The sequence below is a fragment of the Ambystoma mexicanum genome, chromosome 4q (genome assembly GCF_040938575.1).
Source record: "Ambystoma mexicanum isolate Mex_15411 chromosome 4q, UKY_AmexF1_1, whole genome shotgun sequence".
Lineage (NCBI taxonomy): Eukaryota > Metazoa > Chordata > Amphibia > Caudata > Ambystomatidae > Ambystoma > Ambystoma mexicanum.
This window is the reverse complement of record NC_090928.1, coordinates 905454371-905526459: the sequence shown is the minus strand read 5'-3', so window position 1 is coordinate 905526459 and position 72089 is coordinate 905454371.

Sequence of the window (72089 nt, the reverse complement as noted above, 5' to 3'; positions counted from 1 at the left end):
CTTCGGCCACCAAAATACTATTGCCGTCAATCGTGAGAGGAGTCCATTTTTCGAGACCGACACTATTTGCTTGTCACCATCACTCCAAATCAATAGCAAATTATCTGGAGCAGCTCCGATTCTAGTTTTTTTTTTTTTTTGAAGTTTCATAATGCACATTGTGTTGAGCAGATCCCAATCGAGAAAAGCACAGGATGTAAATAAAAGCATAGCAAGCTAAGCAATAAGAAATAGCAAGGAAATGCCGAATGCCTTTAAGCCAAAAAGTCACACAGAAAGGGCACACAGTTATGGGGGACCAGGAGCACTGTGGTAGAAGAGGCAGTATCTGGGGTGCATTCAAAGGCCCCAAACAGAAGTCCAATTCACATGAACTACAGGATTTTAAACACTGTTTGTTTCAAGTAAAATGGAAGATGCATGTGGAAAAGTGGCTTACCTGTCATTACCAAAGGAAAAGCAGCATTTAATTCACAAAAGAAGGAGGAATCAAAGATCTCTTTCACATGGAAAGCAACATTTTTAAACACGGACACAAAACGGCTTGCATACGTGTGTGCAAGCAACAGCAGTTTAAATGTGAAAATGTATCACTGCTCACAGAAAGATCTCAGAGAAAAGACATGATGTGCGGGTTGATAAAAAACGATGTATATTATGCTTCACATACAAAACACCAGTGACCTTTGAAAAGCCACTTTGTTTTCATGAAAAAATGTCAGCCCAAGACATACCCTTTTTGCTGGATGTGGGACAGTTCAAATAGAAATCTTCCTCTGCCAGTCTGGATGTTACATCCCCCATCTAATTACCAACTGCAATAAAGTGTCCTGCTAAAGGTGTCGGAATTCAGTGTTCTCCAGACCTGCTGGCTCTGAAGGCATTGGCTGCAGGAGAAGTTCTGCTTGGTTGGAGCATGACCAATATGTGTGGAAATGGGGGCAGCAACTTCAAAGAGCAAGCTTCCAACACAAATAGACTGATAAAAACAAACTCTGGGTACAGGCTGACCCAGTGAAAACAAATGGCCGGAAGGCAGGAGAATTGTCATTTGTCCCACATGAAGATTCACAATTAATTTAAAAGGACTACTATCATTCAGGACTTTTTTCTCTGCAACCATAAGGCGGATTTTCTTCATTTTTTGTACCATTTTTTATGTACTTTCCAGGCTATTGTAGTGATATAAAATTCCTCCACCTGCGACTCGGTGAACTGTAATGGGCAGTTAAACTAGGTTTCTGGCTGATCTGAACATGTTCCAAATGTGAGAGTTGGTGAGCGCGTAGAAAATAAAATGAGGGACACCGTGGAAGTACTCAGAAGTACTATTTACTGCAGGTGGGTGCTGCTGGAAACTGATTGGAATTTGATTGCCGGTGTGGAATTGTATGGGAAACACCGTGATCTGTACTGCTTCCTTCGTGAGCCCGCAGCCGACAGGACGTCTTTTCCTGCAATGCCAGCTGCCTGGACTTGAAAGGAAACAAAGGTGTGTCTACTGCATGTTATCCCGCCCTCCTGGCGTGGTGACGCCCCCTTGGGGGGCTTAAAACTTGTGGACCGAGCGCACCCGCGTGCGCACCGTGGAAGTACTCAGAAGTACTGTTTACTGTTCACGGTGCGCGGCGCGGGACGCAGGGGCCAGGTTTGAAATATTTACTCTTTTAGGTGACAAAATGTATATTTCCATTGTAATTTATTTGTGCCCCTAAAATGTTAAATTTGATGAATATCTACATTTGTGGGGGCCCGTGTGAGTGTGAGACTTATAAGGATCATGAAGGTGTAAAGGGATATTTTTTTTTGGCAGAATGAGCACTCTATCTAGAACTGACCCGTGATTTGGAAAATATTTTAAAGTTCTGGCCTATGAAGGCTTTAGTGAAATGTACTTGCTCATAGTGTAATACGCAAGCCCTCCGTTATTTACTTGGATATCCACACACTTACTTATTTTGTTTGGGGTATCTGAGAATTAACGTTTGGGCTGAGCGTGAGATCGGTTGTTCAGCTGGCCAATAACAGTGTTAGACGGCCCCTCTGGAGCATGGTTGGTACGCTCTGCAATTGTAAGGCAGTTCGCCCCAATCAGCTGGTAAAAAAGACATACCCACTAGCTAAACCCATTTTTGTGTTCAATATGGGTAACACTGACACGGGAGGTCACTTGTCAGGGCGGGAATTTGCACTGAAAGAGGTATCAAGTAAAGAGATAGGTGGGCACTTGTTACCAGAGAGCACTTGTTACCAGAGAAGTGCAAGGTGCATGACACAGACCCGGTTTTTCTTCCGCAGGTGGAAATGAAATTGGGGGATAGAGTGATAAATACAGGCCTAGTCATGGCCCCCACACTAAAAAGTATATTGAGTGTACAGGAAAACATGTTTAGCTCTGCTATGGGACAAACAGGGGAGGGAGCTAAAATGAAAACAGGGGCTGATACCTCTCTCTTGGCACCGGTGGTTCTCGCTGAATTAGATAGAAGGGTTCAGTTGTCGACAGGGCCATCGACTCCTGCGAGGCTGAGAGCAGGTGGTTTTGATAATGTACACTTACATGAGGCCACTGATGAAGCAATCCGTCTTCCCGTGCCCCATTCCATTACGGGTGAGCAATCTGTGTATACTATTTCTGGGGTAAGGGTTATGGGATCCACAAACAAGGACAGTGAGGGGTTGGGTAGTCAGGTCGCCAACCCTTTTAAATCCCCTAGCACTCCCTTATCCTCCTCACCTATTCACTATCAGTCATTTGGTGCAAATGATCCTCATATTGGTCTGCTGTTTGAAGGCATCAATTCGGAGGACATGGTATCAACATATGCCACATTTCCAGTGCTTACAAGGATCCTGAATCTCCTAGATAAGGGTCACGAGCGGACCCACTTTGAGATCCAGAAACTTAGGTCCCTGATAATAGCCAACACAGAGAAAACGTGTAAAATGGAGGGCTATTTTCTGGCTTGGGAGAGATGTGTTGTGTCGGCAGGGCAGGGTGGTGTCCAAAGTAGAACGTATTTTCATGATCAGAATACGCAAACGGAATTTGAGAGCGAGGCCCTTCCTAAATCCTACGCAGAGGCTCTTATAAAAGGGAATAATGACCCTTTACTGCCTGATATATTGAGTTGTCTGTCCGAACTTAAACTAATGGTGTCCACAAATGGTCTCCAGATTAAAAATCTTGAGGAGAACATCGGGGCAGTGCAAGCCAACCTCAAATAATTTGAAGAGAAGCCCGAAATTAGTGACAGCTCCCTTGATGAGCCACAGATAGATGTCACTCTTGATAGCCCCTCAGTACATTTAAGGGCACTGGAGCAAGCAAATGATCACAAGGAGGATGAAAGGGGATCCAGGGCGGGGGGATCTCCCGTAGAGCGCACAAACACCTTCGAACAGCCTATCTCCCTTAGAGAAAAAAAATGAGGAAATGCAGAGGAAATTTCTGGCACTTTACCGGCTTTACACTCTTGAACTGCAACTAAAAAATCTCTCGCCTGCACTTCAAGCAAAGGCTGAATTAGTGGAACCCCAAGTGGGAGATAACCACACGGTAAATGGTGGGGAGATTGATAAGACAGGGAAACTTAACACCAAAGGGACCACATCTCCGAGGCCAGAAAACTAGCCCACTGGCTCCCAATAAAGGGGAGAATCGTGTTCAAAGCTCTGACACTGACACACAAGTGCATCCATCTCACTGCTTCCGACTACCTCTCACAAAGAATCCACCCCGTCGCCTCTACAAGACCAACCAGATCACCCTATACCAACATGCTCTGTGTGCCACTAGTAAAAAGAGCTAGAGCGGGCGGGTCCAACTTCCCATATCTCGCACCTACTCACTGGAATGCCTTACCTCCCCCTACCCAAAGTGAGGCCTCCCTCCTCGCTTTCCGTAAAGCAATGAAAACTATCCTCTTCTCATAAGGTCCCTTGTAGCGGCATGAATACTAACCATAGAACCCACTGCTTAAACTGTAATGACCAATCAATTAAGCTGTAATGATATCTATGTTTGTATTTTTCTTATATAATTTGCCATTTACTGCTACCACGCCTGTACCTCTGTAACTAAGCTCATGCAAGTAACAGCGCCTCAATTCCCTTGGGCTGCTTGCGCACTATATAAATATAAATAAATACATATAAATAAATAAATATGGGACGGAGTGGGGAGGGGGACGGGTCACCACCTCCGATACCCACTTTGATTCCTAGTGAAGATATCAAAAGTCTCGTAAAACAAGCAATAGATAAACTATTAGAAGACTCCTTCAGGCAGGGTGCCAGACCAACGGTCCCCCACAATTGGACCGAAGTACGGCACCCTTCCACCAAGAAGAAAGATAATTTCGAAGGGATTCCTAATGACAGTCAAAAACTTTGGTTGCCACAAGACTGGGTTGGGACGGAAAAACATCAAAGTGAGTCCTTAACCGTGACCAGGCTGGTTGGTGAATTAAATAATCCTAATAGCCTCTACAATCCTCCATGGCAGGGGGGCCCGAGTAATGTACAGTTGGCTCTGCCCAATCATGAAACACAGCACAAGGAGGGACCTGCAGTTCGGATTAACTTATCCTGCCCAGACCCTCTGAAATTTAAGTTAAATTTGATGTATGAACAACATGAAATGAGAGATACTTCTGAAAGAAACAACAATTACCAACCGATTAAACAATGGGAGAAATTGGCCCAAGCTGTGCACTCCACAGAAGAGGATAATTATAAGCCCTATAGGGCGGAGACAAGTGTTCTTGATAACTTTCCACAGAAAAAAGAGGAGCTCTGTGAAGGCTTTGTACATCAAACAGGGGGAGAGAATCGTAGTCCCTTCACATTGAAGAATCAATCTCTTAACAACGAGATATCCCATAGATTGGACCTGGAGAACACCTTATCCAACTGATTGCCCCTGCATTATGTTATACTTTATACTTCCCAAAGGCAGCCCGGTTTCACTAAATCGTCCAAGAGTTTTATCTCTCTCTAGTGAAATACCTAGACTCTCCATGATATGATATAATATGATATGGCATTTGTAACGCGCCTATACACAAGTGTTTGATCTCATCAGGTGATATCAAACTGGTGGATTTTATCCACCCAATGAGGTTTGATTATGTCAGACTCGTATTTTACTCCCAGGCCATCATGGATTTAGTAGTCTCCGAAATTGATGCACTCCACTGCTTCGGGTTCGATCTGGAACCTTTTAATAACAGATTGATCAGCCGAGGGGTAGAGGCAGAAGGGAGTAGTTCATTGAACACCACCATGTATTCTTTTTCAGAAAAAACTGGAGAAGGGGCAACTGGACAGATTATAAGTTCTGAAACAGTCTTAAAATTGTTGGTACAATCACTGAGTGAATCGTTAGCCAAAATACAATCTTTAAATGTGAAACCATAGACTACTTCAATGTACACAGTGGTATCTAAATCGCTTAGGTTGGCGTCTTGCTGTACTAGTCATCTATTTGAAGCAAGTATTTTCTGCCTTCAGGAGACATGGGCATTGGCTCCTCTAGTGCTTGATGGGTATTTTATGCATCAAGTGCTAGCAGTTAAAAAGGCCAGAGGGAGACCGGGGGGAGGTATGCTGATAGCTATCAGAAACTTGTTGCCCTTTAAGTGCCTTAAGCTTTTTTCCCTGCATAAGGGTTATATAGCTATGCTGTTGCATTTTTCACCCCCTACTCCTTTTGGTCAACTGTTGATAGTTAACATTTATTGGACCCCTGAGCTCGACCTAAGTAAATGTATTACCTTAATTGACACGATCATACAAGAATGTCAAATTTTGTGCAAAGTTCTGAATATTGTGATTTTGGGCGATTTTAACTCTGAAGCAGGCTTATACTCAAAGGGGGTACCTGGTGAGTCCTCGTTTTGTCCCAATGATGTTGGCTCCATGAGAAAACAAGTTCAGGGTTTAAGTGGAATCACTTTCTGATGAGTTGGGGCCTAAAGTGTGTAAATGACTGTTTGAGTAAGGAAGCCAATTGTTACACCTGGACTAACGGATCCGAATCCTCAACCATAGATTACATTTTTGTAAATATGCAACTATTAAATGCTACTCTGATTTTATAATTATACCTTCTGCGGTCAATGATCACAACATGCTTAAATTGACTATTCAGGCACCAATGGAGGCCATTGCTATGGATGTATATCCATTGATGATGGAGTCTAACACCGCAGGGAATAGAATTAATTGGCATAGTGATAATGTTGGAAAAATAAATAAGGTTTTCTTTCAGGAATATGACAGTAATGGCTGTGAAAAAAAAATTGCTAGCATGTGAACACATGGGGATTTTAATAACTATGTCAAGGGTGTGATTCTTGGGCCAAAAGGGATTAGGAGGCCTAAGAGACAGGGTCCCCCCCATACACATATTTTTTATTCAAATATTTATCAACTTAAAAAAGAAAGGAATCGCGAGATACGTCATCTAGTAAAACAGCCACACAGCCCAAAATTAGTGGAAGTGATTAAAAAGGTTACAAATGAGTGGAAAACCAAGGTGCGGTGTCACTAAAATCAAAAATCTTACAGCAGGATGCGGAAAGCATTCTTGAGGCATTATCAAAAACTAATATGAGACATTTTCGGACCTTGGTTAATGGGAAATGCGAAAAACAACCCAGAGAACAAGGTGGGTGTATTTCTTCGGCAGTCTGGGAAGGGCATTTTGGCTCCTTATACCGTCAACCCACAACCAACTGGCCAGTACCGGCACATCTCTTGGTATGTCCCTGGAATATCCCCTTTACGTTGCTGGACATACAAAGACTCATATCAATATGCTCGTCTTCGTGGGCTCCAGGGCCAAATATGCTTGCTAATGTGGTGTTTAAAGGTAACTCTAATTTATGGGCCAAGATGTTATTTCTTCTGTTTAAGGACATCGCCATTTCAAGGGTTTTTCCGACATGTTGGCATCTGTCCTATGTGGTCCCCATCTATTAAAAGGGTGATAGGTCTGCGCCATCCAGCTACAGACCTATCGCCCTGTTGGATGCTGATTCTAAAATCTTTGCTTCTCTGGTCCTGGAGTATATCCATTCTTGGATGAATAAAGAGGCAATATTATCTCCCCAGCAATTTGGATTTAGGAAAACAGTGGGCACGGATGTTGGGGGCCTCCTTCTGCCTATTTTCAGCAACAGACCAGATCAAGAGATAGCCAACCAATATACTTGGCATCAATAGATTTGAGTTCCGTGTTTGATCTCGTAAACAGAGCAACGTTATGGACTAAACTTTATGCCCTTGATATGCCTGCACAGCTTTTGTCAATTATCTACCATCTCCACGCTGAAACTAAGATTAGGGTGCGACTTAACATGGAGGGAACCCCCTTTGAAGAAATTATTACAACTAATGGTCTCAGACAGGGATGCATATTTGCGCCAACCATCTTTAATTTGTATTTATCCGATGTTGTCCCTGTCTTGGAAGAGGCATCGTTTGCAGCACCTAAAGTGGAGGGTAGGAAAATTGTCTGGACTGCATATGCTGATGATATTCTACTTTTTGACCTTGCTCCCATTGGTTTGCAACGTGTTCTTTTGTCCTTTAAGAAATATATAGGTGAAAATTCATTAGTCATTAATCGCACAAAAACCTTTGTTATGCGACTAAGCTATAAGAAATGCGCAATTAGATTTGCCTGCTTTTTAGATCTTGCCAAACTCACTATATGTCACGCCTTTTGTTATTTGGGATATCCAATTTTTGAGTTTTTAAGCAGGACCAATCTATGTGCATTTCTGGATAAGAAGATTACACCAATGATTGCACAACTGCGAAAAATGGATAACAAATATGGAAAATGTTCAATGTTACCGTGTGTGAAAGTGTATCGTAACAAGACCATTGCACAGTTGTGTTATGGAATTGGCCCCCTTGTGGTTCAGAAATGAAATTCCTAAGTACGCGGCACGCCTGCTGAGGACTTTGGTTTGGTACCTCCCCAGGTGTGTCCCACTTGCAGCGATATGATATGAACTCGCCTATACTCATTATCTAGTGTAATCCTTTGGCGTAGAGTATCACTGTATAGGAAATTGTTGGTGGGCAAGAAGTCCACCATGTATGGGATTATGGGACGGTACCTGGAAGCGGGCGAGGGCCTGTTCACGATCATACGGGAATTAGAGAGGGAATTGAAGAATCACTTGCAGAAGTTGGGGTTTCAAAAGACCTCCTTATTAATAATCCCATGAAGGTGAAGATGCTCCTACAGCATGTGGATTGGAATCTGACTGTTAGTACAATATCTAGTAAAACATTGTATGCACATTTGGTAAATAACAACAAAAAAATGGGTACCATGGAACCATATCTCATAAAATTCCCTAGCAAATTGCTTAGACAGGATTTTATGAAATTTCATTTTAATATTTTGGTGACGGGTCAGATTCTGAATATAAGGCAAGGTTCGTAAATCGCAGGCTCGGAGTGCAGTTTTTGTAATTTAGACTGTGGGGATGTAACATTAGAACACTTGTTGATCCAATGTACGGGACTTGGATCAGCACATATTGAATACTTCCTTAAATATGTGCCCAATCCAGAATGTGTCAATCTTGAAGCTTTCTGGATGAATATGTTGCATGGCTCTAAGGTCGGACTGCAATTAGCGGTGTTGCACTTTTTAAAAATCAAATGTGAATTATTAGATTAATGGATGACTATTAAATAAACCGCCCTGTTAGAAATTGGTCGCTTTTTGCGATCTAAGTGGGACCTAGAAATGCACTATTAAACATCATGGGTAAAGGGAAAAAGATTGTGACCATCAGCTGCACATTACGATATACTGAGTTACGTAATTTGAAACATCCAGCGTGAAAATAGCTTTTAAGTGTAAACTGTCTAGTGAAAAAAAGTGTTATAATATGTATTTGTATCTTTTGTTTGTAAGAATATTTTATGACATTTTTTGTAATTTTAGTAAAGATTTCTATTTTTGTAAAGGCTGCTGTGTAGCCAAAACAAATAAAAATAAAAAAATTAAAAAAATGAGGGACATGGGTAATAACTTACATATCATAACTGTTATGGTTTTTATGGAAATGGCAGAAAGGTGCCACAGGGCCATGCTAACTGGTACAGACCTGGTGGCCGGCTTATCTAATTCCCCATGATTAGCTGAATCAGAAAATAGGTATATTATGGCAGTTGCTAGAAACATTATGAAGTTATGACACATAAATAGTTTTTACCAAAAATTTGAAAGGAGAACAAATGGCAATTACAAATGGGAATTGCCATATGTTGCTCCAGACCCCTAAACCAATCCAGACTTGGAGGCTGGGTTTGGGAGGAGAGAGAAAGAGTAACTGCCCAATCCAAGTTGCAGGAATTATTGCAGGGTCCTTCCCCAAGATTGTAAAATTGGTGGTGTCATTGCTTCTATATAAGGGGGACTGTACTAGGAGAAGGGGACACAAAGGTACAGAGACACTGAAAGACAGACAGACAGAGAGACAGTGAGGGCTGCTGAAACATACCACCTGGCAGCTGGAAGGAAACACTCAGGATATTGCTGATACTGCATCTGGGTGGAGCTGTCTATTTCTAGGAAGGCCTCAAAGCTGGCTGGGTGATATGATGGAGAGTGTGAGGCCATCTTTGAGAGTGGAGTGACCAGACCCCTACCCTATCTTTCCAGAGTGTCCTGGAATGCAGCTGGCATTCCTGAACTTTAAACAGAGCCATTCTATGTAAGTAGAAGTGAGCCCTGGCAAACCAAATGGTGGGGGAGTATGCTTGCCTTAAACTCCTTTCCTTTATAGTGGGCAGGTGGGAGCAAAACTGTGTAGAACCTTAGCCTATTCAACTAGAAGTATTAATTTAATTAATTCCCCATTTGGCAGGACACTACGAGCTGAATTTTGTTAAAATTTGAAATCAACAAAGCTCACTTCCCAGTGTGCGATTAAAACTTTAGCCTATAATTTGATTGGGTAATCCTTTTTGTCCTGCTGACCCCGACCTCTTTAAGGAAGAGGGGTGTCTTTGGTCTTAAATCAGTCCAACCTTTTTATCCAGATTCCCCAAAGCAGACCTTTCAGTGGAGGGGTGTCTGAAGTCCAAAATTCACCAAATCATTCCAATTTTTCTGTCCGACTTCCCCAACACAGACCAAAGTAAGAGCGGGGACTGAAAAACAAACTGCTAAATCACTGTGTATTTATTTTAAACCAAAAGTGTGGGCAAAATCATAATTGCCATATGTCTTTGTACCAATTTTGAAATCCTACTGCTAGCCTTTTAAGCCTGCAGGAAAATCAAAATCGCACAACACTACTTGATAATTGCTTTCATTATTGATCAGTGTAATTATTTCTTGAAGTGAAAATTGTAGAATGTGCAGATTTGTGATTGTGTTCTTTTATTCAACTCACTTTTGTGATTTATTTATGCTGAGCGAAGTTGATTGTGTTGTGCCATGGATAAAGTGGTGTTTGACATTTTCGTGCTAATTTCTATTACTTTTATTTCAATAAATACCAATATATTTACCATGCACCGGCCTGGTTCTTGCCTCATTGTTAGCTGAGGGTTAGGGATCCAAGGGGCATGATATGTGTCTGAAGTAGGGCTGAATAAAAGAAGCCGTTGTTAAACAGTTTGTTGAGTCACACCTTAAGTGGGGAAGGAAGGAAATCCCATTGTTGAGGGTGGCTTCTCAATAAACCGTTACAAGCACCTAGAAGTAAATAGAGGCCACGTGTTAAGTCTGCGCCGGGACCCGTTGGAGTTAGGCTCATTTCTATGATCAGACTGGAGATTGTGCCAGTGTTTGCAGCCACGCATGGTGTATCAGGCTGTGGATGAATATTCTGTGTAAATACAGAAATTCTGCAAAGTCCACCATCAGTGGAGAAACATCACTCTACCGACCATTGTGCTCCGAAAATACATGCTAGATTCAGTGATCTGGTTCAGCACCAGCAGTATGCAAAGACATTTAACATTGGTGGTAAAAGATCACCCGGCATGTTTCGGCTTTTTCAGCAACAGGACCTGCAATAAAATGTTGCTAGCCAAATTAATTGCAGATTTCCAGGGGTAGGGTAGGGACCCAGAGGAAAAAGAGTAATTTTCCATGATTATGTGAATGTTATTTGACTGGGAATAGAACTGATGCACCGCTCTGTGAATCAGGGTGTTTGTTGGCAGTGCAAAGTCACGTTGCACGGTGCTAAAAATTCCATGAATCAGGCCCATAGAATCAAGGTACAGAAAGAGGTTCAACGAGCCTAGAAAGAAATGGAAGAGTGAATGGGAAAAGAGTCAATAGGAAAAGGCGGATCTAACGTGCTATGTTTGGCAAAAGGCATAACAGTAGCGTGTTTGTAAAGGACAGAATAGGCTCCTGTGTAACTGGAAGGAGTGAAGTGAGACATGTTGCCCCAATTGGGAAGCAGAGCGTTGGGGGTGGATTCAGTAATTATGATCCATATCACCGGTCTGCCTTACAAATCTATCAAAATGATGTGAACAATTTCACACATAATTGCTCATGTTTTTATACACATTAAACGCCCACCTCTGCCACCAGAAAGACCCCATGTGACTTTAAAAACTGGGAGTCTGACTCCTGTGGTTTGACGTGTGTGCTGTTGCACAACACCTTTCCTTCCATCTCTGCAGTAGAAAGGTTGAGTGTGCTTCCATGTGTGCTGGAGGCTGTGCTCTTCACCCTCTACCTTTGACTTTAATACCCCACAAGCCCATGTATTGTATTGTATTTATTGTGTTTATATAGCGCTTTAATCCAAAGCGCTTTACATTATAACAACAGAATACATAGAACATGATGTCTATGTCTTGAGAGAGTGTGGAGGCAATGTGTTCTGAACGAGGGGCCAATATAAGCGTTTGACACATTTGAGAGCCGGGGCAGATTGAGTGACAGCAGTCTACCCCTTCTATTCTATTCTATAGAATTTGTATAAAGCGCCAACTCGCCCATAGGCCCCAGAGCGCTCACAAGACAAAAAAGACAGAAAAAACATGGACCGCTAAGACAGAGGGTCATGGGATAATATGGTCTGCATCGATAGTGTGCATGCCCTCAAGTCCTGAACCCGACCCCAGGTTACGCACCTTCAGGGCCCGAAGGTGCTAGGCAAAACTAGGCTTCATTTGAAGAATCATTTTATAGGGCATAGCGTGTGAGGTTGAGGAGGGATCCAACATAAGAAGCAAGGCTCTATGGGGCCGTTATGGTGTTCTATGTCAGGTCTCAACTATACATAGTTCACAATGTAATGAATAACAATTCCCTTGTTGGCTGCTGTATTGAAGGCTTTATTTGCAAAGTTTGCGAGCTAGGAATTTGCCTTTTGCCAAAGATCACAATGATGCAGTGCATTGAATCCCTCTACTACTCACTGCTTGCTGCTTTCCTCATTGTTTGACTACAAGAGCTACCATTTAACAAGATATCAAGACAAAGTAGTGAAGACTGCCACTATCTTCCCTCACCAACCCCCTATGCATAATGCTGTACTGACTGATTTCATCCCGTGAATGGAACAGAAGAGCTTAGAAACTGCAGGTTGCCCAAGATAACATGGCTGCACTATATTCAATTCTGCCACCTCCCTGTGACAACTGTTCTCTATTTATTCCTATGGTTCACAGACTGCAGATAATACTGTTTGTATAAGATCACCAGGCTGCATTATTATTAATACCGCCACATGCAGAGCTGAGTGATTCTTGTATTGCTGTACTCCCCATGGTTTGAACTCAAGTGCTCTGAATGTACTGTTTGCTCAAAATCACAAGACTGCAGTTGCACAGAATGCCTCCAGCACCCAGTGCTTGTTTCTTTACTTGCCACCTAGTGAAACACAGGGGGCTTTCATTGCACTGTTTGCCCAATGTCACAAGGCTAAACAGGGATGAATCTGTGCACCTCCCAATGCACAGTACTTTTCTCTCCATGGGTGGAACACAAAAGCCATAAATATAATGGCTCCAAAAATCGCTTCAGTACTGACTGCTGTGCTTATTGATTACCACACCAAAATCATAGCTTAACACCTCCACCGCTGCAGCCATTTGTGCACAGTAAGAAGCACAGTTAATGCTGAAGGTGGTAAGAATGTGTATGTCACATTCTTAGTACTGGTTATGTAGTGCCAAAAAGGTGACATACATGTTCTCAGTAGGTGATGGGCAACGGATCTTACTATATTGCTTGCCCAAGATTACAAGGTTGTGCTAGATTGGATTACTCCAGCTCCCATTGACGATTGAGTCCCTTCTCTCACCATGAACAAACGAGATCACAATAAACTATTTGCCCAGGATCACAAAGATGCAATGTAATACCCTTAGGGCTAAATACCTGTTTTCCCTGTTTCCCTTTCCCATGAATTAAAAGAGGTCAGTATCTGTTTGCACATATTCAAAAGGGTGCACGTCACAATCCACTCATGTTCCAGTGCCGCATCCTTCCTTTTTCCCTCATGGAAGACAACTCAGCATCTCTTGTTGCCTAATATCCCCAAGGCCCTCTGCAGTGAATCCCTCCATCACAAAGTACTGATTGCTTTTTTTTCCTCCCCATTGAAACAAGAGCACCAAATATACTTTGTGCCAAAGATCATAAGGTGTTCCTTAGGGCAGGTCACAGAAACATATTTGAACTGACACTGCCATAATATTGCAACATCTGTCACACTTCAAAAGCAACACCAATTGGCAGGTTTTGTAATATTTTATGTTAAACAGTTGTGTTGTCTGATGAGTTTTGTGTACCTGTCTAGCTCACTTATTACTGTTAATTGTTTATATTTGTTTACGTTTATATACAATTTCAACATAACCAATGCCATGATCCATAATATCCCTATTTCACGCAGTATCTTAAACCCAACATCAAAAATGAAATACAGAGTGTCATTTTATATGAAATGTTAATAGCATGCAGGAGACCACCAACGTAAGCACGTACCTACTTGTGAGTCCCCTGCATGCAATTTTAAACAGTCACAAGGCATAGAGGGCAAGAAAGAGTAAAGCAAGGTCAAATTACTTTTACTTTTTAAAGTTAAAGTTCCCCTGCGCTTTGTGAAACCTTCCACACGCCTGCCTGCCAATTAAGCTTTGCAGACAGTGGGCCTCATTACCGCCATGCTCGCTACCAGCGCCGCCTCCCGCGATTGGGCAGTAACCGGCCCATTACGAGATGCCCATTCGCGGGTGGCGGTATTGCCGGGCTCCCGATCCCCATTCTGCCCAATTGGGCAGAATGTAGGTAGGGAGCATGGATGCACCGTCACCGTTGATAACGGTGCCGGCACAATTACGAGTTATGCTCGCGGGAGCAGAACTCGTAATGCGGCGGGACATTATAAACGGTGCTGGTGCCTTACCGGCACCGTTCATACCGTCACCGCCAGGGTCGTAATGAGGCCCAGTGTTTACTAATGGATTCCCATGGAATCCACTTGGTCTTTAGAATGTGCAAAACTGAGGCAGATTCCATAGGAATCCATTTTTATTTTACGTCTGCATGCTGATGTTAAACTAAATACACTGACAAAAGAAAGGAGGACAGTCCAGCAGTTTTCTTATCTCTGCTTCCTGCCACTCCTCCATCTTGTCAGTGGTGGAAAATGGGGCAGAGAGCTATATCAAATTTAAAAGCTTTACACCTTCCTATAACGCCCTGATTTACCACTGTACCACATTTCAAATTATCCTGGCAAGCACCTGAAGAAAATAAACCTTGCTTCTATTATTTGTGATCATTTGGGAAATCTCTCTTTAAAACGTATCAAATTGAATGCATCGGAAGTTTTCAAATGTTTAATAAGATTGGCATTTCAAATCAAGAAATTATGGTTTTGTGTCACCACTTGTGCTTCAAATTCGAGAGCTAGTAGCCTTCAAAATTATCTTTCAGCGCAATGCGTCTCAGTACAAGTTCAAAGTATGACCAGCATCTTAATGTTAGATTATGAAAAAATAGTCCATAGGTGCCACTCTGCGAGAACGAACACAGCGAAATGACCTGTTCTTTGGGAATGTACCCACTTGAGAGTCCGCAGCCACACTTTAGCTCACTGTAGCTTTCACAGAAGGGAAATATGCATTTGCATATCAGTCTTTGTACCGCCCACATAGGCAGTTCAGCACCGACATGCTATGGCAATTCTCTTCTGAACAAGAGTACCAACATCAACCCCATACACGTGTTTCAGCCTTGTTGGGCCTCATCATTGAGGTGCAGCTGTGTCTCTCTGAGCACAGTGAGCAAGGGGTCCACGTCTGGATGACCATATGAAACATAGGGTGACTAAACCTAAGTCCCTTAAACAATGAATAAATAGTTCATAGGCGCCCCTCTGCGAGAACGAACACGGCTAAATGACCTGTTCTTTGGGAATGTATACACTCGAGAGTCTGCAGCCACACTTTAGCTTACTGTACCTTTCACAGAAGGAAATATCCATTTGCACATCAGTCTTTGTCCCGCCCACATGGGCAGTTCAGCACCGACATGCTATGGCAATTCTCTTCTGAACAAGAGTACCAACAGCAACCCCATACACGTGTTTCAGCCTTGTTGGTCCTCATCAGTGAGGTGGAGCTGTGCCTCTCTGAGCACAGTGAGCAAGGGGTCCACGTCTGGATGACCCTAAGAAACTTAGGGTGACTAAGTCCAAGTCCCTTAAACAATGAAAAAATAGTACATAGGTGCCCCTATGTGAGAACAAACACGGCTAAATGACCTGTTCTTTGGGAAGGTACCCACTCGAGAGTACGCAGGCACACTTTAGCTCACTGTACCTTTCACAGAAGGGAAATAATCATTTGCATATCAGTCTTTGTCCCGTCCACATGGGCAGTACAGCACCGAAATGCTATGGCAATTCTCTTCTAAACAAGAGTACTAACAGCAACCCCATACACGTGTTTCAGCCTTGTTGGGCCTCATCAGTGAGGTGGAGCTGTGCCTCTCTGAGCACAGTGAGCAAGGGGTCCAAGTCTGCATGACCCTAAGAAACTTAGGGTGACTAAGTCTAAGTCCCTTAAACAATGAAAAAATAGTCCGTAGGCGCCCCTATGTGAGAACAAACACGGCTAAATGACCTGTTCTTTGGGAAGGTACCCACTCGAGAGTACGCAGCCACACTTTAGCTCACTGTACTTTTCACAGAAGGGAAATAATCATTTGCATATCAGTCTTTGTCCCGCCCACATGGGCAGTCCAGCACCGAAATGCTATGGCAATTCTCTTCTAAACAAGAGTACTAACAGCAACCCCATACACGTGTTTCAGCCTTGTTGGGCCTCATCAGTGAGGTGGAGCTGTGCCTCTCTGAGCACAGTGAGCAAGGGGTCCAGGTCTGCATGACCCTAGGAAACTTAGGGTGACTAAACCTAAGTACCTTAAACAATGAAAAAATAGTCCATAGGTGCCCCTATGCGAGAACGAACACGGCTAAATGACCTGTTCTTTGGTAAGGTACCAAGTCAAGAGTTTCCTAGGGTCATCCAGACGTAGACCCCGAGTCTAAGATAACCGCCAAATCAATGTGCAAGAATTCTTGTACAGGCACTATGCATTTCCTGTACAGTGCTACAATTCATAAATCTACCATACAACTTAATGAGGTCAACCCTAGCTCAAAACACCATTGACATTGGAACACACACAGGTAGTCCTAGAGCACCTTTCCATAACCTAGATTCAATTTGACTAAAAGTAGGAGAACATAATTTATCCTTGATCTCAATTCTCTACAGAACTCTAGGGATTACCTTCATTTTATAGTAGTGTGAAAGAGGAAGTAAAGAAAATTTGCAGTATTTTGATTTAGATTTTCTCATCTGTGCACTAGCTTGCATAGCCGTCATCAGTATATTGTTCAACTGCTCCTGACAGTTATCAGCTCAAGTCAAGGTAAAGTCCAGATAGGTCAAAGATGTAGAGGGCATTATCTCTTGCTCCCCCATATACCATGTGAATACCACTTTCTTTTTACTTTTATGAGTGAATCTTTAAATCATAGTTTTCTGTTTGTTGATGCACAGATCATTCACACATGCATATTCTAAATGGCATCTTGCTGTTTCTGTAGGCCAATTTGGGTACAATCCATCAACACATCATCAGCATAGGCTTAGTATGATATTGTCAAATTAAAGATTCTAGGGGGAGCAAATAGGAAATTTACCAGGAATAAACTAGGATCAGACAAATACAGGTTAAACAAAAAAGCTGCTAACATGCAGCCTTGTCGAAGGCCGCTATGGGTGAGGAAAGCCTTTGTATTATTACCTGATCCATTAAGCCAGATTCGTAGGGTGGTCTGATCGTGTAGATTGATCAGTATCATGAGTAGCTGGTCCGGAATTCCCATTCCTTTAACTTATGCCACAATAGGTTGCGATTAACACAATAAAATGCTTGTGTAAAGTCAAATGCGGCGAAGTAGAGGGGGAGACTACCTGGGGTTAGTGCTTCATCTCTCAGCCAACTCACTACTACAGCATTCAGATCAGTGTCCATCCCACAGCAGAAGCCTGTTTGAAATTTCTGCAAGCGCCCAGTAATGACTGCCCCTTGCTCCAGCTCTTTCAAAACTAGTCCTGAGAATATTTTGCAGTCACACTCAATCAGAGATATTGGGCGATAGTTTGCGGGACTTAATCTGTCGTCCCTCTTATAAATTGGAATAATAATGGCGGACAGCCAAGAAGATGGTATCTTCTTAGTTTTAGATGATGAATCCGGGGAAAGCAGTGTTCAGGGTCATTTATCAGGCCGCAGCATTCGTTATTTGATGTCTGTCGTGCAGCTGCTGTGTTGTAAGTTTAAGCGCCCTGATGCCCTCGGGCTACCGGCGCTATACAAAAATAAAATACATACATACATACATTAGTACTGACTGAAATAATTTGAACAAAACATTTTCCCACATCTCTGAGGCCAATTTAAAAACAGCATTTGGAAGCCCATTTGGTCCTGCAGCTCTGGATTTGGATGAATTTCTTTATCAATACCTCATTAGCTGACATCGCTAAATTTCAAGCTGCCATGCATTTAGGACTACATATGTTGTACTCTGGGGATCTATATACTTTCTTAAAGTGCCTAATCCATTCATTCTCTGTAATGGAGTTGGACTGCAGGGAACTCTGTGATTTCCCTATTATGTTTATGAAGTCCTAAAACTTCCCAGAATCTGTCTTGGTGATTACTTCCAACATTTTCCAACCCTCCTTCTGATATTTCTATGCAATGTTGCTTTTGGAGCTTATTACTGTAGAGAAGTAAGGGCTCCCCTAGTGCTCTCCTTTTTAGGTTCTGGATTTCTTTTTTCAGCTGTTTCTTTTTCCCTTGTAGCACTAAATCGAAAGGCTGTGATCTTTCCGAAATTCTTGGGATACTACTATGTGTCACCCATTCACACCTGTCTACAAAGGCATCGAAGTTACATGGAGTCAGGTAGGCATCTCTATCGCGGTCAGGGAGAGCTTCAAGCAACTGATAAAGTTGCACGTTAAACTTGCTCAAGTTACCAACATGCTTAGACAGTCTATTTCCCGAAGGAGTCACCTTTAGCCCACTTATGCCACCATCAACAGCTGACTAGCAGTGTGCTCCAAGTGTGACTACCAACTTCCTGTAATCACTCGCTTCACTATCCAACACACTCAACTCCTCACATAGGTTAAAAAGTGTTGATGACATCACAATACAATCCAAATGTGCAGTAGACCTTTCAGCACAACATATTGCTCTAGCTGGCGTGTAAACTATAATCGCCCCATTTAGTTGTCTAAGATTCCAGCACCCAAACCATGCTCTCCATTTGCTACCTGGTGAGAGTACTTTCTGCCTACCTCTTGCAAGCTGTTTTCCATTGTCTGACTATGACCTGCAATCCGCATTAAAATCGCCGGCCATTATAATATGACATCCCTCATGCGAAAAGAGAAAAATTTCACAAACTGCCCCACAGTTTTCCTGAAAAAAGCCACAGTCCACTAGAAGTGGATTACAATATAAATTTACTAATAGAATTGGTTGTTGCTGGCAAAGATGTTTAACTATGACCTTTATTGCTAGAACCCCGTAGCATTGGTCACTAAGGACCTCAAAGTCTAGCAATTCAGTTATTTATCATAATTATTAGAACCCCTGTAGGTCTACCCATGGAGCCTTTCGTAGCCATTTGCTGAAACATTCTATAGACGTCTACAATAATCGGCTCACATAACCACGTCTCCTGTAAAAATACAATATTATGGAATTTATAAATCGTCCTTCTGTCATCTGAGCCTAAAAAACTATTAAAACCACCAGCGTTCCAGCTCATGACCTATAACTTATGCCCATAGATAGTTGATGTTCTAGATAGGGCATGGCACTAGTTATGGGCGTATCCTTTGCTTCTGGTAGGTGGTTTGAAGGGTGCTCCATACTTCTATGCATCTTGCTAGCACACGCAGTGGGTAGATTATCAACACATACAGTTCATTTAAGTTCTAGGTCAAAAAGTACATCTGCATGTGTGCATAGCAATGAGATAATTGCAGGTGATGACAACTTAATTATGGCCAATTTGTACTGCTCTGCTATTTAGGAAGTGCCATTCGAATTAAATCAGAGTTACCAATTGCGGTCAGCCAAGGAATTTTCTTCCACATGTCCAGTAGATATGATCGATTCAGGAAAGGGCTGTCGTATCTTGGATATAGTTCTTCGATTTTTAACAAATTGTTAAGTCAGCAAAGGAATTTGGATCGAAGTATGTGCAGGAGTTTAGATTGTTATCCAGTTTATTTCTCCAGATGGACTGTGATTGCAGTGGTTTTGCATGTGTCATTTGTCCACTTGGTCTGGTCTCAATTCCTTCACAGTGAGACTTTACTGAGGGTTGGATTGGATTGGATTCGGCATTTACAGTCTCTATATCCATATCTTTCAACTGTAGCCTCAGTCATTTATCTAAAGGGCCCTTCAGTTTTACTTGTTTAGTAGTTCAATTGTCTCCGACTTTAGTTACAACATAATGGACCGAACTAGCTGAGACCTTCTGCATGTTTGTCCAAGCAGCTCTGTCGCCAGAATCTGAAGTTGGAAAGGCAACTCGCTTGAGGCTGTGCGATCGAGGCTTCCAGATTTTCTGCTTGGGTTGTTTCGCTGTTTTCCTGGGACTTCTCATCATTGAGATCTCATGACACAGGATTTCCATAGCGTCTTCTTCAGTGGCTGCAGCGACTGAGAGTGAGTCTGTCTGAGAAAGCAATGCGTTTGACATTATCGGGTGGGAAACTTCTTGGGTGGAATCCAGGACATATACAGCTTTGTCATCATCATTTGCTATTATTTTACCCAAATGACCTTCTTCTGCGTCATCCTCCAATGACATTGACGGTGAATTCTGCTCACTTGCTAGATGATCAACTTCAGCAAATAAATGTGCACTGTTTTCTAGAATCAGTCAACCACCTATGTTAATAGACTCTTTATTTCTTTTTGGTCAGCTGCGAGGTTAGAACATAAAACAAATAGCGCCTCCAATTTTTGCTAAAAACACTTCCAGTGATGAGCTAATGGGGGCTGCTTCAGTCATCTGGTTCTTATTGGTAATATCCGAGAACTCATCTCTGAAAGAGACCGATTCCTTTGAGGTTGCCAAAGTAGAATTGAGTGCCTCCAAGTTTGGACTTGCAGACAAGTTGGTCCCAATTATGTTATAAAAGTCTTCAGCCTCCAGGCCCAATGACTTCCTCCCAAAGTCTAGGCACATATTCAGCAGTCGACCACCATTATCGATTGTGAATGAATTATGCAAGTTCATCATATTTTCTGTGTTTCCAGCAACAAATCTAAATGGTTGGGTGTTGGTGGAGGCGGTGCTTTGCTGTTATCAGTTACTGTGGCCGGTGCATTCTGCAATAATTCTAGGATTGAAGGATGTGAGGTTTTGTTAATGTTCTTAATACTTATGCACAGAACTGTTTTTCACTTTTCTCATTTTAGCCTGACTTCTGGTAGGCATCACAGAGTACGCTGTGCTTTTGGTGCAGCAATTTGGGATAGCTGGCTTGCTGCGTAAGCCATATCGGCGCTGTTTTGGCTGCTTTGCAGATTTCATGCTGTCGAGTACATTTTTGCTGCCAGGAAGGTTGCACAAAACCCCTCACTCCATGGCAACCCCAACGGCATGCGGCAGCCCACTCCCTGCTCCACTCCACACTAGATCAAAATGCAGGGTGGAAACCTCGGAACGTCATATGTTTGTGAAGACCAAAAATAAAACCTTACCGTTACCCTTCCCGCCGGACTGCCAGACTGCAGCTTTCACTTTGCCTCACTTGTCCGCGCGCTGACCTTGCTGCAAATGGATTCAAATATCCTTCAGGCAAGGTGAGTAGAACTCCTGCGATGCCGCTCAGCACCAGACTCAGGTAGTGGAGCACAGACAGTAGCCCAGACTGCCAGACTGCAGCTTTCACTTTGCCTCACTTGTACATACGGTTCTGATGGTGGAACTGTTTATCTTGAAGTAGGGCATGGTTACCGGAAGAGCAAAGGGTGGAAAAAGTTCTTGAGTTGTGTAGAAATGGCATGGAGATCCCTGAATACGCTACTCTCCAGAAGCAGCTCCAGTCGGTTACCGAAGAGCGAAGGGTGGAAAAGTTCTTGAGTTGTGTAGAAATGGCATGGAGATCCCTGAATACGCTGCTCTCCAGAAGCAGCTCCGGTCTGGCTGGCCCATGAGCCATATCCACTGTCTATTGCCCAGCTTTCAGATGGCCCCTTCTCATCCGCAGCAGGATTCTGGATCTAGCCTCTCATGGTGTTTACATTTCACAGGCAGCATTCTGTTTTCTTTGTCTTTGATGCTTGCATCTGTCGAGCTCCGACTTTGATTAGAAGGTTGGAATGCCCTGTACCTGCAGCGGTCTGAAACCTCTGGCTCTCCAGATGTTGTGGACTACAACTCCTAATCAGCCCTAGCTACCATAGCCAGTGGTAAGGGATCATGGGAGTCCTAGTCCAAAACATGAGGCGAGTCACAGGCTCAAGACCCCTGCTCTACGGTCTTTGATGCTTCAATTTTTTGTCCCTCTCCTGCCCCCACTCTTGACTAGAGGTTGGGGAAAATTGCTGATTTTGTTCTGTATAGAAAACTCACGGATTCCTGGCAATTTTCTCCCAATCTGCCTGTTTCGGCTAAGGGTCTGAGTTGGCCGTTTGGGGACTTTTCACGTTCGACACTTGTTTTCGGGGGAAAATTAAAACAAAGTTTGGAGCAGGAAAGTGGTGTTTCCCCCCCCTCCCCTTTAAATTTCGTTTTTTCCCAGAAATTTCATTTTGTGTGTGATTCAGACCACACAAAAAACGACATTGCTGGATAAAAACCAAACCCAAAAAATGATAAAGACAAAAGTGCGGCAGAAAAGATGGAAAATCGCAAACGGGTGTAACAGTATTTTTGGTGAATTTTGCCAATTCCATATCGCCAGCAGGATTTTCTCCTGCTCCTGACCGATTTTTCCAATGTGATCGGAAGTGTACAGTACACCTGTGACTCTTTATAAAACACCCCCCCCCCCCGCCCCCCAAAAAAAAGCTTTGATCATGTGTAGGGATGAATCGGGAGACGCAGTGTCGGTGGCAGTAGGCGGCTAACAGTTGGACCCTCTTTGAAGGAAGAACTTGTAATAAAATGTCCTGATTACTAGGAGGTCACTGCAAATCTCGCGCCTTACCTTCCTCCTCCGGGTCAACCTTTGATCCCACGCAGTCGGAGAATGTACTTGCCGCCTATTACAGACGGGTGCACCTGTCTGAAGTCCACGTGCTTGAGCTAATCATTGACCCACTGCTCCCTGTTTCAAAACTTTAGTGGCGCCAGCGTAAGCAGGGCATGGGCGCACTGACTTCTGTCCATTGTGACATACGATACGCTTATTTTAATGAATGTAATTGTGACGCACGGCCCCTTAACGGCCCCTTAAGCGCCACCCACTGCGCATTTATATATTGCACCCTTTGTATGGGGTATACATATTTCTGTTTGCATATGTTAACCTTTTTGTTTGAGCTAACCTTGCCTTGTAATTCAAGGCGTTCACGTACAATTTGGGAGGCGGAGAACAAACATTTTCCTAATTTACAATACTTCAGTTGGCGTGGTTGTTTTTAGATCTAAAATTCCAAAACAATCAAGATTTTTTACTTTGCCTATGGCAATGCCATATGAAAGTGCCATCGTAAAAATAATTACAGTTAATTTCGCTGAGAAACGAAACATGTGAAACAATGATTGTATCTGTATTTCATATTATCACCCATTTTAACCCATTTTATTTTTACAAACTCTGCAGTTATGAACAATCCAGAGACACTATTTTAGGAAAATCGAATATCACGAAATTAAAGTGCATTTTTTTCTCATGTTTAACCCACCCTACAGGAATGGAACAAAAATGCTATATTTCAGGTCAGCAGTATTAGCGCATGTTGTAGGTCAGGCTGTTAATGTCGCGGGGCACAGCGCGGCAACAGGAGAAACAGAGTAAAGCAATATAAAGCAGGCCAATAAATCAGGAGCTGAGACAGGAGCGTCTTGACTGGTCTTTAATCAAACTTGAACTGCCGAACTGGCGGTAATCCCGCCTTCCCAATCACGTGGGTCGCAGCCCACTCATAACTGAAATAAACAGAGGACTGTTCCTCTCAAACACAATAACAACAATGGAAGTAGGACATTACAGCGCACATGCCTTTGGTTCAAAAGGCTCCACTTCGCACTGCTGATAGGTCGGGTGGCTTTTGGTAGCTCAGTGTGTCAAGGCTCACATTGCAGTTATTACATGTGTAGCACTTAGTTATATAATATTAAGTTATGTTGTTGCTGCTTTGTCATACCGCAGGATTCGCACATTATAGGTGAAAAACTTGTATCGTTATGTCCGAAAACTTGATTAATACAAACATACACTAGGTTGTGCTGGGGCAGTGACTTTTGGTTTTCCCGGCGGGGGACGACGGCAAAAAAAAAAAAGTCCTATTTCAAAATATACGGACTTTCACTTAATTAGCCTTACCTGGCGGTCCCGGGCCCCAGAGCAGCCACGTACTCGGTGCCCCTGGGTGTGTGCACCTGCCAAATTATTAGAGTTTTAAACTTTGTGTTGTTCCTTTTTGCACTACAAGTGAGTGTCCAAAGGTGGCCTGAGGTTGGTGCTGTTCTAGTGAGTATCTTGAAGTGGCCTTGAGTTAAAGGTCAATCATCATATAATACAAAAATTGAGCCCTTCCCTCTCGCTCCAGAAAAATGTATACAATGTTAATCCCACATTCCAAGAGCTGGAACGGAGGGTAAGGACCCGGCAGCCCAAATCATCGGCCTGAGCGAAGCGAGGGTGGATAACGTGGGCACCGGCACATTACCCTCCCTGCCCCCCCGTTCCAGGCCCTATAACAGGGATTAAGGCTATTAGCACCCCGGGTTGCCAAAGTGGTAATCCTGGTTGCTAAAAAAAAGTATTTTCTTTTGTACAACGGGATGCGCGCGGCGTCCTGTTGTACAAAGGAAAATACTTTTCCAAGATGGTCACTATGGAAATGGAAGCAGGACTCTGTCCAGAGCCCCTCTTCCCTTTCCATCGTGTCCTGCAACAAAAAAAATGGGACAGAGGGTAGGGGGAAGATGGCGGCAGGGGCAGCCGGCCATCATGTGGGATGAAATGCAGTCTTTTGCCGGAGGTTCAATCCTGCATTCGTAGCCACCTGATTGGTTGGCTCCCTCAGCCAGGGTGCTAATTAAAAAAGACATTCTTTGCTGGCCTAGTGAAATCTAGCACTTGCCCAGTCCGACCCCCAAACACTGATATTCACTCTGTTGGTTTGTCAATGTTTACAGCACCTGCCCATTTCAAGAGTCTTCTTGAGATGGATGCAACAGGGCCTGACATCGACGGCCTCGGAGATACCAGTTTAACACATCTCATTGTTATCAGCAATATATTTAAATAGGAAGGTCTTTAGGTGCATGGCAGAGGTAACAAACTTTCCAAGCATGAACATTGGTTAATAAGACCAGGATAAGCGCATCTGTACCCAAGATCTCCCCACAGCTCATGTTAACTACCCAATCTGTGCCTTCTTCCAAGATATCTAAATTGATATGATATGATATGGCATTTATAACGCGCCTATACACAAATGTTTGATTCACATAACACCCTTCCCCCTTTTAAACTGCTTATTTTGTTTCCACGTTGTTTGCTGGTTTGACACACAGGAGAAAGGGTTTCCTTTTGGGCAGCACTTCACATTTTCTTCACATTGTGACAAACTTCCTGCCTGTGTAAAACGGAATCCGAAGGAAAAAAAAACGAATGGGAGACTTGATCGAATTTTGGCTATACGAAATTTGGGTGTAGCCGGAAATTTCGATTAAGTCTCACATACGGAACCATTACAGTGAACAAGGGGAGCAGGGGTTGCGGGGGTGTCACCCACACCCTTGTTCATTGTAATGGCTTCAGGAGTTGCGGGGGTGTTCCCCGCTTCCTGAAAAATAAAGTAAAGAAGAAAAAAAAAGGCCCTGCAGCCCCGGCTCCCGATCACATAAGTGAAGGGAACAGGCGTTGCAGGGACAAAGCGAGTTGGCGGCACACACAGCGAAGTGTGCCTCAGAGGGGTAAGAAAGGGGGTGGGTGGGAGCGGGTTATCTGAAATGGTCACAGGAGGAAAAAACGAAAGTTATTTTCGAAAAAAAACAAACTTTCGTTTTTTTCTCCCTCGGTCATCACATCTAACAATTCACGATAATCCAGTCAAACAATCACTACGATGACTAGCAGTTGCCAGTGATACACTGACTAGCAGTTGCCTTTAAGTCTTGAAAGTATAGTTTAAAAACCCCAGAGAGATGTTTTTGGTCTGGCATAACTTTGCATTCTGGTACTTGTCGGCTTCCATTCAGAACTGGGAAAATAAAGGTTCAATCAAATATTTTAGTTTAACATGGGTATTTATATCTTTAACTAAGTTTATAATGTGATTTATGATCTTTTTAATGGATCACTATGAAGCAGACATTATGTTTGCACTTCAAAGCAATAATGGAACTTATATTTGTACTAGCTTTAGCTGAGAGGATATGCGGTCACGTGTCTCAAGTACAGACAAGGCCCTAATCAATGCTTCATCTCTTAAAATAGAGTGTATGATACTAGGCACATCGTTTATCCCATATAAACCAAAATTGGGATGGTCGGTTTGTTGTAGGTGATGGGGACCAGGTGTGGTTCTATTCCTGCCTCAGATTGTGTTGGGTGCATAGAGCTAAAACCGACTTTATGGCTCGGCTCTGCCTCGGCTCTACACATGAATTCTCTGGTTACACTATCTCTGTGAAGCACAGGTTTGATGTTCCAAAGTAGACCTTTATTATGTATTGTCTCTACATCATACAAGGCTGTATTCTGGTATGCCTTTTGTTAAAAGAAAGTCTCTTTGATTGAGGAAGATGCAAGAGACTTTAATGTCATATATACGCGCATCCAATATGACATTAATCCCCCTTTCCAAGGGCTGGTACAGGGGGTAACGGCCCGTCATCCCAAGTTCTCGTCCCGAGTGAAGCAAGGGCAGATAACGAGGGCTCTGGGCCATTATCCCCCACTCCAGCTCTTGGTATGGGGGATTAAGGCTATTAGCATCCCGGGTTGCTATAGCGGTAACCCGGGGTGCTAAAAAAAAAGTATTTTCCTTCGTTCAACAGGACATTGCGCGCATCCCATCGAATGAAGGAAAATATTTTCCCAAGATGGCCACCATGGAAAGGGAAGGCAGGCTTCATACAGAGCCCGTCTTCCCTTTCTATGGTGGCAAGTGGGAGCCGAGAGAAGGAGTGGCTGCAGCGGCGGCACTTGTCGCTGCAGGAAAAAAAGTAAGTGGAGGTGGGAGTGGGAGAACTTTTGAAAAAAGAGACAGAGGGTTGGGGGAAGATGGCTGCAGGGGGAGCCAGTCGCCAGGCAGCATGGAATGCAGGCTTTCAACAGTGGTACAAGCCTGTGTACATAGCCCCCGATTGGCTGGCTCCCCCTGCCAGTGTGCTGATTACTCTTACTAGAGTTGCCAGACATGTAAACACCCACTGGCTATGTTCATTCATTCAGGTGTATAGCTGTGGCTGGGACTCTCTAGCAGGCACCCCAATTAGTTGCAGAGAACACCTGGGCTCATCAAAGACTCCCGTCACAGGAATGGAACACTCAGCCATGGAGCAAAGTTACCGGGCCTCATTACGAGGTTGGAGTTAGCCTTGCCGGGTTTACCAGCAAGGCTACCTCCAAACTCGCATCCGGGTCCGGCACCCGCGAATGGGCAATTACCGGGCTATTCCGGCCCAGCCGGACCCGGCCCAGCCGGACCCGGTAATTGCCCTTTCGCGGGTGCCGGGCCCAGTACATCTCCATTCCCATTTCAGCCCCATAGGGCTCAAGGGGAATGGGGAGGGTGGTAACACTGGTACCGTTAATAACGGTACCGGTGCTACTATTATGTTCTGCTTTCGGGTGCCGGTACGGCCACCAGGTAGCGATACCGGCGCCGTTGATGCCTTACCGCCATACTTGTAATGAAGCCTTTATTAGCAAAATAAATGACAGGGATTACACCAGAAAAACAAATATCCTGCGGAGCTCTCATCTTCTAAGCATGTGTCAGCCATTTACATTGGTCAATTTGGATAAGTTACATATAGAAAATATACAGGTTAGTTCTAAAATTGGATAGCCATATCTAGTGGCTCCTTCTAGGATCACCTCTTCTAGCATCAGTCTACAATGTCACAGGGTCGCAGAGACACCATTGGCTCTTGCAACAAATTATATCCCCACACGAAAGGTGAGTCTGGATTGGGCAGACTGTGTCCTCCCATCCCTGGGATCCTAGAGGGTTTTCAGACTGAGTGTACCTTTTCAAGGCAATGAAAAAGAACAGGGAGGTGCGAAGCGTTCCCTAATGTTGCCATCTCTGATCACCTAAGCCTGGGAGAGTGCTTTCAGTTAATCGTCCATATTCAACACGTGTAGCTTCTTCTCCCCTGGTTCCATGGGAACATCCCTCTCTGTCTACCTTGGTTGAATGGGCATTGTCCTGTTCAGCTGGGTCACATGTGCCGAGACCACTAAATTGATTCCTATTGCCTTTAATTACGAGGAATTGAGCCTGAATTTCTACAGGTGGCTTTTTTGTCTTGGTAACTGGAACTTTCCGTCTCCACTTGTCCTTGGCTGGGTGCCTTGTTTCTGCACGCCTCTGGCTGTGGCGATCATGTCAGATTCTCCATGTACTCGAAGCTTGTCTTTCCTTTGCCATCCATTTCATAGATCTATAGCTTCCATATCATTCCTTATGGCTTCTCCATGTTAGTAGCAGTCAAGCATGTGCACACTAAATGTATGAACACTTTGCATCTTGCTATTTCAGCTTTGGCGAAAGATAAAATATAGAGATATTTATATGTGTCCGTCCTCTACCTACATGGGTCATAAGCATGTGATTGATGCCATTATGCATGAAATTAGTGCATGTTCGTGTAACTTCATGAATGGATGAATATGTACTTCATGTATAAACGCCCCTATGTTGTGATGTCAGTGATGACGTCATTGATTTCTGGCTTTGCAGTCAGTCAACTTGCTTGATCGATATAATTTCCATATCATCCAAATCATCGACTGGCTATGGTCTGAACGGCTGTCTGAGGGAATAACTCTTCTCAGATCTATGATACATTGATGATTGCGGTGATGGTCCTAAGCGCGAGGCACATCTGTTGTTTCCCTGCCTTTGTGTTCAGAATCGTTTCTGGGCATGAGGGTCAGTTTTGGCCCCCATCTACAGTCCCCCCTCTGGTTGACCTGTCGACCGCACTACCTACGTGACTCTATTGGTTTATCTGCAATTTCAGGAGCCAAACCTTTGCTATCCCTCCGAGATGTCCATAGAACTTTGCATTATCATCCAGGGTCCACGTCACATAACTGCAGTCTCCATCGGCGTTGCACCAAACTCATTTTACACATTAATCACAGGTGCTGTATGGTTACTGGAACACCGTTCCTGTCGGGAACAAAGGACACTGCATCAATTGTGTTTTCAGTGCATTTTGTGTTTTTGTTTCCTCATCTTCTTCAGTCTCTATGAGCACTTTCATCCCTAAATTCTTCTTAGTTGTCGTCCTCCACTGTGTGATGATTATCCTGATGACACAAAATGTCAGCAACACTAATATCAAAGCTGCTGCCAGTACTTTCAGTCCATTGGTCATCCATGTCGGTGTCCATGAGAATATATATAACAGCCAACCTTCATCTTTTCCTACATTCTTCTTTTCTGCCCCCAGCTCCATGTGCAGTTCAGAGCTCAAGGTGATGGCCTCTGTCAATGTCCTGTTGCCTTCATCATTGGCAGGAACAAATGTAAAGCAAGAAGACCCGATGTTAGCGCAAATGCCGCCCTCCATGGTTGTGAGGAGATCTAGAATGTATCTGTTCTGGAGCACCTTTAGCCCAACTTCTCTCAGCTCTTCCTTGATGGTATTGAGCCCCTTGAGGGTTGAGTTTATTGTTTGCATCAGCTCCCAACGCATAATCTGGAGCTATTTTGCATTTGTGCTTGTCTGTACTGCTGGAACGATAGATGCAGAGAACATCTCAGTTCTGATGAACAGCCTGTGCTCTGGTGGGATCACATGCAATGCCTTTCCCATATCTCATGAGGCATAGTTTCCTCTTTTCACTCAGGTCAGCTTCTGCTGATATCCATTTTAGGGAACCCATCAACTTGTATGTCACGCTGTGGCACTACTAATGCAGGGGTGTTCAGATGTACAAGTGAACATATTCTTCCCCAGTTGGGTGGCACCTTTAAGAGATGTACCTCCTTTGCCTTTTGTGGAAACTTGAGTCAACTAAGGCCATGCTGCCAAGAGTATGGCCAACTCAAACAGCAAAGTATAGCAGTCCAAATAGCGGTCCAGCTATGTGCCTTGTAAATGAAAAGTGCCATAATGCGTGAAATGTTTGAGCGCAGTGTTTTTTGGGCTGAATGATTTGTCTACATTGTCCACTATTGCCAATATATCCTTATGAAAGAAATGAATGATAAAATTGAAAAATGTGTAGTACAAAATGTACATTTGAAATACAACTAAAGACTGGTGCACCTAAAAAAAAGCATTTCTTTCCATGTGTTTAATAAAAATGGAGGGTTGAAAAACCCTTGTGCCACGCCCCGTCTACCACCCCACCTACTGCTCCTCCCACATTTAATTTTTCGGCCCACTATAGGCAGCATGTAGGATCCGTTGTGCACCCCTGCCTTATACTGTAGTACAACAATCTCTACAATTATGGGAAATGCTCTTATCACGTTAGCCAAAAAGATGGAGAGACTGCGGAAATCTCATGAAGGAGAGTCCCATCACTGCACATCCTTCTGAGATGGTCCTACACAGGAAAAACATACATATTTTAATTTAAATCTTTCATTTAATGTTGGTATAAAAAATGTTTTTGATCATGGAATATTAATAACCCATTGAAGGCCAATTTTGTTCCACTTTTTTCTTTTAGAGCCCTGTTGATTGATGAGGGGTTTCCAAGGGTGAAACATGTGTTGGCCTATGTTCTTATGTTAATTGAGAATGGATCTTAACTTTAATTAGCCAAGCAGGCCTATTCCATTCATGTTAAACCCCTTTTACCTTATACACTCACTGGTTGCTGTTTACTGCAGGATAATAATGATTCAACCTCATTTTATGTCTGCAGGAGTGTCCAGTTCCTCTCCCATGTGTATGTGTGTTTTGGCTGTACCTTGGGATATGGGCCCTCATTACGACCCTGGCGGAGTGGGTTTCCGCCAGCGTTATTCGCGGCGGACCCGTCCGCCCTACTACGAGTTCCCGTAGCGCCATGGAGCCTTTCTCCGCCTGGTTTTACCGGGCGGAGAAATCCATGGCGCTAAGGGACCTCGTTGTTAATTACGCCACCGTACTTTACGGTGGCGTAATTAACGCCTTCCCCACTCCCATTATACCCTATGGGGCAAGAATGGGAATGGGGAAGGGCAAAATGGGGATTGGGGATTTACCGCTCCGCCAAGGTCGGCATGGGGTGGTAAATCCGCCAACCCCCATGGCGCTATCGGCGGCTTTCCGCCGTGCTCCGCGGTGCATTTAGCACCGCGAATTCCGCCAGGGTCGTAATGAGGGCCATGGTCTTGTTACCTGAAAATGGTATAGTCGCGGGATACCTAGCCATATTTTGGCACTACCTGCGCTTATGTTGGCACTACCTTGCATGTGGTTGCTTGATTGGTAACTAGGCATATGATAGCACGGCAATAGCGAAGCTGCAATTGTATGTTTCTGGGGGCAAAGTAAAAGCTAATGTGTGTCAATTTGAGGGAAATCCTCAAAACATATTGGGATGCAAATGATTAGATGCGCTAGTGCATGTTATCATGTGTGTAAAAACATGCATCTCTTTGGAAAAGGGCATTTGAATCTGTGCATCCCGGATGTGCACATTCAAATACCCTCTTTATCCCCTTTGTGTATTTGCACACATCTGGGAGGGTTTCTTTGCATTTTGAAGCACACACCGTATTCCAAAATGGGATGTGCTTTAAACTACACAGAAAGCAAAGATATTCCCCTTGGCCTGTTTGGAGCAGGTGCACTGGGATTCCCACTAAATGACAGGGTGATGCCTGATCTTAGCATGCGTTCATTTTAAATGAAAACTGCAGTGCCCGTTTGAGAATGTGTCCCATGTGTGTAACTGACGAAATGTGAATCTGGACAGGCAATGTGGGTAATGGCACGCCAGTTTGTCAGGAGGCAATGTCAAACTGTCATGTCATCTTTCCAGCTGAAATCGAGAAACTGTTATCACAATATGTGCACACTAGGACAACGAGAGATTGACATGATAGTATGTGCTTAACTGTGACAATGTGAAGATGGTGTGATAATTAGGAAAATTGCATTACGCGTGTTCAGAGGCATTGTGAAACTGGAATGGCATGTTTATGTGGGCAATGTATAAACCAATGTACCATTTATTCAGACGACCGATTTTGTGCAATGAGCAATTTGCCAAATTCACAAAGGCAACCTACACAATTCTTCTGTGCTGTGTAAACAATATGCATAGAAGGGCCAGGAAATGGCAATTGTGCATTGCCTATTCCCCTGGATCTGTACCAAACAATAATGGCTTTTTGACACATTGAAAAACACACCTTATTTGTGAATGTGGGATGAACTTTTCATTTTATGGAAATTAGCCAGTCCTCGCCATATTTGCGTAATGGTCTATGGGGGTCACAAATGGAGCAGAATGTGTCGGTAAATACCCCATAAATGTTTCTTAAATAAGTGGATGGGCAAGTGCATGCTTTTACCTGCTTAAGAGAAAAAATGTGAATAATGTCCTACATTTCCTGAAAAGTATTTAAAACTGATGTGATTGATGCTTGATTTATATGGTGGGGTGTTATATAGTAGACATGATAATATTGTACATCTTTGTTATGTTCTAAACAATGCCCTGGTCAACCAGTTCCTCTTTAGAATATTGTTGCTTGAAGAGAGAGAATGTGGAGTGGGAAGATGGGAACTGTATGAGAGTCAGTTACACGCTGAAGTCGTTGACTGAAGATGTACTGCAGCTGTCTGCCTAACTTTCCAATCAAGAATATATACTACCATCAAAGAAGTGTCATTCCTTCATAATTTGAGGCACACTATATCAGTCACTTCTGCAATAATGTGGCACACATGTGTCTGCTGAACATCCAGTGTTTCTGTCAGGGGCACAACTTTCTGATTGCCACATATATGATGTGATGTTTCAGGGGAATGCCTGTGCGTTGTGACAGACATTGATTGATATGATATGATAGGATATGGCATTTGTATGAATTCGGAATTATTGCAATGTCTCATGTGTCTATATAAGGGCTATGGCCTTTTCCAATTTCTTTTGGAAATTATGATGCAAAATACAACATATTGGTGAACCTGAGAGCAAATGTCAGTGTTTTCACCCAACTGAAGTAAGCTCTTTTTAGAGGGTGATCCTATTGACGTTAAAAGAGGTGTATAGAATTTTAAAGAAATTTGATTTCAGAGAAGTATACTTCCTTGTTTGGATGAATGGTCAAGATCATTCCACGATTATCCCTAGAAGGGTGACTAACTCCAAATGTTGGTACCTTGAGAGGTATTGAAGGGCAAACCTCACAGGATTCAGGACCCACCAGTGAGCTAGGAATCTGGGGGACAGTGGGGTAGATACTGTAGCCTGACTGAAAGGGCACGTTTTACAACACTATGAACTGACTGAAAAAGGGCCAACACTGACCAAAAGAGCCCACTGTAGCAGATGACTGCGCTTAACCCCTTCACCTCCAATCAAAGTCAGACAGGCCATTCCAAATCACTCTCTTTTGTTTTCTCTCTAATCAATACATTTAGCTGCCGAAAGAGTTCCTGTCTCATATGTCCCCACATAGCTCAGTGGGACCAAATGTATTATTTCCCCTGTGAAGAAGAGGTCCCTCTCATAACCCCATGAGTTATGCCGTTTACAGATGTCCCTTATGTACAAGTCAACAAGAAACCTAATTATATGTCTATTAAAGACTGACTCTCTCTCTAAGTGTTCCATGTGCCCACTGGGAGATCTAGTGCCTTTATGTATCTATTAGTGATTTATCATACACCACACACTATTGATATCCACTTGAGGGCACCTTAGCACAAATCAAATGTACCCCAGATGCCACTCAATGTCATACTTGCCGGGTGTGGTACAAGTTTCAGGGTCGTCACTTGATTCAATGCCCACCTCGTCCTCACCTGTATCTTCTGTGAATGTCTCGAGCCTCTTTCCCCTTTTCTTTCGATCCTTACGTTTCTTTTTGAAGAGATAAGGCCTCCCTCGGGTTGAAGCCACTCTGCCGCCTTTCTGTTGATGGCAAGTAAAGGGCCCCCTCCTGAAAGCGCCCAAGAGAGGAAAAAAGCCGTAGGCAGAAAAAACCTCTTGTACAATGCGATGTGGTGAGTGAAGGGTAAGTCTTCAGCAAACACAGGATGGAGCAGTAGTTTTGTAAATGGCGATCCCGTATGTCCAACAGGATAGGAAGGTGGACCTGTGGGACAAATGAGGAGCAGGGTACTAAGGTACTGGAGGCGATCCGGAGGAGGGAGTAACTGCAGACCAATGATCGTTGTCATGAGAGAAGGCTGGAGCGGAGTCTAGAAGAATAGAAAACTGTCACCGGAGGACACGGACAGAGATCCATAAGGAACACAAGGAGGCTAGACAGGTAAACACCGTAAGCCGGTCTGGAAGCAGAAAAGAAGGAACCGAAAACCCAAGAGAGAAGAACAGGAAGGGAGGAGAGTCCCGGAAGGAAGGTAAGAGGTGAAAAAACAAGACGGAGAGAACCGGAGTGAGACCCGGCAAAGGAGGAGGAGTCAGACGGAAACGGAACAAACAGCAGTCTGTTCCGGCAAGAGGGAAAAAAAGAGGGTGAGCGGAAGGCGAGGAGAAGAGAGAGTGTAAAAGAGAGCAGAAAGGGTGAGGAAAGCATGGAACTAAACCAAGGTAGCAAGTGAACAGGAATACTAGTTTGTTAACCCAGGAGCGAAGCGCAGAGGGTTGCAACGCACCACTGGGAAAGCGGGGCTGAGCTATAAAGGAGGAAGCAGAAAGATAGGACAGAAAGACTAGACCTACGCTTCTAGAAAGACGGGAGCATAGTGGAACATCCTAATGGCGGGTGAGCCACCAAGCAGACCACAAGCGCCAAAGGGTCTGGCGCGTGACAGTATACCCCCTCCCTAAGGAGGGACCACCCGATTTACCGGGATGGCACCGATGGAACTTCCGGACCAATGTAGGGACATGTAAATAAGATCTTGGTTCCCAGGAGTCCTCCGAGTGTGGATACCCTTTCCAGTGTACAAGATACTCAAGTTGGTCCCTCCTGTACCTGGAATCCAACAAGCTCGCCACCTCGTATTTTTCGAGTTGCTCTACCACTGATCTCCGCACCCTTGGGCAAGGACAGAAGAAGGAATCTGTCAGGTATTCTTTGAGCAAGGATGAATAGAATACAGGGTGAATGCATTTCATATGCACAGGTAGTTTCAACCGGTAAGCCACAGGGTTGATGCGCTCCCTTATCGGATATGGCCCCAAATACCGGGGAGATAACTTGGACTGGCATAACCATTGAGGTAGGTACCTGATCGAGATCCAGACCTTGGTGCCTTTTTGCTACATGGGGGAGGAGAGGTGGATAGGGTTGACCTGAGCACTGTAGCAGTTGCAGGCTTCCAGAAGACTCTTGGAGGCGGTCTTATGTGCTTCTGAGATGTTAGTCAGGAGGGCATCCACTGAAGGTACTGAGGTAGCTCGGAGGTCTCCGGGTACAAAGGTTTGGGGATGGAAACCATAGGAGCAAATAAAAGGGCCTAATTTTGTAGCGGTATGCCTGGAGTTGTTGTAAGAATATTCACCGGTGGGTAATAAGGCCACCCAATTGTCTTGTTGGTTGTTGATGAAGCATCGGAGATACTGTTCCAAGGAGGCGTTTAACCTCTCATTTTGTCAATTTGTTTGAGGATGGAAACCTGAAGATAAAGCTCTTTGGACCCTCAATTTAGCACAAAAGACCTTCCAAAAGCATGACGTATACTGGCTCCCCCTGTTGGAAATAATTTTTTCAGGGAGTCCATGGAGACAGAAAATATCTCTGATGAACACGGTGGCAATCTCTGCAGCAGTAGCTAAACCCCGTAGGGGAGAGAAATGCGCCATTTTAGTGAAGGTGTCTATGGTCACCATGATACAGGTGCACCCTTCTGATAGCGGTAGTTCCACTATGAAGTCCGTAGTGATTGTGCTCCATGGTCTTGAGGGAAGAGCGTCATGCTGTAGAAATCCTATTGGTCTTTGGGTGCTATACTTGGATCTACAACAGACCGGACAGGACCGGACGTAGTTTGTTGCATCCGTCGACAGACCAGGCCACCAAAACTGCCGCTTGAGCAGGTCAACGGTGTTGGATACTCCTCGGTGCCCCGCCACCGGGCTGACATGGCACCATTCCAGGACACTCCATCTAGAGGAGGAATCCGGGAGAATGAAATGCTGGCTAACAAAGAGTAGGCCGTCTTGCTTGCTGACTACGTCCCGCGAAGTGAGAGAAGGAGGTGTCAGAGCAAGCACCGTAGCGTCCCTCACTTCCTGCAGAAATGAGGAGACTAAAGGTATGATCTTGGTACTTGGGAACATGCGTTCGGTAGGATGGTCAGGAGAGAGGCCCGGAATAGGTACCCAGGAGAAGGCATCCGCCAATATGTTCTTGGAACCCGGCAGGTAGGTAATAGAAAAACCATACTGGGCAAAGAAATGTGACCACCTAGCCTGACAGGAGTTGACACAATCCATCTGTTGTATGGCCTTTAAGTTCTTGTGGTCAGTCCTGTTGATGAAGGGATGAGTGGCACCCTGAAGCAGGTGGCGCCACTCCTCGCAAGCGGTCTTCATAGCAAGAAGTTCTTTTTCAATCATCGAGTAGTTCACCTGACTGGGTGTCAGTGTCCTGGATAGATAAGCCACTGGGTGTTCAGTCCCCTTGTGTTCCTGCAACAAGACGGCTCCAAGAGTGGCAGCGGAGGGATCTTTTTCGACGAGGAAAGGGTGCTCCTGATTGGGCTGACGTAAGATAGGAGCAAAGCAGAACAAGTGTTTCAAGTGGGCAAAAGCCTCATCCGCCTGCTTGGTCCAGGAAAAGGGGGCAGCAGTCGTTTTGAGCAGAGACGTGATGGGAAAGACCAATTCAGAAAACACTGCTATAAATTTGCAGTAGAAGTTTGTCAAACCCAGGAAATGCTGTATATCTTTAACAGACTTTTGAACAGGCCATTCGAGAATGGCCGCCACTATGCGTATGCCAGAACTGAAAAAGATGAAACCCAGATACGGAACCGTGGTGGCTTGAAACACACATTTGTTTGGGTTCACCGGGAGATGATGTTCTCTGAGACCCTGCACTACCTGGCGAAAGTGTTCCTGGTGGGAATCATGGGAGGAGGAGTACACCAGGATGTCGTATAGATAGACAATAGTAGTGTGGTAGAGAAGGTCAGAGAACAAGCGGTCCATAAACCTTTGGAACATGGTGTATTGTGCGGTTTCTGGCCACCCAGTCTCAGCTGCTACACGTTTGAAGTGTGAAATGTAGGTCAGCAAGTCAGATGAACCCTGTCTAATGTCCAACTGTTCCTCGCTGGCAACTTGAGCCGATTCCTGCCTCTCAAATTCCGCCTTGAACTGTGCCATAAAGGCGCGGTAGTCCTGTAACAGGAGCCTTATGCTAGTGACCGAGGGGGTAGCCCAGGCTAGGGCATTCCCAGTCCGGTTTGATACTAGAAAGCCTATACAGGCCTGGTCAGAGGCATATGTTTGTGGACGGAAGGTAAAGTGGTTTTTACAGGCTTCCATGAATTCTTTGAATATACGGGGTGACCCATCATACTTGCCCGAGATCAACAAAATCGGAGGGCGCTCGGTACGTGGTTGATCCTGGTTAACCATCATCTGCCGGAGCGTGGCGTTTTTATTCATCAAGGACTGGACTTCCTGGCACAGTCCTAGTTCCTGTAGTGGTTCAGCTGTGGCAATAGTGGTTTCTTTTCTTAAGCATTGAAAACTGTCAAACTTGTCAGGTGTGGTACAAGTTTGAGGGTCGTCACTTAATTCAATGTCCACCTCCTCCTCACCTGTATCTTTTGTGGATGTATCAAGCCTCTTTCCCCTTTTCTTTCGATCCTTATGTTTCTTTTTGAAGAGATACGGCCTCCCTCAGTTTGAAGCCACTCTGCTGCCTTTCTGATGATGGCAAGCAAAGGGCCCCCTTCCGAAGGCCCCCAAGAGATGAAAAAAGTCATAGGCAGAAAAAACCTCTCATACAATCCGATGTGGCGAGTGAAGGGTATGTCTTCAGCAAACACAGGATAGTGTAGTAGTTTTGTAAATGGCGATCCTGTATGTCCAACAGGGTAGGAAGGAGGACCCGCAAGACAAATGGGGAGCAGGGAGCTAAGGTACTGAAGGCGGTATGGAGGAGGGAGTAACTGCAGACCGATGATCGTTGTCAGGAGAGAGGGCTGGAGCAGAGACTGGAAGAATAGAAATCCTAACTGGAGGACACGGACAGAGATCTGCAAGGAACACAAGGAGACTAGACAGGTAAACACTGTAAGTCGGTCCGGAAGCAGAAAAGAAGGAACCCGAAAACCCAAGAGAGAAGAACAGGAAGGGAGGAGAGTCCCGGAAGGGAAGTAAGAGGTGAAAAAACAAGAAGGGGAGAACTGGGGTGAGACCCGGCAAATGAGGAGGAGTCAGATGGAAAAGGAACAAACAGCAATCCGTTCCGGCAAGAGGGAAAAAAAGAGGGCGAGCGGAAGGCGAGGAGAAGAGAGAGTGTAAGAGAGAGCAGAAAAGGCAAGGAAAGCAAGGATCTAAACCAAAGTAGCAAGCGAACAGGAATACTAGCGTGTTAACCAAGGAGCAAAGTACAAGCAAAGGGTTGCAACGCACCGCAGAGAAAGTGGGGCAGAGCTATAAAGGAGGAAGCAGAAAGATAGGACAGAAAGACTAGACCTACACTCCTGGAAAGACGGGAGCGTAGTGGAACATCCTAATGGCGGCTGAGTCGCCAAGCAGACCACAAATGCCAAGGGGTCAGGCGCGTGATACTCAAATCCTAAGTAAGACCTCATCGGCCTAGCAGCAGTTGGTTCTCACCAATAGTGTGTTGGTTCTTGTCTCTTCGTAGAGAAGGGTTGCCTCAGCATTTGAGGAAAATGATTCTATGTAATGTGGACAGGCAGTGCCATTCACTACTTTAGCCAAAAGGTGATCTGGCATTGGAACATAGAGTTCCAGAGCGGGCCTTACACTGCCTACACGAGTGCATTTCTAAGTTGGACACATGAAGTAAACAAGCTGGGGCCACAGCCATTAGCAAGAAGAAGCCACTATCATGAAAGGCTAACATCTCAGAAGAATAAAGCACTAGAAATAAAGGCTGGAACTGAAGAGAAGAAACCAAGTCACTAGGAAGAAGGCTCTGAAGCAAAGGCAGAACGACAATAAGCAGAAGAAGAATCTGTTGATGAAACTCCAGGGGAAAGAAAGCACGTCTTGGAGAGGAAAAGACCATGATTGCCTTTGAACTGACATCCTTCTATCCAAAGTGAGTTCCTGTATCTTTGAACCATCAGCCGAAGGGCCCATGTAATCTCTAAGCCCTCTGCTCAAAGATGGAGATTTGCAAGCCAAACATCTGCTTCTGATGGTCAAATAATCATTACCAAAAGCCACAGCCTGAGGATAAACAGCAGCAGAGTGAGCAAAGAGACACTATTCAGATCCCTTTTGTGGTGATTAGTTACCACATGCCGACACAACCAAAAGCCTGCTCAGCTACAACCAGGCAGAATGAGATGGCAGCATTTCAGGAAGTGAGAACTGAAGGAACAAAAAGCCACAACATATAGAAAAGAGCACTGAGAGCCTGCAACGCAATGGGGAAAGCACCCAGAAGTGAATGCCTAACAGTGCAGATACCTTTGGAGCCTGGGAGGTCACATTCACCAGAGGAGAATTAATGAGAAGATGTACTAGACCCTCAGGGAGAAAAGCTGACATATGACTTGCACCAGCAGCTGAGACACACACAGGGCTGCCACTGAACCCACAGCACGGAGGCAGTTAACGGAAATACTTTTTCAAGAGATTCTGCAAGCAGTCCCCAAGTGGCAAAAAGCTAGCCATCAAAAGCTTACAAGTCCAAAGATGTGCTTTTTATATTGGCTCCAAAGACTCCCCAGGTCAGTCCAGTGAACAATACATACCAGTATTGCCCTTTTCATTTGTCATCATCTTTGACTTTTAACCTATTTTCGACATCTTCAACTTCTTTTCTGTCAAGCTTGTGGTTCAATGAACTTCACACAGCCCAGTGACTGATGGTGAATGTTTTAATTGGAGGGGCATAAACATTTGCCACAAATATGCATGAGCGACCGAGTGCAGCCAGGGTGCCCAAACCAAGGGGGTTTGGGTGGGTTCACCCCCTGAGAAAAATGTATGAATAACTGGTTAAAATTGTGTTATTCAACAGACTGTGTGAAGAATTTGATAAAAAGCCAGACAATCGTTTTTGAAGGGTAATGCATGAAGAAATCCAATGGATGCAAGTCGTCAACAGTGCAAGGGAGCATTTCCAAACGCATATTCATGATGTCTTTTCCCAAAAACTAGACAACTATAAAAAAAAAACATTTTCACACTGGTGGTGCCCCTACATTTCCATGCTGGCTGCACCTACACATGCCAGTACTGGCAAATAAGCACATGCCACGTGCATCACGCCAGTAATGATCCTATTTGTATGTATTTATTGAACATTTGGATGGTGTCTATACAGCAAAAAGTGTTTTCCACAAGACAAAAAAGGTGGTAGGGGGACAGAGAGAAAAAGAGCAATAACGATCCTACTAGGCCGTGTGACATTCGCATTGTACAAGCGCAGTAACAAGAAGTGCGTGGCAGATCAGGGGGAAGGATGGGATAGGGAAATGGGGAAGAGGGAGAAGTGCAGGGGGGAGAGTATCCAAGGGGGTGGGCAAGAGCCCAGGAAGCCAGGGCTGGGGTAAGCAAGTGTGAGGGAGGGCGTGGACCAAACTGAGAAGGCTAGTTAGGGAAGGGTGTCCGAGGACAAGTGCTGGTAAAAAGTGGTGCAGGAGAGGACTGGTTGGGAAAGAGCCTGGCCCCAGTAAGACTCATAAGGGACACAGGCAACCAGTTACAGAATCAGGTGGGGACAAGCAAGGGAGGGGAAGAGGGAATGAGGAGTAAAAAAGAAAGGTCTTGAAAAGCTTCTGGAACTTAAGGAGATCCGACTTAACATGGGTAGCGGCAGGAAGACCATTCCAGAGGGAGGATCCTGCTGAAGAAAGAGATCTACCCCCCACTCTCTGCTTGGAGAAACATCTGACCTGCAGAGAGTTGGAGCTAGAGGACCAAAGGACTCTAGTAGGGAGGTATTTAGGGAGGGAAGTTTGCAGGTAGTGTGGTCCCAGGCTACAGACAGCCTCGTGGATGATGCAGAGGGTCTTGAATTTGATCCTTGGAACCACGGGGAGCCAGTGGAGAGATTTTAGAGCTGGAGAGGTGCAGTCCCTTGGCTTGAGGCCAAGGATAAGTCTTGCAGTCCTATTCTGGATTAGATGGAGAGGGCGGAGGGAGGAAAGAGGTACATTAAGGAAGAGGCTGTTGTAGCAGCTCAGCCGGATGTATACTAATTGACCTTTTCACAATTGACCTTAGGTGAATTGACCTCGGGAGAATTGACCTAATTTAAAAGGTCAATTAGGGCATATATGCGGGTGGAAACCCCCCCTCAACCCTCCACCCAATCCAAAGACCCCCACAAACCCCACCCAATCCCCTTATATTATTTATAATCCAAAACCAACCCTATACATATATAAAATAACTAAAATAATATAAAGGTCAATTATGCAGAACATTAATTAGGACCACTATAATTAAGTCGATTCGGACAATAGGTCAATTGTAAAAGGTCATTTTGGGTAATACCGTTCAGACTGCAGAGAACCAGAGCTCTGGAGACATTTAGTTTCTGAGAGAAGGTGAGGAAAGGGATAATGCCTTCGAGGAAGTGAAGCTGAAAGTGGGCCTTCTTGGCAAGGTCAGCGATATGAGGTGAGGAGAGGGAGGAGTCGACGATGACACCCAGGTTTTTAGCCTCAAATGAGGGTTATAGGAGGGGCCCAAGGAGGGTGGCTGGAGAGTAGGAGGGAAGGAAGGGACAGGAGTCCCAATGAGAAGGATCTCAGTCTTATTGGCGTTAAAGCAGAGATCGTTAGCAACACACCATGCCTGAATAGAAACCAGACAGTCTGGAATGAGAAAGGAAGGAGAGGAGGAGGAGGGAACCTTGAAGGAGATCTGTGTGTCATCAGCATTAAACTGGAAATGAGGATAGAAGGAGAAGATCAAGTGGGCAAGAGGGGAAAGGCAAATGTTGAAGAGCCACGGCAGTGAGGCTAGAGCTCTGAGGGACGCTGCAAGTAGAGAGTGTGGTGGAGGGGAGAAAAGGGCCTAGTTGCACTTGAGAGAGCTGATTCGAAAGGAAAGAGGTCAACCAATCCAGTGCCTGATCCGTGATGCCAAGGGGATCACAGAGCCAATTTAGGAGGGTGGAATGATTGACCGTGTCAAAGGCTGAGGACAGATCACGGAGGATCAGAACGGGAGGAGAGTTGGAGTCGACGTTTGAGAGCAATTCTTCACAGGTGTTCAGGAGAGCAGTTTCCATGTCTCTGGCTGCTCTGAAGCCAGACTGGTGGTCGTGGAGACAGCCAACAGATTCAGTGTGACGGATTAGTTGGGAGATGACCAATTTCTCCAAGAGTTTGTCCAAGAAGGGGGTGGTGGAGATGGGGCAATAGTTAGCCGAGCAGGAATGGTCCACAGATGGCTTTTTAACAAGGCACTGCACAAGGGAGTGGTTGAGGGGTAATGGGAAGGAACCAGTGGCAAAGGAGTGGTTACAGAACACAGCCAAGGAGGGAGCGAGAGAGGCAATATTGTCCTTGATAGTTCTAGAGGAGCACGGAAGCACCTATTTGGCGTAGACTTTCATGGAGCAAACTGTCTTAGTGATCCCATCTGGTGCAGTGGGTGAGAAGGTGGGAAGGAGAGAGGGGGGTCAAGGGAGGCCTACATGCAGGTGGAGGAAGGAGGGGGGAGTGGAGTAGAGAGAGGAAAGGATGTCCTGAGTTTTGCTTGTGAAATGGAAGGCCAGAGCCGTGCAGAGGACCTGGAACGAAGAGGAGAAGTGGAGACTGCAGTAGGAATGGCAAGTTCCTTGCAGATTCTGAAAAGCTCAGCCATGTTATTTGTGGCCCCAGGGATGCAGGTTTGGATGTGGGCCCGCTTATTGGAGCAGATGGAGAATCTGTATTGACTTTGGAGCAGGCGGCAGGCCAGTTTTTCAGAGGATGTACTTGAAGCCAGCCAATTCCATTCCGCAACTTTGCACTTTAACGAGGCTAGGTCGGAGTCATACCAACTGTTGCTCTTAGAAGTAGGCGGATCCTCATGTCAAGGGTGTTGAAGATGGAGAGGTGAAGGTTAGTGAGGGCTGAGTCCGTGTGAGAGTCGGTAGCAGGAGTGGGTGGGTGAAGGAGGCAGCAAAAGCAGCTACTGATACTCACTTCATCAGCTGAATGACAGAGAAGGAGACTGGCAGTGGGGTCAGAGGCTTAGCTGGGGGCAAGGCAGCTCCAGATGGGAGTAAAGGAGACCATGGTCAGACCAGGTGAGAGGAGTGATGAGAGAGTTACAGAAGGAGATATCATCTGAGATGAGTGCATGAAGGTGTACCCAGGCTGAGTGGCTTGGACCAGAGTGAAGAATGTTAAGGGAAAAAGAGTCACAGAGGTTTTTGGAAGAGTAGAGTGGCCACATCAGCATAGTCAAGATGAATATTGAAGTCTCCGAGGAGGAGGAGAAGGTTAGAGGTAGAGATCAGAAGAGAAGAGGCAAGGTCATCCCACTCTGAATGGAAAGGGAGATTGGCCGTGGGGTCCTTTAAGTGGTTGCAAGAGTGAGTGAGATGGTAGGAGAGATGCAGAGCTTGCAGACAAGACATTCAAAGGAGGTATAGGATTGAGTGGGTATGAAGGATGCAGGGATCCATTCAGGGAAGACAAGGGCCACTCAGCCTCCAAACCGGGTAGACCTTGGCTTGGAGAGAATCTTGTAGCCATCAGGAAGGAGAGTATCAAAAGTAGTGACAGAGCTTGCATTGAACCACGTCTCTGTGAGGGCGAGGACGTCGAGGTCAAAGTATTGAAGGAGGTGACAGATGTCAGAGGAAGGTTTGATAGCAGAGCGAGAGTTGGGCTAGGTCAGTGAAGCTGGTTGCCACATTTAAAGGTCTTCTGAGGTGGGGAGCAGGGGGAGGTACACCTGTCAGTGGGGGCGAGGAGGCCAGAGGGGTGGCAGAACGGAGAGAATTAATGAGGGACTTGAAGAGGCCTTCCAAGAAGGAGAAGGTTAGGCTGAGAGCCATGGGCCATGATAGTGGCATTCTGGTAGACATTAATGATGCACCTAGATGATAGGAAGGCTGGCATTATGGCACTATATGAAAACAGTTCCAAACTGGCTCTGCCAATATATGCCTATACATTCCAGTACCTTCACATAAAAACATATTCCTGTTAGCTTTGCAATTAAAAATGCCATGCCATGCCAAATATGAAAACATGTCCAACATGTAATAACAGTTATGTTTGCTTGATTATATATGTTCAGTAAAAATGCCATGCCACAGTGAGAAATGGTTGGAATTCCTGCACCATAATGCCAGCCTAATCATGTTATAACACTTAACATGCCAGTGTTATCATAAATGTCCAGTAAAACATGTCTTGCCACAGTATGAAATGACTAGACTGGCTGCACCAAAATGTCAGTCAAGCCATGTAATAACACTTAACATGATTGCTGCATCATAAATGCACGGTTAAAAATGACATGCCAGAGGCAGAAAATGTAACCAAGCTCGCTGCAGTAATGCAGTCCAGTCTAGCCACGTAAAAAAACACTTTTCATGCATGCATGATAAGTGCTGTTACAGGGCTAGACTGGACTGCATTGCTGCAGCCAGTCTGGTTATGCTTAGGTCTCTGGCATGGCATTATTTTACTGGGCATCATTGCTATTTTGACATTGATGCCCAGAAGAAAATGTGACTACTCCCCCTATATCTCCAAATCAGAGGCCCGCTAGTGGGGGTGCAGGGGAAAGGGGTGTCCCCATATCAGAATTCTGCTCACTGTGCTCGTGACCGGGCCTCTTGATTCATTCTCAAATCAAAAGGCCAGCCCAGGAGCACTCCCTCAGCTGCTTGTTGCAGCTGAGCTAGCGTTCAGTGTTTTTACTGGCTGGCTCTGTGGCTGCTCCTCCAAAATGAGTTGGTCGATGCTCTGTGCGTCCATTATGAATGAGCCGCCCATGACACAGCCTGTGCCTCATATCTCCAGTGCTCTGATTTCTACTGTCCCTCCATTTCAGATATCTGGCTGCTATTGAAGGAGAGCTAAAGGCCAGGAAGAACCCAAGACACTTAGAGGTGACTGAGGGAGGCAGGAGGTGTGTTGTTACAAATTGTGATTTTATTCATTCGTCATATATTTACTCACATGAAGTGGCTCACCATGTACTTGCAGTATGTGTATATATTAGCATATCATTTGCACTTGCCATTGTTCATAAATGTATATATAGTAATGTCACTATGGTATGGTATGTATGCTATATCACATTAGCACCCTGATGGGGGAACCAGCCATTCAGGTAGCTAGGAACGCGGGCAGAAACAGCTATCTCAGCCCACGTTCCAAGCCACCTGACGGCTGGTTTCCCTGCCGCCATCTTCATCGCACCCACGTTCCACATTTTTGTATCCTTCCCACTGCCCCACTTACCTCAGTTCAGGTCAGCAATACTGCTCCTTCCTCTAGGCTCCCAGAGGTCACCATGGAAAGGGAAGAGGGGCTCTGTACGGAGCCCTGCCTTCCCTTTCCGTGGCAGGCATCTTAGAATAGTATTTTCCTTCTGAGCTCGGGGCGCTGGGCAGGGTCCCGTTCACGGAACGAAAATACTTTTAATTAGCCCCGTTCCAGCCCTTAGGACGGGTGTTAATGGCTTTAAGCACCCGTTCCAAAGGCTTCAACAAGTGGTAATGTCCCGGGGCCCTGGTTATAGGCCCTCACTTTGTTCAGGCCTATAACTCGGCCTGCCGGGCCATTACCACCCGTTCCAGCACATGGAATGGGTGCTTGATGCTACAAGATTGTCCTATTCCTGCTCTATTAGGATTAGGAGTGGTACCCTGTATCACTCCATTTGCAAGGTCCACAATAATTCAGGAGAACTCAGTTGGTGAACCCCTTATGTGGTACAGTTGCCCCACTACTTTTATATTACAGTACTAGTGTACAGGCCAACGTGCAGGTTTTATTGACACAGTAGGACCACTACATATCCTAAGCATACAGCTCCCTTTAGTGGTGACAACAGACAAAGTTATGCGTATTGGCTTCGTCTCTATGTATCCTAAGGCAACAGCTCCCTCTAGCAGTGACAACAGGCAAAGCTACTGCATTGGACAAACGTACAGGGACAAACATACATCTGGCCTTTTATTATACTGTTAGATGTGGTCAAGTGCCCCTTCCCTGCAGAAGACAACGGAGGTTGCAAGTGGTCTAGAAGTTTGCCCACAGCTTGCTGCTCCACAGCTTGCTGCTCTTGAAGTGAGGCTGAAACGATTATCATAAGGTTGGTCCCCTTCTAAGATAAATGATCAGAACTAAAGAAGCTTCCCATTTATCTGGAAAGATTCAATCCATGATTGTGCTGATGACAGGGTACACAGCCGAGCCTGGTGCCCTAGCTACCTCGTGTTTGTAGTGTGGTGACCAACATCAACACACTGTCTGGAACAGAGTGTCACTTATGTCGTACAATGCCCACCCGGACTGTTGATTTTGGTTTCACCTTGGTGTATTTAAAGATAAGTCTGTCACAAACACTGCTTTCTTAAGAAGAATGCCTTTCCTTCTGATATCCAGCTGAGCTCCTAGTTGAACTTCTTATAAGGACTGCGTAACAGAGGAGTGGTGCCAGGAAGTCAAGAGGCCAAAACTCAAACACTTGAGAAGTGAGCAAAAAAACAGCCCTGGAGTGTTGCGAAAGACCACCTCAGTCTGCTTTTCAATTGCCTGAGCTTTGCGTGCAGGAAGTCGTCGCTTCTGCTTATGCCGCGGTGGCCACGGCAGCTCCTTCCCTTCTTCATCTGGCGGTGATGTCACCCATTGATTGCGACACCGCATTTGGCTCCGGTTCAGGTGGGACTGGGTGTACTTTTGAACCCGTTAGCAGTAAAGATAACAATTGCATTCGCCGCTCTTGCCTTTACTTCAATATGCAGAAGGCCCCTTTCAACGCTTGAAGAAGCCGATATGAGGTTTATTTGCATCGTCCGAGCGGATGTTTGCGGGTCACGGCCGCCTCTTATGGGGGTCGAAATGACTACGGATGAGGTCAGCAGGCCTATTCATTCCTCTCCTGGCGCGTGCACTGCAGACTCCACTCTGCCTCTGCCTCTCTTGCTCGCATTGCTCGACCTCCTCGTGTGTCTGTCAAGGTGCACTTATTCGTATTTTGCTTGAACCTCTGCTTCTAGCGCTCATGCCATTATACGAATCCAAAGATTCTTGAAGTTGAAGGATGTTTGCTGACTTAAGCAGACAAAACGAAATGAAAATGAGCTGCCCCCCTCTTCCCGGTAAGTGGGGGACATTTGTTTTTGGTAGGTATCAGATAAAAAAGACTTCTATTTTTAGTTTTTGAATGCGATGGCCAGTATTCACATTTCTTTGTCATCTCGCTGCCTTCAATCCTCTTCCAGACCATGCAAGGGAAAGTTCTTAGCTCTTTTCTCATAAAACATATCGTTTCAGCGGTGTTGTCAGCATTGCTAGGGGCATCTCTCCATGATGGATGTTGCCTTCACTTTTACTTCACCACCCTAAGTTCCAGTCTTGAGAGAGAACCGCTGACTGGTTTCCCAGTGGCTTACACTTCCGAGCACAACTGGGGGCTCTTGCACATTTGCTGAAAAGGTGACCAGCATGAGACTTCATAAGCCTTGTTCACTCATTCTGGGGTTAACACAGTTGCCACACATTTTGGCCAGGAATGCAGCTTCTAAGCCCTGTTCAGAAAAGGATGCATTGGCAGTGGTCAGGAAATTGTATATGGTGTGACCTCATTTGTGCAGGAAAGCAGTGCCTGTGTTTTTCGTGGGAAGCCTTCAGAAAGCACCTCAAGGCCTGGCTCTTTAACTTTTTCCCCACCCTGCCTCCTTGATGAACTCTGCCCTTTCTGCAACCAACGACTAGGTTCCCGTGGGGTTTGTGGTCTTGTAGAGTAGGAGACACCAGATGATAATATCATACAACTCCATTATGATATGATATGATAGTTTATTTATATAGCGCCTATACACAATGTGTTTCAGAGCACTTCAATGCTAGGGAGGGAACAAGGGAAAATAAAATAAGATTCTTACAGGTCATGAACAATTAGGATGTGAAATTAACTATTGTACTCGGCCTGACGACATTTCAGATAGTGCAAGAGATAAGACATAGATAAGGAAGGGAGGGGGAGAGTGGGAAGGAAATGGAAACAGACAGGCGACTACCGTACTAGGATGACGACATTTCTGGTAGAGCCGGATCAACCAAAAGGTGTGAGAAAGGGGTGCAGAAAGGGAGGGGAGGAACAAAACAAGCACTATCATACAAGGCCTGACAACATTTCAGATAGTGCTGGAGGAGGGTTGGGGGGTAGGATAAAAACAAGTAAGAGGAGGGGGAGGAGACAGACGAGGTTGCTATCATACTAGGTCCAGGGACAATTCTGATAGAGTAAGAGCGTAAAAGAAAGTAAGGGGAGGAGATAGGAAAAGGGAGAAAGGGAGAGAAGAGAACAGAGAGTAACCAGTCAAAAAGAGTGGAGAAAGAGAAAAGGCATATATATGTGTGTGTCCCAAATGTGCACCTGATTTCATTTTGCCATTTTGGAACTTTCTTTACGTATTGTCTCAGACTGCCATGGGGCTGTTCCTGTCTTCCATTTTGAAAGTATTTCTTGGCTGTAGCTTAATTTATTTGTTGAATTTTTACAACGTGATGCCTGTTGCTTTGCGGCCGTCTCAGAGATTCGATAGAAAGAGGTGGCAGAACAGGCGGGTAAGAAGCAGTTCGGCAGTGCAAGATAAGTTAGTCAATTGTCACGTGTGTCGAGGTCCACTGTGAACAGTCACAAATGGCGTAATGTGGGGATGTTCATGGTGTAGTCATCTACCCAGAGACTACGGGGCAGGAGCCACTGAGTTTACCCTATATACACCTGACCTTCGGGCACTGCCAGTTTGCTGTCTCAAACTGTCCCTGACTCTGTGTGCACCTCCCCTACGTAATGTTTGCCTCCTTCCTAGTTTAGACCAGTGGTCTTCAAACTGATGGACTGACCCACCCCTCCCCCACCAGGGCGGAACCAAAAGATGTCCAGTGGGTGGGAGGCTCTTTAAAAAGAGATTATGGTGACTACTTTTAATAGAAAATATAAGCATTTATGTTTTATGGGTGGCCAGAAACAATATTTTTACTGAAGTGGGAGGGGAGGTGAGAGCGTCATATAAACAAGTTTGACTACCACTGCTTTAGACATTGAGTTATATCTTATTCCTAATTTCCTACATGGAGGATATCGTTCACTTCATGTGTGAGTCATAGAAAAGTCCACACATACTTGTGAAGAATATTTGACAGCATGTTAGGGAAAACAGACGGAGTGTCCAAGGGGACCTTGCCAGTGCATTTAGAATTATAAACAGGGCATGCCCAGTAACCTGACTAATCACAGGTGAAGGTACGATAAACATGCCACATCTTGGCCAAACACGCAACCCGCGGGAGCCCATCTTCGTGTTTCTTGTGCTATGGCTGCGGGCACCATCCAGGGCGAGAGGGAGAGCACGGCCATCATCAAGATGAGACCCAGCTTGAGCATGAAGAGCAGGTTCTGCTCCCTTCACAGTGCTGGGCCTTCACAGTGCTGGGGGTGCAGTGCAACACTGACTAAGTGGCTCTACAGAGCTGTCAATCATGGCTCGTGACGACGAGACAGGCATCTGCAGCAAAGATGGCAAGAGCCCATGCCTTGCTTTAAGATGCAGATGGAACAATGACAAGGAACAAAGATGCTGGCATGTTTCTAATTGGTATAAAACGCTAAAACACCATAATAACTACTCCCCAACTAACCCCAACAAACCGCGTTTCAGGCCTACCTTCACTCTAATACCCAAACACCACTCATTCATCTCATCTTAATCCTATCCCATTCCCAGCACACCCCTTCGCAAGCCTGCTCCCCTCCTAGCCCCAACACATCATGCTCCCCTCCTAGCCCCAACACGTCATGCTCCATTCCTAGCCCCAACACATCCTAGCCCCAAAACATCATACTCCCCTCCTAGCCCCACCACATCATGCTCCCTTCCTAGCCCCAACACATCATGCTCCCCTCCTAGCCCCAACACATCATGCTCCCCTCCTAGCCCCAACACATCATGCTCCCCTCCTAGCCCCAACACATCATGCTCCCATCCTAGCCCCAACACATCATGCTCCCCTCCTAGCCCCAACACATCATGCTCCCGTCCTAGCCCCAACACATCATGCTCCCCTCCTAGCCCCAACACATCATGCTCCTCTCCTAGCCCCAACACATCATGCTCCCTTCCTAGCCCCAATACATCCTAGCCCCAAAACATCATTCTCCCCTCCTAGCCCCAACACATCATGCTCCCTTCCTAGCCCCAACACATCATGCTCCCCTCCTAGCCCCAACACATCATGCTCCCCTCCTAGCCCCAACACATCATGCTCCCCTCCTAGCCCCAACACATCATGCTCCCTTCCTAGGCCCAACACATCCTAGCCCCAAAACAACATGCTCCCCTCCTAGCCCCAACACATCATGCTCCCTTCCTAGCCCCAACACATCATGCTCCCCTCCTAGCCCCAACACATCATGCTCCCCTCCTAGCCCTAACACATCATGCTCCCCTCCTAGCCCCAACACATCATGCTCCCCTCCTAGACCCAACACATCATGCTCCCATCCTAGCCCCAACACATCATGCTCCCCTCCTAGCCGCAACACATCATGCTCCCCTCCTAGCCCCAACACATCATGCTCCCCTCCTAGCCCCAACACATCATGCTCCCCTCCTAGCCCCAACACATCATGCTCCCTTCCTAGCCCCAACACATCCTAGCCCCAAAACATCATGCTCCCCTCCTAGCCCCAACACATCATGCTCCCCACCAGCCCCAATACATCACCTTGAAGAGCACTTTGGCGAGGCATATTCGAGTAAGAGCAATCCCATTTTAACATACAGTCCTTCACAAGAGATCAATGGATGTTGCTTCTGAATAAACCATGATGCATAAACCTTAATGTTGCCCTCACAGTCTTAGCTCCTCCCAAACACCAGCACACCCCTAATGTTAATTTGTCATATCTACCCCACCCTAATCCCAATATACCCCAACTCAAGAAGCCTCCTTCTAGCCCAGCACAGCCCAATATGGCCACTCTCGACCATACGCACGAACACCTAAACCCCACACATCCCTTTCTTCCGCTCGGAGATGTTATCCATGCAGAGTTTCTCCCTGGCCTGTGATGGGATTTCTGGAAGAAATGGGAAAGTGGTATTAAAGGAAGCAGTAATGGAGGGACTTTCACATACACACACTATGATCATCTATAGTAGTGCCATGTCCTGCTGCTCTATGGTATCATTGCCCACCCTGCTATTCTGGATGGGGTACAGATTTCCAGGCTGTTCAATGCCTGCGTCATGGACTACAAAGCTGCAAGTAGAACTCTGGTGGCGGCGCTGGCATGCCAGCTGTCTGCCAGAGCATCGTCCCTCGCCTACTGCTGATCCAGGCCATCATCCTGCAAGTGCTAATGTGGTGTAATGCACGTGGGAAAACCTTTCTCAAACTACATCCATTCATTGTCTTTGTTGCTAAATAATCAGCGAAAAGGAGAATGAAAGGGATGGGCATCCTCTTGTGACACGCTCTCCTGTCCTTCCCCATGTCCCTGAGCATCCCACTCCCCTTCCTGGTGGCATAGCTTATGAGTAAGCAATGAAGGTGACACGAGCAGGGCGGTGCACTGCTAACCTGCCACCCGCAACCCGGACTAAATGCAGGAGGCAGGCATGTTCACCCATGGGAAGAGGAATCTCATTGTGCAGGTTCTGCCCCATCTCTTCCACTGTTCCGCCTCCTTCCCAGAGTTCACTCCGAGTTATTGGGGAAAGCAAGGGCCTGCATCGGAGAGTTCTCTCACTACCAGAGGCGCTGCTCTGCCTCTTTGTGCCTCTCTGTCTAGTTGGGACTCAGACAAGCTATTTGCATAATTTCTCGTTGAGGGAGTGCAGGAAGAGGCGCTCGAGGAAGGTCCCCAAACAGGGAGAGAGATGCCTCTCTCTAGGCAAACCCGTGCCTTCTCTTGCAGGTGAGGCCGTTGCCTGGTCAGTTTCATATGGGGCTCTATCTGATGATTGTGGGTTGCACCTTACCATATCAACCTGCACATCGCATCTGATGGCAGGTTCTACGAATTTGAGACTGTAACTAGGCTTGTGGGAGTGTGCCCGAGCTATTAAACTGTTCCTGCCATATTGCACTTTACTTACTCTGCAAATGAGAAGAATGTGCCATCTTTGCTTTTCTAGCTATCATCTGCTTCCGTTTTTGAACAGGTGTTGGAATGCAAGGAACCATAGGAGTTATCATTGTTGTACCAGTGCTTTGACAAATCCCCTGAAACATAAGCAAACTCGATAATGGTTGCAATGTGCCTAATTACTACTATGACAACCACTGCCTCTTCACCATGAGCACAATCAGAAGGCACAATAATACTGCAACCTACGCACATGCATTTATCTTCCTCATGAACACACACATAAGAAGTGCAGAGAGCTGTCTGGCAGGTAACCAAATTTTGCCTGTGTGGCAATCTTCGGTACCTATTTGCAAAATTAAAAATGGTTTGCCTTAGTTAGTCTGGTGGCACACATTTCTTTAAATATAGGGCATGTCTGGTGGCATGGTGACCACTAAAATCACACAATTATACAGCCACATCCATTTGGTATCACCCTACTGTCAGCTCTCTGAGACGTGCTCAGCTATGACAGGACTGATGAGTGTTAGTGTATGGTCTAACTGTCTTCACTATGGAATTGTGGAACAATGGCCTGGATGCTTCTTCTTTGATTATCCTGCAGGAAGGCTAACACCTTCCACTAAGACACAGGAACACTATCCAGAAGATCTCTTGGAAGCCGGTGCCTCAAAGGCATCACTGGCATAACAAAGCAACTGTCACAAGTAGGACACCAGCATACCAGGTGGCTATGCTCCACATATCTCGTGGCTCACGCTCCTCATACACCAAATCGACCAACCGGCTCGAATCACAATTTGTCCGCAAAGAGAGGACCCACAAACAATCCTTCTCTTTGCATGCACAAAGCCTCTGTAGCTCGATGCTGTTGTTTGCTCAGAATGCCCCCACAATACTCCAATTTTGCAAATCTCTCAAAACACGGCATTTCAACATCTGACCGAGGACTAACTCCAATGGACACACATACCGATGCACATACCTCAACTCACAGTACTGCACTACTGTTATAAGATGCAAGCCCAAATGCAGGCTACCCACACTCTGCACAATGCTCCGCTGCTCTCAAGCTCAATTTAAACAATAAAATGATATAAAATAAACATCAGGGTGCTGCCCTCTGCAGTCCTTTTGAAGTCATCATGCATGGGAAAGGGACTGAGTTGGTGTAGTGAGAAGAAAGAGGTGGGGCAAGAGAAGGGTTGTATTATCTTGGTTTCTGTTAGGGCTATCATCCTCTTCCTGTCCCCTCCATTTCCTGCAAGCAATGCACTCTTGGTGTGATGCCATAAGGCAAAGGTCACTGTTGCAACAACAGCGATTGAACCACTTATAGCAGGCTTGCTTGGGTCCAATCCCTGTGACATTTCGCCTTTATAAGGAGGGTGCCACCTTCCTTCTTTGAGTCATCTTTGGACTCCGAACGAAGACAGAGTCATCTGGAACTCTGTTGGAGATACAGCCTATTTCAAAGTCTTCTTCCATAGAGGTGAAGACCGAAGATTCCAAGCAGGAGGAGAGCTCTGTCCCCTATCCATCCCCCCAGCGTACAGTGGAGGTGACGCTGCTGTTGAACCATAGCCTCTCTGCTCATTATGCACTGGAGCCGGGATCCTGCTCACTGGAGGTGAAGGAGGTACAAGGCAATGGCTTGAAGGGCAAGTGCAGAACTAAGGACAGACCTTGTTCCAGGACACCTGGATTGGGTCTCCCAGCAACCTAGAAGTCAAGGAACATTTCTGGTCCAAGATTACCACATGTAACTGCTGGTGAGCTACACCGAACAGAACGTCACTGTCTGGCCCAAGCATCTTCATGTACTGTGCTGTTGCTGCTTGAACCGTACCACGTTTTGGTCTCAGTCAACCAGTTCACCAACCCGATGACACATCGCTGGCTACGAAAGCTCCTCAATGCTATTGCGTCCCCAAAGACAAGAAACTAACGGTACTGTGAAGAGGTCCAGTCCCACTTGTCCACCTTTTGGGCCCATAGTGACTTTTAAGCCACAATTCTCAACCTTTTCTCTACAAAGACATATCCTTGAACTATTTACATTAAAGTGAAGTCTCTTGCTTGAGCACCCTTGCTGATCACCCCTGAGTGCCCTTTCACAACATGTTCTGCATTCTCTGTGTTTCTTTTACAGGGGTAGGTTTGTAGTGTTTTTAGTACGTTTGTTGAATTGATTGTTTCATAAAGTTCCTACATTTGTATAGAACCTTGATTGGGCATTCTTGTATTTTGGAACCATTGTACTAAAGCTGATTGGGCTGCTACTGTTCTGAACTCAGAGCCCTCCTGAAGATGTATCCTTCCTTCGGCCTACGCTACCAAAAGAGACGAGGGAGGTATACCTCTTGGGCTGTGCCTTTTCACCTTTATACTGGTTTGATAGTAGTAGTGTGGGCCTGAGTAGGCGCTTTAGTCACTTCTCATTCCTGTGCGCCTTAGGAGCAATAGGTATGTTGTTACAATAAGCTTTCTCGTGAAGCACCGTGAAGAATCGTTTGAGTCGCACAGCAGTGTTCATATTAAAATCCAATAAACATAGCAAGACATTGAGGACCTTGTTTGAGTACTCATTAAAACACAAGAGGTTCTAAAAGGATATTCACCAATTACCGGAAAATATATTAGTCACAGGCATTTCCTCATACTTCCCGAATGCACTGTAGTTGATCTGTGGATTGTCTTTGTTGAAACACAAACTCTTGTCTGCGCCTTGACGTGTGTATTTTTGTTTGGTATGACATCTGCTTTCATGAAAACACTCATAAAGTGGCAGGAAAAAAGAAAGGTGTTTTAAAAGTCTACTGATATTCTAAAATTCAAACACAACATATGGTGAGAGCCTCACATATTGCAGGAAATGTGATGACCTGCAGTGCATGGAGGCTGTATGTTGCACGGGGCTATTTATCTCTACTCAACAGTCGCATGCCAGCATTCTGGGCCGGTTACGTTTTTTTGTTCTGTTGCTTCTACTTTGAGGTTTACATTAGAATTAGGCCCACCCTCTTCACAAAAGGTTCACTGGTCATTTTAGGAACTTGCGGCATGCTGCGCTGCCAGAAAAACCAACAACATTAAGCTTTTTTCCTACGCTCACAAAATGAAAGCTATAGATGTCTAAAGAATTAGAACTAGAAAGAGAGTGATATTTTAGTATAATCATCATACATTTTGGCCTGCCCACACCTTGCAATGAGCCGTCTGTGGAATTTCAGTGGCCCGCCCACACCTTGCAATGAGCCGTCTGTGGGATTTCAGTGGCCCGCCCACACCTTGCAATGAGCCGTCTGTGGTATTTCAGTGGCCCGCCCACACCTTGCAATGAGCAGTCTGTGGGATTTCAGTGGCCCGCCCACACCTTGCAATGAGCCGTAGCCCGTCCACACCTTGCAATGAGCCATCTTTGCAATTTCAGTGGCCCGCCCACACCTTGCAATGAGCCGTCTGCAGGATTTCAGTGGTCCGCCCACACCTTCCAATGAGCCATCTGTGGGATTTCAGTGGCCCTACCACACCTTGCAATGAGCCGTCTGTGGGATTTCAGTCACCCGCCCACACCTTGCAATGAGCCGTCTGTGGGATTTCAGTGGCCCGCCCACACCTTCCAATGAGCAGTCTGTGGTATTTCAGTGGCCCACCCACACCTTGCAATGAGCCATCTGTGGGATTTCAGTGGCCCGCCCACACCTTGCAATGAGCCATCTGTGGGATTTCAGTGGCCTGTCCCCATCTTGCATGAGCAGTCTGTGGGATTTCAGTGGCCCGCCCACACCTTGCAATGTGCCATCTGTGGGATTTCAGTGGCACGCCCACACCTTGCTATGAGCCGTCTGTGGGATTTCAGTGGCCCACCCACACCTTGCAATGTGCCGTCTGTGGGATTTCAGTGGCCCGCCCACACCTTGCAAAGAGCCGCCTGTGGGTTTTCAGTGGCCCGCCCACACCTTGCTATGAGCCATCTGTGGGATTTCAGTGGCCCGCCCATACCTTGCAATGAGCCGTCTCTGGGATTTCAGTGGCCTGCCCACACTTTGCAATGAGCCGTCTGGCAGGAATGATGAAGAAACTCAATAAAGCAGTTCTATTCTATGTACACCCCATAGCTTTCTCTGTTACCTCACAAATAATGAATACCGGACTTGCCCACTACCTGGCAGTTCAGATGGGCATTTATCATTTTACCAATTTCCCAACAGATTTTCTCAAGTCAAACATATGCATTTATTTATTGGTCAATTATATAGCGCCATTGAATGTAATGGGTTAAAGGCAGACCCTCCCAAGCGCACTCTTAAACAAGCACTCCCTCAGGCTGATGTTTTGCACTTCAGCTCCCATCAGTCCTGCCCAACAAACAAAGTCAATGGCGAGGGATCTGGGGAGCCGAAGGGTGAAACTTCGGTTGCAGACCCCTACAAGTTCATCCCACAAGTCTAGTGAAATCTGTGAAGAATGTAGAAATTGTGCTTTTTAAGAGTCCTGCTGGGGAGACCAGATCAAGCAAACACACGGTATGACGTGGCCGCGCCAAAGACAAACCCATGTAGCCTGTCCGTGGTTGGACCGAGGAAGGTTCATGTTACTCTGCATCTGATTCACCCTGTAAGGTCCAAAGAGATTTCATTATTTTTCTTTCAATAGATTTACCTCCCCCGTTCATTCCTTAGCAGATAATAATAATTATAATTTGATTATGTATTTACTGCTTTATGCCAGACCTCTGAGCACTGTAATAATCATAGACACTTTTATTACCTACTCTGCTGTAATAGTCAATTCATTACTAGGGGGGTGAGGGGTGAAGAGCTGCATTGGTCCATCCTCGGTATCAAACACGTGGCATTGTTCTATTCCCAAGGAGAGCACGCCGGACTTGAGCTATCCACCTGGCTACATATTTCAGTCGTTGGTATTACTTCTCCTAAAGTATGTTCTCTGTGCTATAGCATAGGCTTTTCCTTGAATCAGTGGCCTGCTCCCTTGAGAAGCAAACATTTAAGGTCTTTAATTTCAACACAGATCTTAATACCAACCATATGCTCATCAACAAAAGTTGGATGATTGATTCTAGTGGAGCTCGCCATTCCACCTGGACATAAGATTAGGCATTAACGGGCCTATTACACCTTGTGGGGAGGTGGTGGTTATTTAAATGTTATAATTGTAATTGGGTATTTATTACATGCTAAATACCCTGAGGTTTCGAAGCGCTGACCCAGGGATCGAACCATTGTTGCTGTACGTCGTCTTGCTTTGAAGACGAGCGCGTTGTCCCTGAGCTATCCTCCCAGCCTCCGGGTTATCTTAAGCAACTCCTTCTACTATTCAAAGGTTCCCACAACCTCTCTGTTATGAGGTGAATATTTGGGCATTAAGATTATTTTTTGCCTTCTAATTCTTCCTACTTCCTATTGGCCTGTCAGCTTCAAGTGACTGACTCTAACTTTGTCCATAAATTAATGCCCAACTGTCTCCACTCCATGGTGAAATGTTGTTGGTTTCCTTTGACTTCTGGGTAGATACTTCCCTTCCCGCTGCCAAAATCATTTTGATGACTTAATGGCCATTAGTTTCTAGCGGTAAGTGACGAGTCCTACCCATTGTGCAGATCGTTCGAGAAACTGACCTACAATGGTCATTCTAGACTCCATAGAAAGGGAGCCATCATCCAAGCAATACAAATCCTATGCAGCTAGAATTTCCTCTACTCCCAACATAAGCAAGCAAGTCTTTGGGCTCGCTAAATCATTTCCTTCTAATTCCCCTCTTGCATCCGTGACTTCTCTTACTGTGGCACTACGTTCACATATTACTCTTATTTCTTTCAAAGATTTGTATGATTCACTCCTCGAGTATGAATGATTGCTCTACCACCATCAGTCGATAACCCCAACATGATCTTCGTGCTTTTGATACACCTTTGTTTATCACATCCTGTATTTCTATCTTACCTCTCATCCTTCATTCGCCGCTCTTCCCACTGTCGATGCGGCTTCCACTTTTTCATCTCTCTTTCTTCATCTCTTAATCCCTTTTATCCTGTTTCTTCTTTTTTGGCTTCTCAGAAACCACCCCTACTGTGGCTTACTTCACATTTTCATTCAATGCGACAGGTTCTTCATTGTCTTGAGTGCTGGTGGCATAAAACTTTCCTTGACTTAGATTGTTTATCTTTTTCATCCCATCATGCTCTAAATGATGACGTTCTTTTTTCAGCTAAACGCTTGTTCTATTCTATTTTGATCTGCTTCACTCAATCCTCTCATCCTATGTGCGTTTTCCAAACATCTTCTCATCTTCTTTCTCCTCCTTCTCGTGACTACTCTCTTAACTCTATTCTAACTGGTTCTGATTTTGCTTCTTTTTTTTCTTCAAAAGAGGCCTCTCTTCGAGCAGCCATTGTTCCTTCCTCTCTCCCCTCTTCTTCTTTTTCTTCTTATATTTCTAGATCTTCTTCTACTTTGGTCATTTCATCCTTTTCTCCGATTTCCAATTCTGATACTTCTTTGTTAGCACGTGTTCATCCGACTGCTTCTCCCTTTGATCTGATTACTTCATCACTCATACTTAAGGTCTATCCTTCTCTGGTCTCTTACCTTACCTCTCTTTTCAATATTTCTCTTCTTGCTTCAACTTTTCCTTCTTTATTTAAACCTGCTTATATTGTATGCAAAAGAAGATGAAGCAACTTGCTGACCAATAAGTATAAATAGTCAGTAATGCAAGGTAGATGAGACATATAGAAGCTTGTTATAGAGGAAAATATAATGTGGCAAGGACGGCCATGATAGGAAAATGGACGGCTCATGTTAAGAATCAATCCAGCTACCTCAGAAACAGACCAGGGGTGCAGAGTCAGGAGACTATGGAGAATTAGCTTTGTGTGCAGAATAAAGAGGAGTTTAGTTTCACCTGGGATCAAGGATGCTATTTCAAGGAATAATTGCGAACCAAAAAGGGAGGCAGATGGATAGGCCATGGATGTGAGGCATATTTCTCTTAGATTAAAGAAGAAAACATTTGCAAGAGCAAGTACTGGACATTTAACTATAGATAAGGCTCCTACAAGTCTCTATAGGCCAAGAGGAGCAATGACACCCAACACAAGTAAATTAAATAGCAGTAAATAGGAGGTCAAAATGAACACATTTGCAGTCTCCTCACACAAGATTCAGAAGTCAAAACAAGGGCTATTCATTAAGCCTTGGTTAAAGATAGTAATATGCTTACACTCCCTCAAATGTCCCAGAACAGAGAGCAAGCTACACAGTCAACTACAGATGTGAAACTTTGGCTTCTGGTTGGACTGATGAGAGACGATGGACTAATTGGGAAAGTGGGGAGTAATCTGAAGTGAGTCAAGCACCTGTGTTTTGTTTTGCTTTACGTGCTGCTAGCCGAGCCAAAAGTCCAAGGTTGGGTGGGAGTGCCAACCAGTCACTGAGTCTATGGGGTAGCCTGCTATAGAAAGTTGCATAGACCAATTTGCTGCCATTTCGTCTGACTATAATCAGTATTATACGTATTTAAAAGTAGTTTGCGGTTTGTCCTACAGATAAGGGGCAGCCAATGAAGTACTAACCCATATGTATTCTATAAATAGATATTTTCCCCTAACAAATCCCTCCCGTCAATAGGTTTTACAGTTTGCCACATAGCATGGCATCATAGATGACGCATATTGGGGTATAAAACCTCTGTGTAATCAAGTTTGTTTGTGATTGTGCAAGCATCAGTCTGACGTCTGCCAGTTTGCCATGCTTTCTTAAATTGAGAATAAAGTAGTACTTTGCCATATCCTTTCAGGCTGTCTGGTTATTTTGTCGGAGATCTTTATTGTTAATTCTATCTAGCACAAGAGATGCTTCAAAGTGCTAGAGCACAAAGGGAATGTGTTCCCTTCATCTTTAAGGCAACATAAACTACGCTCACCCTGAGAGTTTGCCATTTGGTGGCCTTTCTCTATTCCAGCACTATGAGATTTTACAAATTCTGTAAGTTTGAAAAAAACCTTTTATTGGATCTTACATCTTTTATGGTAGCTTTCCAACTAATTTCATTTTGTGACTATTTTACAATGTCGATTTATATATCACCATCCTGCAACTTTGTAGTGCCAGGCCTGCCAGGTGTTGAGAAGAGTCAAAGATATGTTCATGAAAATGGTCCTGTGGTTGCCGTTGGGATGTTGGAAAGGTGTGGACCTCGGAGTGGAACGCTGCATGGACGTGTTGTTCTGTGAGTCTCGTGGGGGATGCTGACAGGGTGTCTTTGTTGGTTATGCGCGTTCCTGTATATTGACGCTTCCTATTTCGGAACATGTTGCCATTCCTTGAAAGGTGAGGACCCTGACAGAATGCTGATGGACTCTGCTCTCAAAGTTAAGACCACTGTTGATCCACATTCGACATGGTGCTGAGATTCCTTTCTACGAGGCCTGATTGGACGAGAAGACCTTGAGGCTACCACTCACACTGTGGCCACCATTTTATTGTCCATCTGCTCCGAGGTGTTCAATACAATTCTTCTCAGGACAATTCTTCATAGCTTTCTTAAATATCCCAATTGCATCTCTCACTCTGTAGGCGGTGGGTGAGTATTGGCTGGCACAGTGTATGCAGTTGTGCGTGGGGCAAGCGCTTCTTCTTCTTCTTGCTGATTTTTTATCCACCAGCATTGATTTTTGGATACCGAGGCTTGGCCTCATTACTCCATCTTCTCTAGTTGAGTGTATAGTCATGAGTTCGGATTCTTCTTGGTCTGTGTGGACTTATCACAGCAGGGCTGGTTTCACAGGGTCTTCGCCATGATGAGCCGTGGGTAGCGGTCGTTCACAGGGTCTTTGAAGTGATGGGCCGCGGGTATTCGTCTCAGGGCAATTCTTCATTGCTTTCTTTAATACCCCAATTGCCATCCCTCACACAATGGAACTAGTCTGTAGATGGTGGGTGGGCATTGGCTGCCACAGTGTATGCAGGGGTGCGCGGGGAACAGCCTTCTGCTTTTTGTACTGCCCACATTGTGCAATTCCTGCAAAATAGATTTTGTTAATTGTTAATAACCTGTCTCTTTTCTGTATTTTAGGGGTTCAATGTATTACTTTATTGTTGTTTTCCTCCCGTTTTTCCACAAGGCACATTTTTTGAGATAGTGCTTATAGAGACAGACTATTACACAAAGATCTGAATACTTTAAAAAAAAAAAAGTATGTACTAGTATACAACCAAATCTAGTACCACAATAGGGACTACTTTGTACATTTCATGCTTATCTGATTTTAATTGTTGTGCTAGGATGAGGACATTTCTCAATATTGTGTCTTTCATGTAACGCTTATATTACATTTTCCTACCGTTGAAATAAAGGCTTTCGCGTTTGAATGCACGGCTAGAGCATTTGTGTAGCGCCAACGACATTTGACAACATGTTTGTTCACCAAATGAAAATGCATTCTTTCTAGTAGGGATGGTGTTTAAAGTACTCTAATACAACAAATGTTTACAGGCGCAGTCTTTCTTTTTAAAGCAACCACCACATGTTTTTGAAGGCACGTTTTTATTTGCCTTATTACACAAGATTCCAGCGGTAAAGAATTTTGCAATCATCCTCAAAATAATTGCGACATAAACGTTATGGTCGACGGAACCTTCCATTTAAAAGAACAAATAGGTATGTGGTTTAGGCGTGTACTGTCAGAAATATTATGGACTGAAAATCTACTGGGAGGTTAGCAGTGCTAAGTGTACACATTCTGCGCTGCAGCACAGTCTCACTAACTCTCTCTGGAATCCAGCCTTGTCATTTAATGCAGTGTAACTGGATCTTGTGTAGCGCAAAGTCCGCCATTTTGGTGATTTCTCAGTGATCGGCTATGGCACTAATGGGGTTGCAGTTCAGTCGGGAGAGATAGAAAGGCAAGATGTGCAACCTGAGTGGCTAATGCAGATGCACACGCTATCTTTGTGCTAGTTGGAGTCTAGCCTCGTTGGTTTACAGCCTGTAGGCCTTGTGTTTCTGTAGGCGACCCCCACCGGCTGTTCGTATGATGTGCCGGGGCATCCGTGGCTCTGGAGGGCTGTCCTGTGGTGGAATGTTGGGCAAGCTAAAGGGCGGTGAGAGCATGCTTGGGATGGTTGAAGAGGCTGCGCCATTGCTGGGTGAGCGTTTGCTCATTGGGGTAGGTAAGGTGGAGAGACGGAGCGTGATGAGTTGGTTAGTGGGTCACTGTGACATATTTTTGATCTGTGATCATGTAAGCAGATGTGCCAGAGGCTGACTGTAGACCATTCTACGTCAGTAGAAGCGCTTCTGCCAGAAAGTGATGCTATCAGTACAGCTATGTGCCACGATCACGTGAGCAATATACGGCCATTCTGCGGCACAACATTCAAGCACATCAGCAAATCCTAGCCAGATAAGACTGTGGTAGTGTTGGTGGGGAGAACGTCATCATCATTCATGGCAATCACGTCAATCATATATACCAGGGACCATAATATTTATTTGGAGTGAATGCATGCAGAGTTACAGTGTAGTGGTTTGTGCGGCGTTAAGGCTATTTCAGTGTGCTCTAGAGGAAAAAAGTGAGTTGGCGGTAACACGTGGGAGGAATGGAGCGGGAAAAGTGCTTAATGGTAAATCACAAACAATAATAATAGTAGGTGCAGTGCGACTCCGGTGTAGTAGACATCCAGGAGTAGTAAAACCTGATGTCTCATCGTCTGTACCGATTTGGTGCACAGATTTGCACCATGGCTGCACCACAGCCACCATTGCATGTGCACCGCCAAGTGGGCAGTGCACCACAACAACACAGTTGGTTTCCCCTCTGCACTTTCGTCATGAGCTGGAGGATTGGCTGAAGGGGGAGGAGGACAAAGGTCTCTGGCTCCTCCCATTTTTGTGGGGACTATTTGGCTACCTAAATGGTGAAAGGCAGATTTCCCTTGATCAGAAACAGGATGCGCTGATATCACCACGCCGCCTGTTGAGCGCCAGTGATCTCCTTACTTTGATCCTCCTGACAGTACAGGCCATATCTACAGCCAGTGGATTAGAGGCGTAGCCAGGATCGTCTAACAAGTGGGGCCTGAAGTTAATGTAGTTGGCCCACCGCAGTGACATTAACAGCTGTAAATGCCTGCACAGTGTGGGCATTTAAAGATTTTGGGTGGCCCTTGCCCACTCAGACCCTACCCTGTCTTTGCCTCTGCACTGGATTCTCCGTTGGGCCCTACATTCACCCCTTCATTGTTCTTACCTTAGGGGAAAGATCTAAAATGTAGATCGCTACTTGCGTGGGCAACATTATCCGGCCCCCTAAAGTAGTCGCTTGTCCCCGTGCATGTTGTGCAATGGTAGCTAAGTGGAATTTCTCTGCTTATCCTGAGGCATGACAGGCATGACTGCACGCAAAGGAACATTTTGATGGTCAATGCTCAGGAAAAGCACCCACAGATTGCTTTGCTAATACAGAAGATGTGCACCCCTCTCTGTGATTTGAATTGGTATTTTGAATTGGGCATTGGGAATGTAAGAGGGTCGTAATTTGTACAGTAGTATGGATGTGCATCTGGGAGGTAGGAGTGCCATGTGGTATTTGGTTTTCTAGCTGGTGTGGGATTTGATGATGCTGTTAACTGTTGTAGACATCGAGAGACTTGGCACTGGCAGTGAATTGAGGCATGAATCCCTCCACATTTCCAGCCGATAATAATCTCTGGATGTGAGGGAGGTCAATGTTTTTGTGTGGTTCATTTCAAGTAGTTGATGGGCATTCATGGATTAGGGAGAGGCAGGATTTCGGGTGGTAGATGTTAATATCTGATGTGGTGATGTAATGTCACCAGAGAAAACAAAATGGCCGACCCATACTTCTGTTGCCCTGTATTTCATCTGGTGACTGGGTCGACGGTTGAGAGAAATGAAGAAAAAGTTGCAGAGCATAAATCAGATGAGAATCTTGAGCTGGGTCAAGCAGAATAACACATGGCATGCCACTCTGTTGCTAGGATACCCGACACATATATGACGGGCATTGGTGTACATCTACAGCTGTGTGGTGGAGCTGAATCTAAGAGAATAAAGGTACCAAGACCAAAGGGAGGAACTCATGAATATTATCAGGAGTGGATGAAATAGAACAACGCAGAGGGGTAAGAGGAACAAGTGCAAAGAGATTGAAGAATCAACGCCCCAGGAGGAGAATATGAGAGTGAACCAGAGCACGAGCAGCACTGAGAGACTGTGAGAGACTGGGAGTAAACAGAAACTGTATACTGGGGCGTGTGGTGTCATCCCTCTGCACCTCAGTCCAAGTAGCATTGCAAGACTGAAAGAAGGCCAAGGATAACTGCTTTTGGCAGACAGTCTGGCACTCTTAGTAGTGAGAAGAAGAACCAGTGAGAGTTGTTTGTTTGAGGTTGTGATTCTAACACTTCACAAGGCAAAGAGAGTGGCACTCTGAAGCCTCAAGAGAACCAAAGTGAACAGTCTTCTGGGAGATGAAGTCCTTTCGCTCTCCAAATTGGAGCAAGCGGAACTTAGAGACAGTGCACAAACAAGTGAAAATCGTTTGTTGGAAATTGTGGTTCTAACACGTCATAGTGCTACATGTGAGGCACTAAAAAACATCAAAAGAGCCACGGGGTGGGCCCAGTCACTCGCCAACATGATCCAAGAAGTGCTGATGAAGATAGCCAATACAGAAGGATAGGCTAGATTAATCCATCAGAGATGCAAAGTCAAGGAATGCAGAGCAACATGACATGTGAGACATCCTAATTGGTAGCCACAGCAACCGACAGCTGAAAGAAAGAGCAATCAGCGAAAGAAAGAGACATGTTTTTAGAGGTTGCTTTGCAAATGAAAAATACACAATGATTCTCATGACGTAATGAAAGAAAAGTCTATATTTTATTGCGACCTGATGAAAAGGAAGTCTTTTCCATCCTTACTTTATCAGCATGTTGTGACGGCCCCCTTGCCTAATGCTACATGCCAAAATTAAAGGGCACTCATATGCCATTGCTAAGGCATTGTTGTGACATGCCCAGCAACAGACCTGCAGTGGCAGTAGGACCGGTTCAAAGGTCACCTCGGCATTCTTGACAGCTGTTGGAAGAAAATGTTCCAACAAGCAGAGGACCTTTTTGATCATCTGCACCTCTGATTCAAACTATAATAAATGTGTATTGTAGTCTGCCCAATAACTGTTTGTGACCTGGTGGCTACTGGGGTCACACAAGTATACAGGCACATCATTTGGATTTCATATTCGTGTCAGCATGGTGCACAGTGCTACAGATATGACAGGGTTGATGTGTGTTAACTGTGTAGTTCGGATGTCTCCTATGTGAGACAATGGCTAGGAAGCTGCTTCTTAGATCCCCCTGGGGAAATCAACTCCTTACACCCAGAAGACAGTTATCCTCCCAGGAGGAGAACTGGGAATCAATTATTGAAAGGCAATTGAGTCACAACAAAGCCACAATCACACCAGGGTGCTCATTCCTGGAGGAGTTCTTTTTTTGTAAATCAGTAAACAAGCGAAGGGAGTGGAATTAGAGTAGAGGAGAGAGTGAGACTGAGGAAGGGAGGGGATCCACCATCTTGGTTTCTGCTAGGGCTCTCAACAACTTCCTGTCCCTACTCTCGTTCTGCAGACAAAGGACTCTGGGTATGTCAGAAGGCAAAAGACACTTGTGATAGAAGCCTGGATTGGACCCCTGACAGCAGGCTTGTTTTGGATCAATCCCTGTAACATTTTGCCTCTATAACAGAAAGTAACCCTTCCCTTAGTTGATTCATATTAGGACTCTAAGTATAAGAAGAGTTCACTAAACCTCAGATGGGAATACAGACTATTCTAACGTACTCTGCCGGAAAGGTGAATACTCCAAGGGAAAAGTAAGTCCCTACCCATCCCAAGGACACATTTGGAATGATACTCAGGGACTTGCTTACTGGAGGTGACAGAACTCTGCAAGTGTGCTTCCTCGCTGTGAAGTGAAAAAAAGGACGTATCATGCCACCGTCTCTGGACTGGGTCTCTAAGCAACCACAAAACCAAGGAGAAAACCCTGCCTCTCACTGCCCCTCCAAACTGTATCTATGCCGGTTTGGGCACCTTCCGTGACATCCAAGATACTGGAAGGAAACCAACCTTGACACTCACATCTACAATTTTCGCTTGACACTGATATGGAAACTCAGCTATCTCCACATCTGAGACCTGTCAAGTATGGATTACCATGAAATGATAGAAAAAAAATACCTACTGAATAATGACCATTTTTTAAAGCATTTCTTTTTTATAATGCGGGGGGTAGGACGGCCAACTGTCATATAATTTGCAGGATTGTCCCTTAATTGGAGACTGTGTCCCGCAGTTTGCAGAGGGCTCTGCGGAACGCGGGTTGACCCGACTTGCTCCGTTCGAGCACAATTTGTGCTCGAACGGAGCAAGTCAGGAGTCACAATTAGGCATGCTAGGGCCGGCCGCTGCAGGGCACTGTCTGACAGACTAGCTGCCACTTCCCATTCGATAAATGTATGTATATGATCCCCTCCCCGCTCCTATAATAATAGAAGCAGGGAGGGGGTCATATACATACATTTCCCGTGAATGGGAATAACAGTGGCTGGCAAGTGGCAGCTAATCTGTGAACAAGAGTCCTATTGCATTGTATTGCACCAGCAGCTGCTGACGTGACAGGGACCTGTCACGTCAGCAGCTGCTGGTGCAATGCAATGATTCTGCCTGATGAATGATGCTGTGACGTCATCACCGCCTTGTGTCCCGCAAAAGGATCTCACAAAGTTAGCCACCCTAGCGGGGGGAGACCCCTCTTACACTCACCCCACTTCCCCCTACCTTAACCTACCCCCTTACCCCACTCCCATCTATTTTTAATAACATATTAACAAAAACCCCTAACGAATTTGACCCACAGAATGTTGTCATCTCTCATTAGGTATTTTTGTATTCGATAATTTCTGGAGATACCGTCAAGTCTTCTAGTGTCTCCAACTCCATACCCCCACCTGGCTACCAGCTTTTTCGTGCTCCAACCCATGCTGTGCCCCAATGCTACATGCCTCTGGTGTTTGATTCTTGTTTGCCATTCCATTTAATTTGCTGTGCCATGCATTTTCCATGTATTTATTAAAATGAAACTGCCCAATTAAATGTTAGCAGCTAATTTATTTTAAGCTGTCCACACAAACTCGTGTTTTTTTAAAAAAAATTTTACGAAAGCATTATTAAATAAATCATTATTTAATAGACAAAGGCATATCAAAGAACATCTGGCCGTTTTTAAATGACATCATATGGTCTTTAAATACACCCTTCAGATGTGGCTATCATTTGGCAAGTGATTTCATAAATTGACTTTCGCGCTTATACTTTGGGTCGCCATTGTGTAAACTGCAAACCCATAGAAGTGGTTTGTTAATCCATGTGGTGCTGCATACACGCTGTCAATAGGCACATCCGGTACCTCGCGGAAACTGGATGAGCGCCAAGGTCCATATGGGGCTTTGTTTTTGATATCCCATTTGCAGTGTGCCTGAAGCACGGTCATGGACATTCTTGGAAAGTTCAATTCAACTATGTCGACATGGTATTATTCGTCGAGGAGCACCATTAACCCTTCACATTACGCATCTCTTGTGGGGGTCACTCTTTATGAGAAACGGTTCACTTCCCTAATCCCTCTATCTCACCCTTGCACCCACCTGCGCAATGTCAATCTCTGGCGCCTCCCGCACCCACGCTGCTATCATCTCTGCAGTTATCTCTTGCCGCCGTGTTTTAATGCTCCAAGTACGAAGCAGCACACCTGGTGATTAGCCGCATTCCGTTGGCCAATCAGGCGCAGCCCGAGCCGCAGAAACTAGACACGTTGCTAGGTGTCCATGAAAGTTGAATGAGGCTTTAAAGATAAGGAGCAGTATTTCCAAATTTCGGGACGTTTTGAATGTTAAGTGCTTTAAAAACAGGGGGTCAAATCATCAGTTGGGCATTTTGTAGTGTCTAAGATTAGCAAAGCTGAAAGCAACTAAGATTCGGAAGCTGGAACCATCTTGCAGAAACTCTGCGTGAGTGCAAGTACAATTTTTCACAGTATCAGCGCCATGGCAAATGTTGGCCTAGCATAATGGACATATTCTTTCAAAGGATTTTTGTGCTGGGACAATGTCTGCCCTGTTTTAATACTGTTACGTATTTGTTTAACTACTTAGTGGTATGGTGAAAATAGACGTTTTCATTCACCCACCTGTTTCTGAAGTACGAGTATGGACTAATTGGGAAGTGGTTGAGTCTGTGTCCTATGTTTTTGAAAGGTGTGTAGTGTTCTGCTTTGTATGTATATCTGCTGGATGCTTACTTCCATAAGTTACACCATACATTGCTGTAGATTGGACTTTTGAAGTCATTTCTTGCCGTGTCCATGTACACAGCCTGCCTTGAATATGCCACTCTGGCTTGGCACTTTCATGACATTAACATTCTTGAGTTTGACCTGGGTTAAAATGTAGAGCTGCCCAGGCAATGAGCCACCAAGCTTCCGGGATTGCCCAAGCACACTCGAGCCCTTCATGCATCCAATGTGTACTAATTTACAATTATCCAAATATGGCCAGGACACACGGCCCAATTATCACAGCACTTTAGGACATATGACCCTCCTCCCTTTTGCAGAACTATGGTCCATCCAACAAGACTGACATGCACCCACGCTATCACAAAACAGTCTTCCCCTGGGCCAAACCCCCCCATCCTGTGTTTGTAGCAGCTATTTCCTGCTTTGCCATCCTCTTATTTCCCCTCGCTGCCATTCTTTCCTCTAGCAAACTAGGGTCTGGATACCGTGGTGGGCGCGCAGTGCGCCACTCCACAAGCAAGCCTATGCACTCCAATACTGCGAAAGTGGTGATCTGATATGATATGGCATCTGTAACGCGCCTATACACAAGTGGCATAGTGTAAAATCATTTCATCCTATCATTGTAACAATAGGAAGCTTTTGATTGATATTGGTCTGTATATATTCACAACTATGCTGCTTTGCTTGCCATTGTGCCAACTGGAATGGTTAGCGGTAGTGTGAATATGGATGGTGATTGTGATAGAGCAGTCAAGCTGTAAGATGTAGATATATACCATTGCAGGAGTAATTTTGGAAATATGTCAATTTATGCAATTGACATGCATCTTGCAATTAAAGTGAAGTGTCCATATAGGAAATGCAACATTTCGTTTGCGTCTATAATCTCTGGCATCATTCTTGTATGCACTGTATTTGCAAAGGGAATGATGCAGCACATTGCTATGCATTGTTCATACGGTTCTTTCTGCAAACAACAGAATCACTATGTTTAGCCCAGCTAAAAGCTGAGTAACATGGAATTAACTACCCCCTATTGGCGAAACTAGTTATTAGTTGGCTTTGTTGCCCCTTTGCAGTAGTTAAAGAATATTCTGAAAAATCTGTTTTTTCAAATAGAATCCATTTATCATATTAGTATGGTTGTTTCAAATTGTATATATGTGAACAGTTATTATTTTTGTGTTTGAGTAAAGATTTCTGCCTGTCACTGTTAGTCGTGTGGTTTCTGTTATCTAGTTTATATTATGATGCATGTTTTGTTTCAGTGGTCTTGTATGTACATTTTGAAGCGAAGTATATGTGAGGATACACATTTTTTTACATAGATATATTGGGCCAGATTAATGGAATTATTTGAATGGGAAATAGAGGACGTGTGTGCCAAACTGCATGCAAATCCGCATTTGGCGATTCATGGAACCGACTGTGCAGGACTTTCTTGGGACTTGCGTGGAGTTCGCACGGGCTCAGCACATCTCTGCGAGCTGTCAATCGCCTTGCGCGATAGCCCACGAAGAGTGTGGGAGTAGCTTGTGCAGCGGGGTGGGGGTGGAACTCAGAAAATGGGGAGGAACGTGCGTTTAAATGGGCGTTATGAGGGACAGCCTGCAGGCACTCCCTCGCATGTCCACATTTGCACCAAAGAACATGTATTCATGGAAACACCCGCGCAGCCTCTCGGCATAGGAATGGCCATGCAAATCCCTCGATCACTACGTCATCCGAAGGCAGGCGTATGTACACTGGCGTATAGGATTTGCAGCATGGAGGTGGGTTTGCATGTTGTATTTAGAGGTTTGTGTGCGCAACCAGGGTTCCGATCTAACTTAGGGGTGAACATATGCAGTGTAGGGGGTGCATGAATGGTTTACGGGGCTTCGCACATAGATTTTCCGACTTTAGACAGAGTGACGATTTTCCATACGCATGTTGTCGGGGTGCCGGCAACAGTTACGGGGGACCCTGCACAGGGTCCCCAAGATACAGGCCTACTTGCGGAGGAACGCACTCACTTGAAGGGTGTGTGTATTTGCACTCAGGGGAGCGTACAAAGGTAGCTGTTCTGGCTGTTTATGCTTTGCATGTGGGGGTGTCAGGGGGATCCCGGGCGCTACTTGCGAATACGGTTACTTTGTGCAGTAAATTCCATGAATACACAGGGCGTGCATTTTTAATTGTGCATGCAGGCTCATGCAGTCTCCTTCTTTGCTTGCCGCCTTTCCGGGATTTGTGCGCACATTTCCGTGAATCGAGCCCATAATGTCTATTTTCAAAATTGAAAAACTTTCTTTTTTTCTAAAATGAAATAGTTTAGTTCTTTTTTTTGTTAATTTTTTGGCACCTTGTTTTATGACTTTACAATGTCTATTATCTATTTATAAAATGTTTCTCCACTTGGGACCTTTCGTGGGAATATTTTGTTATTGCACAATTTCATTCGTCCAACAGACTAAGGTTTGAATATTACTGGGTGGGGCACAGTTTGTCACGCCAGAGGTAAGCCAAGGCATTCTGAAACTGCTATGGTGGTAATTTGGCATAGTATAAAAGCATGGTAACATAACATAAAATAACATTCACTCCAGTTTCCCGCCGAGGGTTATTTGTGGTTGTACACTATTAAAGTTTAATAGAGAAATCCAATTATACAACTGACCTCACAAATGCAGTCAACCCAATAACCCCTGTCAAAATAAAATGTGTCAATAAACGTGCGTGGCAAAATCAATGGTTCACATCTGAACTGCAATCCCTGATCCCAAATCACATACCCACTGTGAATGCATTAATTGGTTTAATTGCTGAAGCGAGTAAATCTGCGCGATTCCGCCAAAGAATCGTTAAGTCCAAATTTCACTTGAGATTTCAGAGGAGATCGGGAAGCTAGTACACAGATTAATTCATCCCACAAGTTATTTTCCGTGGATTCAAATGAGTTCATGGGAGGAAAATGAGTTTGGAATGAGTTTGGAAGCCTACATAAAGAACAAGCAACTTCCTGTTTCCTTTGGGGTTAGGTTTGGCGGCAGGAAGACGAACCATAGCTGATCAACACCAGGAGTTTGAAAAGAAGAGACATTTGTG